Here is a 64,573-nt window from a genome sequence, read left to right on the forward strand (position 1 = left end):
TTTTATTTATTATTGTTTATAATTATCTTACTCCATTAATTTAGTTAATTAATTTAATTTAATTTATTTTTATAAATCAATCAATACTGATTATTTTATTTAATACTTGGACATTCTAGAATTATATGTGACTAATTTATTAAATTAATTGAATCAATTTACCCGGGAAAAAGTCATCAGGCCTGATTGTGTGTTAATCTCATGCATGATCATGCCTAAATATTCGCCAGCGATAAACATCCCTATTTAAGAAAAATTGATGACAATTTTAAATGATTTTAAAGAATTTGAAACGACTAATATATAGATATATACTTAGCATGGAGTAAATCATTTTTCGTAATCAGGGATGTGTGATCATCTTAATATTTTTTGAAAATTTACACTTGTAGGAAATAAAATATTATTTGAATTCAATAGTTATAAATTACAAGCAAAATTAATAAGAAACCTAGAATCTAAGCCAGATCATCTCAAGTAAATAAGTCCTCTTCACCGGAGTCCGAACACAGCTCTAAAATGTCACTATCGGGCAGGTTCCAGTCATCAAAATACGGTACTCCTCTGCTGCACCCTGAGTCATCCGATTCGTAGCCCAAGTTCGGTGGGCCCTCTCCAAAAATTTCCATATTCGCCCAATTTGGACCTCGTTCCCGGTTCTTCTTCTTCTTCTTACTCTTACTCTTTTTACTTCCAGGTGCCTGAACTCCGGAACCTCCAGCCTGGACGATGGGTCCAGGATGGTGTTGTCGTCCGGCTAGTTCCTCGGCAACTGCTGGACTAGGTGATCTTCCTGGTGAAGATCTGGCTTCCTCCTTCCAAGGAATGTATTTTGGCCTGGATAACGGGTTTGGAATAGGGTTAACCTTCATCGCAGAGGCTAAAGTCCACTGGTGTTGGGGCTCTGCCACTTCGACTCGTTCCTCGGCTACTGCTGGACTAGGTGGTCTTCCTGGTGAAGATCTGGCTTCCTCCTTCCAAGGGATGTATTTTGGCCTGGATAACGGGTTTGGAATAGAATTAACCTTCATCGCAGAGGCTAAACTCCACTGGTGTTGGGGCTCTGCCACTTCGACTCCTTCCTCGGCAACTGCTGGACTAGGTGGTCTTCCTGGTGAAGATCTGGCTTCCTCCTTCCAAGGGATGTATTTTGGCCTGGATAACGGGTTTGGAATAGAATTAACCTTCATCGCAGAGGCTAAACTCCACTGGTGTTGGGGCTCTGCCACTTCGACTCCTTCCTCGGCAACTGCTGGACTAGGTGATCTTCCTGGTGAAGATCTGGCTTCCTCCTTCCAAGGGATGTATTTTGGCCTGGATAACGGGTTTGGAATAGGGTTAACCTTCATCGCAGAGGCTAAAGTCCACTGGTGTTGGGGCTCTGCCACTTCGACTCGTTTCTCGGCAACTGCTGGACTAGGTGATCTTCCTGATAAAGATCTGGCTTCCTCCTTCCAAGGAATGTATTTTGGCCTGGATAACGGGTTTGGAATAGGATTAACCTTCATCGCAGAGGCTAAAGTCCACTGGTGTTGGGGCTCTGCCACTTCGACTCCTTCCTCGGCAACTGCTGGACTAGGTGATCTTCCTGGTGAAGATCTGGCTTCCTCCTTCCAAGGGATGTATTTTGGCCTGGATAACGGGTTTGGAATAGGGTTAACCTTCATCGCAGAGGCTAAAGTCCACTGGTGTTGGGGCTCTGCCACTTCGACTCGTTTCTCGGCAACTGCTGGACTAGGTGATCTTCCTGATAAAGATCTGGCTTCCTCCTTCCAAGGAATGTATTTTGGCCTGGATAATGGGTTTGGAATAGGGTTAACCTTCATCGCAGAGGCTAAAGTCCACTGGTGTTGGGGCTCTGCCACTTCGACTCCTTCCTCGGCAACTGCTGGACTAGGTGATCTTCCTGGTGAAGATCTGGCTTCCTCCTTCCAAGGGATGTATTTTGGCCTGGATAACGGGTTTGGAATAGGATTAACCTTCATCGCAGAGGCTAAACTCCACTGGTGTTGGGGCTCTGCCACTTCGACTCGTTCCTCGGCTACTGCTGGACTAGGTGATCTTCCTGGTGAAGATCTGTCTTCCTCCTTCCAAGGGATGTATTTTGGCCTGGATAACGGGTTTGGCATAGGGTTAACCTTCATCGCAGAGGCTAAAGTCCACTGGTGTTGGGGCTCTGCCACTTCGACTCGTTCCTCGGCAACTGCTGGACTAGGTGATCTTCCTGGTGAAGATCTGGCTTCCTCCTTCCAAGGAATGTATTTTGGCCTGGATAACGGGTTTGGAATAGGGTTAACCTTCATCGCAGAGGCTAAAGTCCACTGGTTTTGGGGCTCTGCCACTTCGACTCGTTTCTTGGCTACTGCTGGACTAGGTGATCTTCCTGGTAAAGATCTGGCTTCCTCCTTCCAAGGGATGTATTTTGGCCTGGATAACGGGTTTGGAATAGGGTTAACCTTCATCGCAGAGGCTAAAGTCCACTGGTGTTGGGGCTCTGCCACTTCGACTCGTTCCTCGGCTACTGCTGGACTAGGTGGTCTTCCTGGTAAAGTTCTGGTTTCCTCTTTCCAAGGGATGTATTTTGGCCTGGAGAACGGGTTTGGAATAGGATTAACCTTTATCGCAGAGGCTAAACTCCACTGGTGTTGGGGCTCTGCCACTTCGACTCGTTCCTCGGCTACTGCTGGACTAGGTGGTCTTCCTGATAAAGTTCTAGTTTCCTCTTTCCAAGGGATGTATTTTGGCATAGATGACGAGTCTGGAATGGGATTAATCTTTATCGCAGAGCCTGAACTCCACTGGTGTTGGGGCTTTACCGCTTCAGCTATCGGTGTAAAGGTATCTTGAATACGTTCTTCAGCCCTAGATTGTGGAGTGAGCCATAGATTAGGGATTTTCACGTTGTTATTTTTCCAGTTAGCAACTTTCAAAGTGGGTGTAAGATGTAAGGATAATTTTTGGAGGCCCTCCCTGACTATCTTGTCCTCAGGTAGGTCTAGAACCTTCGCTAACTTGGCCTCACGCAATTCTCGACGTCTTGCATTTTTTTTCCGCCGTTGCTCAGTCTCACTCATAGCTGCTGGTGAAGTCTGGGTTGCAGCATCCTTGTGAGTGGGCCTGGTCAGTTTCAGTGGTGAGATAGAGCTAGTGGTGTTGGTTGTGTTCATTGACAGGCCTGCCCAAACCTCCGAGGGGTGGCTGGAAACGGTTTGAATGTTCCCTGGTAAAACCTGGCCTAGTCGGGAGTATACCGACTGAGGTGGTGTCGCCTGATATCTAGCCTCCGTCTCTTTCATACTGCCTGATCGTGTTGTCACTAACCGGTGATGGGGGTGTCTACCTGGAGGGCCAGAAGGTCGGCTTGGCTCGCTTACACGGTGGTGACTTCTTTGAGTAGCTTCGGTCCACTCTCTTTCTTCGTAACGTATCCTCTGCCTGCGTTGGCCTATCTGTAATTAAATTGAATTAGCCATTAGCGACCCGTTCGTTTCAGAGCGGTAATTCGAATGTTAAAAATAATTTGAATTTTCGTAAATAAAATGCTATGAAATTTCGAAGATTTCTTGTAAAATCGATTTAAAGACATAATATTCTGGATTTTCAAATTCAAATTTGAATTTTCAAATTTAAACTTATATTTTGAAACATTTGATTAAAATTTACCAAGAAAATTTGAAAATTGAAAATATCAAATTAATTTTAAAATTCAATAATAAAACTTAATATAAGTTTATTAATTTTCAAATACATATTTTAATTTTGAAGATTATTGGAAAATTCAGTTAAGAACTTTGTAGTTTTACAATAAAAATTTTTTAAATTTAAATCATTGTAATTGAACGTGATGCGTATTTGTTTTTGCGCGTGTCCTAAAATAAAAAGTTGGCGTCCTGAATATGTTTGCCATTGTGACATTAAACGCGTGAAGACTAAATCCAAGATCAATTAAGATTCTCAATAGCGTCAAAAAAGCTATGAAAAAAGATCGAAGTAAGATTTTTTAAAATCATCAATGAATAGATTGTAAATATTTTTTATTAATATTTATCAATTATTGGGTAGTTATTTTATCTAGTGTCAAGATTTCACTGATGGGATCGTCGAAGCACATATTGATAAGATTGATAAGGCTTATTAAATTTTGGAAAAGTTTAATTCAGTCGTTTCAAAACATTCCTGAAAAACCACTTTTTAACATTTCTTTCTACAACGATATTTCTCAAACGAATAAGCCAATTGAGATGGTTGATGCGGCAATCGACGTGTCTTATTAAGTTTTAAAGCTGATTACATCTGAAATTTTCAGAAAAATTGACGGCCAATAAACTCTTTCGATTGCCCCAGAATTTGAATTGGTTAAGTAGTTTGAAATTATAGAAAGTTGACACACACATACGCGCGTGATTTTTTTCGGGTGTCTTTAACGGTATTTATTTCTATCAGGCAAGTGCCCCTTAATTTTATTCACCGCACTATATAAAAAAAATCTGAGCGTCGGTTGACCCAGCGGGCCAGCCCCAAAACTTCCCGCTGTTTTCGACCTCAAAGAGCGATTTTTTTGTTGATAACATGATTTAAACTAAAAACCAAATTCGATGACATTATATCATCAAAAGAAACCATAAAAAAGATGAGTTGGTATGATATCAGGCACATTTTAGTACGTTATATTATGATTTATCCGGAAAAAATAACATAAAATGTTATTTTTTTAACTTTTCAACGCCAATAACTTTTGAACTAATCAATTGATTTTGATAGTTGATGTGGCAATCGGCGCGTTGTATTGAATTCTAGAGCTGATTAAAATTTGAAATCGATCGCGTCAGTCGTTTCGAAAATATTTAAAAAAAAACGTTTTTTACCATTTCTTTCTCCCGCGATAACTCTCGAACGAATTATCCGATTTTGATGTTTGAGGTGGCAATCGACGCGTTTTATTGAGTACTAGAGCTGATTAGATTTTGAAGTCGATCGTATGAGTCGTTTTTGAGAAATCAATAAAAAACTAAAAAAAATTTTTTTTTTTTTTCGTAATTCGCAAATATTTTCGAGTCTATTCGATCAAATAATCTGAAATTTTCAGGAAAGTTGATGGCCTACAAGCTCTTTCGATTGCCACCTCAACCATTCAAATCGATTAATTAGTTCAAAAGTTACAAAGAGTTTACATCCACACACACACACACACACACACACACACACACACACACACACACACACACACACACACACACACACACACTCGGACATCATTCTGAAAATAGTCAGAATAGCTTCCTAGGACCTCAAAACATCGACATCTGATGAAAACTCGATTTTCGAAAATCGGGGTGAAAACAATAACTTCCCGAAATTTTTGAAAATCGTCGATTTTCTTAGCGGGAAGTTAAAAATTTGAAAATATAAAAAAATAACTTACTCCAGATATGTAAAAATTGATCATTTTTTGAAATACTGAGTGTATTAATTTACAACTTTAAATTAATTTACGGAACACGTGGTCACAAGATATGCACTTTCCACAGACGGACGAGAGCAACTGTTGAGATTTTAGATGACGAAATTTATCCCTAATGAACTTCTACCTGCGTAATGACAATCACTACCCATGTATACATTTTCTTTACCCCCTACCCCAGTATTTTGTAGCCTAAGTTCCCCTTCTATTGTTATGACGTCTACTCGACCTTAACGATAAGTATCACTTTTGCCTTTATTACCGATCATTCTAGACTGAGAAAAAATTTCTCTTCGGACAATTAAATTGGTTTTGTTGAATTCTGTTAAACTAATATTTAATTGGAACAACTAAATTTTATTGCGTCAACATAATCTATTTTATCATTTGTAACAAATGATTTAATAGACTCTATTTGGTTGACCTTAATATTTCTCTTGCTACGATATTAAAATCATTTCATAAAGTTAAGAAAATATTTATTTGATAGACAACTAAATTATTTTGTAGTGCCAACAAACCCAAATATTAAAGTAAAATATCATTATACTAACTCAAAGAAATATTACTTAGACACAAAAAAATATATTAATTTAGAATAAATATATATATTTGTTCGAAGTTAATAAATATATATTTAAACCTAATGATTATTGATTTAAAAAGTTATAGTGCTAGGCAGCAGTAGCGGGAGTAGTTCAGTGCTCACCACTAGATCGCGCCCATTTTTTGTAGCGTCCCTGGTAAGAAACTTATTTCAGAATTATTATATTCGCAGCTTGAAGCATTTATGGAACGGGGTACCCGCTGCTTTTTTGATATTAATATAGAGGTGTCCTGTATTACGCTATGATATTAATATTTAATATTAATGTTTCCCCGTACAATTTTTATTATAGTACAAAAAAGAAATACGTGACAAGAAAATAAATTATTTTTCTCAATATGTATTTATTAAATTGTCAAATAAATATTTTGTCATATTAAAATAATATTTAATTATCGTTAATAACTTATTCTCTAAGGTTCACTAATATATTTTATTATGACTACTTTATAAGCTTTACAGGTAATCAATTTGATTTTATGCTTGCTAATTAACGCGTAATTATCTTTTCTTAATATTTTGTAGTTTCTAATAATTTGTTTTGTCGGTGGATTATAAAATATTTAGTTAAAACAATCAAATATATGATTGGCAACGGGTAATCAAATCATTTTGTTGTCATAATTAAAATTTAGTTGTCAGAAGAAAATTTTTTTCTCAGTGTGAGTTTCAAGTTCTTTAAAGAGGGCGTAATTAGTCCAAAAATATATATAACGGCGCTAATAATATTTCTCTTTCTTTGGCGGCACGTAAACCATAACACACGTTCATATATTTTCTGAGTTTCTTCATAGCTAGTCTCTGATTCCATGAATTTCACATAAGCAAACCACGTATCGTACTTGAAAGGAACATCCTTAACTTACTGCTCATATTTGCTTCTATATTTGCTAAAGAAAACCCATTTAGTTTCGCAAGGGTCACCATATTTTTTCTTTCATCATCTCATGATACCTGAAATATATTGACCTTAGTGAATACCATTATTTTATGAATTATATCGGATTAAGTATAACCATATCTGATCATATATAATTATACAAGACAATGTAATTATTCTCATTTTCAAATTTTCATTGACTAAAGAAGTAAATTGTTAAGAAAAATTTCAATTATTGATCATTACCACATATAGTTGCGGTAATATAAACTAATTTTTTAATTTTATTATTATAATTTATGATATTGAAATTAGCCGACGGCTAATAATTTTTGTATTTTTTTAAAACGATATATTATAAAAAAAAATATTTCAAAAAATCCCACTTGTAGTTTTTTTCAATTTTCTACATGTGCGTATTTTTGTTTTTTAATTTTTTATTATTGATTTGTTGAAAAAGCTATTCTGAACAGTGTTTATTGTTTGTTAACTTCAGGATCATTATAATTTATACGACAAAAAATAATTGGATCCGATCATATATAACTATGCAAAATTATATATATTATATATCTTGACTCTAAGCGTGTAGTGTTACTACGAGAGTAAATTGTCAACTGGTGGTCTCACAGTGTCACGGTCAAAGGTTCAAGTAAGAATTTAACAATAGAATTTATCTCAGAAAATCTCTGCGCTTAAAAAAGGATTATCCCATGCAATTACAGATAAAGCATTTGTAATAATATGTATATTTAATTATTTACATTGTCATTGATATTCAGCTAAAAATTTTACATTTGACGTCTTTAAAAGTAGATATAGAATGTACTAAGAACTTTCCAGACAGCATTCAAGTCAGAATGACTGATTTACGATATCTTTTTGAAGACATCCTCAAGACGTCTTATAATGACTTTTTAAAGGTGTCATCTTTAAGAACTCTTAATTAAGAGTTCTTGAAGACTCCATAAATAAGACGTCAGTTTTGTGACCTCTAAATGTATTCATTTTTAAACTTCTTTATGAAGTCAAAATTAGGAGCTCCCTAAAAAGACGTCATGGTAAATTCATATTGAAGTCTTATTTGCGATGTCAGAAAAAAGAATTCTTTGAAAACTCTTTTTAAAGACGTCTTACTGAGCTCGCTAGATGGCTCATTCGACATCTTGAGAATTTCTTAAAAACTTCTTTAAGATGTTGATGAGACGTCCAAATCATAAATAGGAATTCATTCAGAACTCATCGAGACGTCATTTTGCTATCTGGGTTTGTATAAAATCCACAATGTTTGGTAGTAGCCAATGAATTAGTAGTTTATAGTGTCGCGAAGAAGTTTCTTTATCATTTGCCGTCGAATTGAAAAACTTAAGCCTAACATTATAATTATTAAATCATATTATTCTCTATAAATTAATCTTAAGGCGTCTTTATTGTATATTAGTTTTACTCTGTAAATTACAACCATGAGGTTAAAATAGATGTCTTATTAGATATGAAGTTGAGATCATTGGATCCTAAGATGTCCACCAACCCTGCTTAAAAAATCTCTTAAGATCCGATAGCTTCTTATAAATTCTCATAGGAATTTTATGAGAATCAATGAGTTCTATGGAAAGCGGGAGTCCTCTTCTCATAGAACTTACTGAATTTTATGAGATTGTATAGGCGGTATTTAAAAAAATTATTTTCTCATAGATTCTGATAAGGGATTCTTTATAAGAATCTATCGGAAAATACAAATGTTTATAAAAAATGAGTATTTATAAGGTTGGATGGGATAAAACATTCACGGGATTTATAGGGATCTATAAGAAAATAATAAAATTTACAAAATTTCTATTCAGTTGAGAATGTATGAGGAAATGATTTAGTCACTAACAAATGGAATCTATGAGAAAATAATAAAACTAGCAAAATTTTTGTTTCAATGAGAACGTATGAGGAAATCATTCCGTCAGTATTGATGGGATTCTATGATAAAATAATAAAATTGACAAAATTTCTATTTGGATGAGAATGTATAAGGAAATGATCTTGTCACTTACAACTGGAATCTATGAGAAATTAATGTTATGTCCGACTTCGCAAACTTTCCTACAGTCACCTATGTTGAACACTCCATAGGAATAGAAATTCCATTTTCTCTTGAGAGAAACAAGGATGGGTTCAATGAAGTGTGACAAAACCTATTCTACCAGATTTCTTTCTTTGTCTTTCATTTTCTTATTCTTCGGTCCCCACTTACTGTCAGCTAAGATCGCTTTAATGCGCACAATTAGCATTGACTTAAATTAAGTTCCGTCAACCGGACATCTCACAAGATGCAACTCACCTAAAAATTTCCCTTTCCCTTAAACTCGGACCCCCCATGGTTGCGGCGTTCAAGAAAATTTTGAAACATAAAATCACTCTACCGAGCACCGGTTTGCATTGCGGTTTGTAGCTGAGTTACCCCTCAGCAAAGAGTCAATTACTAGGTACAGCGGTATCCTCAAATCTCTCATATAAAAAAAAAAAAGATATAAAACCGATCACGTCGCTTTTATAATACAATTGAATCCAAAAAATAAATCATTAAAAATCGCATCGCGGAAAAAAAAATCATCAGTGAAAATACATCAAGGTATACATTTATACAGTCATATATATATATATATATATATATATATATATATATATAAAAATCACGGATCGCGGAAACAAGTATAACAAAAATAAGTATTAAATAAATGTTCAAAATTAAAAACCAATTCCCTTTAAAGAGCACTGTTTCTATTTCCTGCGAAGGAAAATAAAGGAATTTTTTTTTAGTTCAATATAAAATAAAAATTTCTGTATCGAAAGAGGTAAAAATAAAAAAAAAAAAAAAATAATAAAAGTGTTATTGGTTGTGAGTGATAAGTGTTAATTCAAATTTGTGAACATTATTATTTCAAAGGAATTCAAACTTAAAATTTTGAGTGTAATTAATTAATGTATAAGGTAATAAAGATATCCCTTTAAAGAGAATCAGCTCTATTTTCTTTAAAGAAAAATTAAAGGAGTTTTTATTGCCAAATTAAAATTGGAGTTTGAAATAAAAAAAAACATAAGTGACAATAAGTTTTTGTATTATTCATAAAATAAGTTAAGCAATAAGTCTTCACCCCAACCTCATCAGAAGATCGCTAGCACCGAGATCTAGCAGCCAATTCAAGGGTCCACAACACGCGAACTAGCGCAAGGAAAAATATAAATTTATACCTCAACACTAATGATAAGGTAATAATAATTGACTTCATTTCTTTTCTACTCTAATAACTTTTCAGCCTCAAAAAGTTTAAGAGGAAATAAGGAAGCTATTAAGTTAAAAATCGTATGTATTGATCAGCGCATTTTTAATGTTCATATCCCTCGCGGTTTCGGAAATACCGAAATAATACCGGAATTATACGGCATAAATACTGCATAAATATGGTATTACTCGAGTTATTTTAACCAGTTTTTTTGCCGCATTATTACCAAAAATTTACGAAATAAATTCCTAATATTTACGGTAATAAAACAGAAAAAATACGGTATTTTCACAGAATTAAAACAGTAATTATACAGCATATTTATAGTATATTTTCGGCATTTTTGCAGCATCAAACAGTTCTACCCGTAAAAAAATTTATATATAATTATATAAAATTTTATTCAGTTATATATAATTTTATATAATTATATAGAACCTTATAAAGTTATATATTAAATAACTGTCATGAAAAAAAAAAAAAAAAAAAAAAAATAAAATCACCCGTTAACTCGTGGACTCGATCCCGAACCTATTTGTTCAAAGTCTGATCTGGTAGCCATTATGCTTTTTTTTTTTGTGTTTAAAGTTTCTTTATTAAAATTTAACAAGTCATACATAATAGGTATAAACAAACTAAATAACGTAAACCCTTAATTTCTATTTGTTATAAACTTATTATCTGAGATCAACTGGCTGCTGTTGGCAGCGTCTCGGATCTCTACCATCTCTGTAATTTTAATTTACTAATTATTTTTATTCTTTGGGGTATTAGACTGCATTAAAAATTACTGTCTAAGCTGATTCTGTTTTCATTTCTGTTACATTGTGGAAAAATTTACTTAATAAAAAAAACCACTGTTCTAGTCTTCTCTTTCTTATGACTACCGTATTACTAATATTTATTTACATATGTACATATATACATGATTTAGGAATTTTTAATCTCTGTGTCGGTTGCGATCAACTTGCTGCTGTCTTTGCTCTCGTTCTTTTCTTTTCCTTCTGGCTTCTAAATCTTTTATGTGGGCTGCTGTGTTGTCTAGCCACCAGTATTTGGGGTCTAGCCGATAGAAGTCAATCCGGTCTTTATTTGGGATAGCAGTCGAGTATTTTAAATTGTTGTTATTATTTGTGTATAGTTCTATTGCAATGCTTTTATTGGCTTTGTGTCTGCTGCGATGATGGTAGCCATTATGCCAAATCACTTACTTGAAATATGTCACTAATTGTATTCACATGGATACAAACAAACTTAAGAAAATTGAAAACATCAATTTTCACAGATAGTTATTTTCACTTACATGTTTTTGTTTGAGTAAGAATTGTGTGAACCACTAAAATAAAATAAAAAATATTACATTTGGCACATTTTCGATGATTTTAAATGCAGAAGCGAACAAAAAATAAAACCATGTTTTTTTACAATTTTCTATTTTATCAGTGTAAATCTGGCGAAATTGCAGGATACTGACGGTATTATTATTACAAAAACAACGATTTTATTATTATAACATTATCGTATTATAGTTTTTATACAGCATTTTATTGGTAAAAGTTCGGCATTTTTACACGGAAAAAAATGATTGACAATAATTGTAGTTCAACTTGTAATTATTTAAGTTATGTTCAACAACTTATGTCGTTTCAATGAGTAAAATTATGATTTTAATGTTTAAACTGCTATAATTAACAGTTAATCGTTGAAATATACTGCTGGAATATTTAAAATTACTACTTAAACCTTAAAAAAATACAAGACACTTGTCAAAAAAAATGCATCTGTAATAATTAGCAGCTGAAACTAGAATAAATGATGTTCAGCTTACGAAAAATGACTTTTTTAAATAACAAAATTAACAAAGTATTAGTTTAATATTTATAATGAAAACTTTAATGTTTAATATTGTTTAAACGGTAATTTTTAAAAATTGAGTTACACATATTTTATTAATTCTCAGCAGATTAAATTAATGAAATAAATTCGAATAAATAACCCTTAGAACGTATTTATTATTAATGTAAATGATAAATATTTTCACTCAAGTTTACTAAAATTTACGAAGCAAAAATATAAACTTTATGTAGTATATGAAAATACACTTTATATTTATTGAATATCTCCGATCAGTAAAAAGTGTAGTTCAATCTCAGCACTTTTTACTATTTGACTTAGTATATTGTCACGTTATTATATGAATCATTGCCGTTTGCCCTTAACAATTGGTCCGAACGTGTTTTTTTTCGTTTCTTTAGTTTACTGCGCAGCTACTTAAATTTCTTTTGTTTGAGTCTTGGCTTGCAACAACGCGGATGAGTTTTACCAGCGAATTTGTGCGATCAGTTATGAGCAGTAGTTAGTAGTGAAACAAAAACATTTTTGTGGTGAAATAAAAAAATAATATATATACCGGAGAATAATTTAAACAGGTGAGCAATTAATTTAAATAGTATAAAAATAAATCATAAAAAATACATATAAAATTAAGTGTAAGTATATATATACTGATTATAATTTAACATTTCCATCCTATATATGCCTACTCTGATTAAAAAAAAGTATTGAGACAAAGGAAAAAGTATTAAAAAGTATTGAATTGACGATAAAACCAATATATTTGAGTACTTTTTTTAACCAGGGTAATTATAACTCAACTGTCTTTGTTTCTGATGTTTATTTAATTCATAATGGTTTCGCATTCTCGAAGACTACGATTATACTCACATACACATACATGATGTTTACATAAATTTTTCTCTATTGTTTTTAACACTTTTTCATTATTTTTTTTCATAATACTTCTTTGTTAAATAGACAATCATAGTTGTATTGTATTTTTTTTTTAATTATTTAGCAAGAATTGCAAATAAAATTAGGTAACAAATTTTGAATTTTTATTTGTGTTAAATGATTTAAACTATGCATTATATTTTTCATTTTCTAATTTCGTTCTTATATTATTTACCACTCCTACAGTAAAAAAAAAAAAAATGATGGACCAGTTTGAGATAAATTATAATAACCCTAATGCAAATGTTACGCAGGTATTTGAAGATTCAGCGATTTCAACTGAAGAAAGTAACGTAGGTTCTTTCTTTATCTTTATGTTTGTTGTTTTTCTTTGACTGATATTGATGGAATTTCATATATGATTAAGCAACCAAATGGAAAAAATTATGTAATAAATTATTGGTGATGTTGAAAAAATTTCATAATTATTTTCCATCAATAATAAGTCAACTTATGTAAAAAAAAAATTTTTGTTTAGGTGATAAGACATTGTATGTATACAAAAAAATTTATTCATTTATTTAATTAATAAATATTTAATTAATATAAAATAAATACTCAGAGCATTATTTTCCATCCTAATTAACTTTTACTCTTTATTATTAGCTTCATCAAAATTTAAAGCGGTAAATTTTATTCATTAATAGAACAATTATCAAAAATTACTTTGACTTTATTAAAAAGTATTGAATTTAATATCAATTAATATGATTTTATATCGAAAAATTTGATTTATATGATTATCTTATTTTATTGTTTGAAACAGTAAAATTTAATGTTTGGTATTTGATTTTTTATCGTTCATTTGAATATAAATTAAACTCTACCTCGTAGAACTATACATGTTATACTTGATAATTTTTACTGAGTGACGCGTTAAAATGTATAGTTTGAATAAGAATTTTTAGTATTGTAACTCTCACAAACAACTGATCCTTATAAGAAACTTTATTATTAAGAATGACAATTTTTACTGAGTTAAACTTGAAAAACTTCCTTTTATGCTTATACTTTTTCTTGTTCCACAGTTACATATTTTTATTTATGACTTATTAATTTCTTTCGTTCTACTCCATAATATTTACTAATATTCGGTCTAGGCGCGCTGTTACTATTTCAATCAGTAAAAAATAGTGAGAATCTGAGTATTATTTACTAATATTTTTTTTCCGTGCGTTAATAGAATCAATAGCATAATCGAAAAAAATTATTTTAACCGATTAAATATAAATATTAAGAAATAAAAAAAATTTGGTTCTTTCTAAACACATGGATTAATAATAATCCACCGGAAAAAAATTTTACCTCGATTTTTCAATTAACTATGCTTTTGTTATTTAGTTCATTTTTACTCGTTCAAAGTTTATATAAAAACCCTGATTATTTCTAAACTAAGAATCCGGGATTTTTTTCACTTCGTAGAGCTGTTCTTGAAAGGGTTTAGAAAAAATCGCCGTTGGAAAAATTAAAAAATTTCGATTTTTCACTTTTTTATTTACGATCTAAGGAATTGAAAAATTTAAAATGTAAATAAAGCAATCAAGGAATTTTATTTTTTTTATTATTTTGTTTATTTATTGCTAAAAGCTACTTAAAAATAATTTTAAAAAAATTTTTACTGACATCGTTCAAAGAATTATTATAAACAAATGCATTGTTAATAAGATTTAAAAAATTTTTTTTTTCGGGAATAAGATGCTTGATGAAAATAATGATTTTTAATAAAAAAAATCGTCCCTTAAAAAAATTTTTTTATTGCTAAAAAGCGCATTTGCTAATTAACAATTTTTTTGTTGCTTAGTATTAATATTAATGAACTATTTTTTTTTTTAATCATAATTTATCATGTTCTCTTGTTTTATAAAAAAATAATTTTTCATTTGTTTATTAAACAAACAATTTGTTGTAAACAAATGAATTTTTACGCTATATTTTTTTTAAATACTAAAAACAACCACGTGGTTTTTTTTTAGCGGAAAACATTTTAGGAATATTCGAGTCGAATTTTATCTGTTTTTTCTTGTAATTTAATCAATTTAATAAAGTTTAAAACTGACATTTTTCAAGATTATGAAAGAAGAAAAGAAACAATTGAGTAACTTTCTTAAAAAAAATGCATCAAATGAATTTCAAACTATTAAAAAAAATAAAGAGAACATCATATTATCAAAATTTCAATAATAAATAAAAATAATTTTTTTTAAGCTTAGTCTTGGCCATATATAGTACTGGATAGCTTTAAGTAAAAAAATAAATTTTGATTTCGAAATGCATGTGGTGGCCGAGCGGGCTAAAGCACTTGACTTCAGAGCTTCAATCGAAAGGTCGTCAGTTCGAGTCCCATTACATGTTGGAAAATAATATTAAAGATTTCTTCTTTACCGAAGTTGAAAAATAATATACAGTAGACTCTGGTTTTAAAGTTATATTTTTGTCTATACGCTTACTTACAGGAAAAAATGAAATTGACGTGAGAGTGAGTAGAGCGTCCGATGTAACTTATAACCAGAGTCTACACTGTATAACTCTCAGTGGGTTAAAATGAGTTGTCAAACTAGCAATTAAATTTTTTTTTTAAACAAAGAAATAAATGATTTTGTTTTCTTATTCAATTCAACTGAAAATAATTTAAAAATTTAAATTACTCCAAATAATTTTTAATTATTTTAGGAAACAGAAATATTCGATATTTCTCTCATTTTTTTATTATTATCTCATAGAACCCCATAAGTATGTCACCTACAAATTAACGTAAAAATAATAAAACTATTTTCTCATTCATTCTTATACAGCGGTAAGAGTGGTATAAACTTGTACCCATAGAATCTTATAAGAAATTGACGCATTGCAAATTATTATCTTATAGATTCCCATAAGAATGTCGCTTACGAATTCACGTGAAAAAATGAAACTATTTTCCCATTCATTCTTTTACAATAAGAAGAAACAAGACGTCTATATTTCCAATTGATTCTTTTACGAAATGTATAAGTACGACGCATTCCTAATCATTCCGATAAAAATGTGAACATGTACAACAAATTTTATATAAGAATGAATGAGACATAAGTTGAAGGATTTGGTAAGTTTCTATCGGATTATGCTCGGGTTTGAATATTCTCATAGGTTCTCATATGAACTATCATTTTTCGATGGGACACTTTACCGATCCATTCTCATAAAAATTTTTTTATGAGAATCTATCGGATTTTTTAAGCAGGGAAATAGACCATTAACGTAAATCAGTAGGAATACCAGATTTCCTTCATGATGATTTAAATGACATCATTAATTTCCAGAGAGTCAAAGTATTTCTCAAAATGATAGTATACAAATGTGTTAAGCAAAATTTAATAATGAATAAGATGTAAATATGTGTAAGGACTTCCGTATCAGAGCGACCAAAAAAAAAAAAGAAAAACACTTTATAACTAAAAAAACAAGTAAATAAGAAATAAATATTTGGGAGAATTTTTTTATGTCGTTTATTTAACATCAACTGACAACAATGTATATACAACTTTGAAGTATACATTGTAAGTATACATGTATATTTTATATATAATTAATTTATGATATTTTTATAATAGAATATTACTTACTTCACTTACTTAAGTATCGTATATTTTCATTGAAAATCATCAATAAATATTTTACTGTAACAATTACTGAAAATCTAAGATATATTTGTATTATATGTACAATTATATCTTAGTTTTTATTTTATAATAACATTATGATTATTAATTTAGAATAATTATATGGAAACAAGAAAAATAACACAAATTACAATTTTGTATAAAAATACCACTCTTCGAATCGAAAACGAGACATTTGAAAAAATTTTGTAACAATCGCAGTTTCTATCATAATTTTATTAAATTGAATTCTCAGTAGCAAATTTCACAGTTTTAGATGTACTTATAACTAAACTTTTATAACATCCTGCCCTGATGAAGAAAAATGATTTGAAACGATTTAAAACAATTTGAAATAATTTAAAACAATTTGAATCGACCAATATATAGATATACACTTAGCATGGGTTAAATCATTTTTCTTAATTAGTGTTGCTATTATTATTTGAAATTGTAATTTTTACAGAATTTTTTGTTTAAATTCCAGTTTTCTATTTGAAGTGCCGCATTTATTACTACGTGAAATTGTAATTTTTGTTGTTATGTTTTTTCCGTTGACTAATGTTTATAATAAAAATAAATAACATACTACGACAATGGAAGCAAAACATATAATGTCCATTTTTGTATTATACATAATATAACAGTAATAAAATAATTAAATAAAATATATATATATTATTTTAATAAACGAAGTAAAGCACAATTTATTGTCAAATGATTATTCACAGACGGAAAAAAACGGATCTCAAAATTTAGCTATAATTATTATGTGGAAAGTAACCTGAAACTATTAGTAAATCCGATAGCTTTTACTTTTGGCATAACTAAAAAACTACTATTCCATAAATAAAAGATACAAACGCACAGTAATTTTCAATTTACGATAGTAAATGTCACTCATTGAATAGTAATTTTTTACTTTTGACAAAAGTCAAAGCTATCGAATCCTTCTAGTAGCTTTGGGTTACTTTCCGCATAGTAATTTTTACTCACTTTTTTCCGTGTACACGACTAAAATTATAATATCAAAATACCATATTATTTATTGTCAAATGATCAAATGATCTTATTGTCGACTGGTATTTTTTCTCAGTTTTTATTAATCGTTACACTAACAAGCATTTATGTATCTACTATTTAAATCTGTTTTACTCATTCTTTTTTTTTTATTAAATTTAAAATTTAATTCCATTAATCATTGTTCTGTGCGCATGAATTTTATCACTATTTACAACTTTATATATATATATATTTTTATATTTTCTACTAAACTTACCATAAAACTAAATTAAATGACTATATAGCGATTAATATATATTTTTTTTTCTTACACTTTTTTTATATTTTTATCAATTTTATTTTATTTATTTTTCCGATTTATTGGTGATCAGTCATAAACTTTTGTTTTAAATTTAAGCAATAACGTTTGAACAAAAAATTTTTTTTTCTTCATTTCTTCATTAACTTATGACTATTATAATTTTAATATTTTATTATTAATATTAACGTATTTCAATTAATAATTATTTATTTTTCCATTCAAAGTATTATCGCCCAGTGGAATTTATGGCAACGTTATTTTTGTATATCTTCCTTGCATAACACAATTCTACACAAATCTAAATCTTTCGATATGGTATAGGTGATACTTAATCGTTAGGATATGTGTACATATATATGTAGATAGAACAATTAAAGTGAATGTACATACATTAAAGTAGAAGGCATGAGGTCGCGAAAAAATTATTTTACTAAAAAAGACTAACGTCGATATGTTTTAATGGATACAGTTAATGGAAGCATAAAAAATAGTATATTGTGTGACAAGAGATAAAATAAACCAATTTTAGACTAGGGTGAAGTTGGTTGCTCGAGCCGTAAGTGAGAGCTGATATTACCCGTAGTCTGAAATCGTGCATTTCATTCTGAGTTACACACAATATTTTTCATGATTACCTTTATCGGAATTTAAAGTTCCATTGTCAGCAGCTAGTGAGAAACAAGTTAATTTAAGACCAATGGTGTAATCAACTAGTAGCGTAAGCCTAAATTGTACTTCGTAATTTATAATTAAGCAGAAATTAATAATACTATTTATTATTCACGCCAATTTTCATAAAACTTAATCACAGTCAGAACTAACATTTACGTAAATAAAAGTAATGATCTGAAATTACTATTAAACAAATGACAAGTATCAGAGTTTAAATTGCGAATGCTTTTAGTCAGTGGGCAGAAACATTAAGAGAGAAGGGGGCAAAGTGGACTCCTTAAAGAAAATATAATATATTTTAATTGAAAAATCGAAAATTAGGTATAAAGTGGGTCTTCCAGAAAATTTCGGATTTGATATTTTTTATTCTTTACACGTGTAATATTTGCAAATAACTATAAAACAATTGTATTTTAATAATATAAAACATATCTTTAACTTTCTTAATAAATTATATTTAATGAATAGTTTTGGTGGCCTATTTTAGCCCTGATGTAAGAAATTTCGATAAGCGTATTGTCCGTCCAAATTTATTGATGTATAGAAAATTTTAAGGAGCCCACTTTGTTCCCTCCCCTATTTGTTTCTTCCCAAGGGACGAAATAAAGTTTTCTGTCCGGTAACTGAAGTCATTTACAATTTATGCATTAGCTTATATTTAATCGTGGCATTGGACTGAAATTAGCTTGTTTCGACTGGCTGTAAAGACACTGAAACTTTGAATTTCGATGCTGGTCAAAAGTGCATTATTAATAAATAAATAAATATAGTTAATATTTCCAGGTTTTAATTATTATCACTTTGATTATTTTTAATTATTGAACAATCGTTAATTTTTTTTTTCTTTTTTTTTCATTATTATAACTATGGCGGTAACATTGTATTTTAATAAAATTATTGTCAATTATATAAATACTTGTCCATTTTTCCATCAATGATATGGTAAATGTGGACGTTTTATTGTCGTTCGTTAGTAGTTTATGTGAATATAAGCAACACTTGTTTGAAAAGTTATTACCGTTTGTTTAAAACCATAAACTTTTTTTTTGTATTATTAAAACATTTGAATAAATTGAGACTATATATCATGCCCAATGGACGGTTCCTATACTAATTTCAGTACAGTTACTTAATATTTTTTTTTTATTTTTGTTATTTTTATCATATTTTTTTTTCTCCATTAGGTACTTTTGTTATATCGGATATAAATCTTTTCTCATGGAAAAAACTTACTGATTAAAATTTAAAAAATAGAATTCAAATATCACAATCAAGATAAATATATTTTATAATAATCAAAATTACACTGTTAAAAATTTTCTTCGAAATTTAATGCAAGTTACTTAAGTTACTAACATGTTTAAATCAGTCAAAAATATAAAATATAAATATAATTATAAATTAACTTCTTTAGATACTTTATTTTCAAATCATAAATGCCTGTGTAAATAAAATTAGTTCCGAAAACGTTCCTGACAGTGAACTTCCAAAATTGAGACTAACTTGAACTTAGAGTTGAACATTTTTGGAACTTTAAAGTAATGCGAATTTTTAACTAATGTGGACTTGTCAAGCAGGGTTTTTTTATGAAAATTTTCAATCAGAAATGATTTGAATTGATAATTTTATGAGTTCATAATAAGTTTATAATTAGTTCTTATCAGTCATTTTTTGAACTATTTTTAAACAAGTCAAAAAGTAAATAAAAAAACTGGTCTTCCCAAAAAGTTATAATAAAAGTCATAAAATGTTCATAAATATTTTCGAATCATTCGTAAGTGTTTATTATGGCCGACACCAATTGAAAATTATAACTTTCTAATTTTTTCAAAGTTCCAAAAATGTTCAAATCAAAGTTCAATATTGTCTCAATTTTGGAAGCTTACTGTCATTGACTTTTTTGAAACATTTTTTAAAAGAGTTTTTTTATACGCGTGTGATAAAAATTTAAATCACGATTTATTTTATTTTATATCACTTCAAGATTCGTTTTTTTATTGTCCATAAGTCTATTAAATTAAAATCTGATAGTTATTCGAAAAACCTGAATTTTAATTAAAAATTATTTTTTTTTTAAGTATAATTAAATAAATATTAATTAATTGAATTAGTTTTCAAATACGAAAAATTTTATATAGCAAGACTTTAATAAATTCACAATTATCAAAACGTGTAAAGTGTCTAAAGATACAAAAAAAAACCTGTGTTCGGAATAGCCTATCGTATGGCACGTTATCATGCTTATCCCTTATTCTATCCCACCTATTTCTGTAAACTTATCCACGTCGTTATCAAAAACTATAATTAAGGTTTTAAAAACAAAATATTAGTATTGTTATTTTTTAATTCAAATCCAGTTCGATATCTTGTTAAATTACAGAAAATATATTTATGAAGAGTTGCATTGTATTTTCATTAGAGATTATGCTTTTATTTTTTTTCAACTACGTAAAAAATTGATATTCTTGTAAAATTAATTTTACCAAATTTCCATGACAATTATTCTCGAAATTCGAACAAAATTTTTAACAGTATACTTAACTTCAAAAATCAATGAAAAAATGTTGTACGATATAAAAAAATTTTAGTAATTTTTAAATGAAAACTTAAAAATATATATTGATAATTTCAAAAATAAATAAATATAAAACAACTCCTATAATAAGTTACAATATTTTTTTTGTGATAATTAATGTTTGTAATACATGTATATTATTAAATAATGTTTTTCCATGAGAAAGATGGATAAGATTTATATTACTCGAGATCTTCGATATGAAAATTTTAAAATTTGATATATTATTCGATATCATCTGCGTCAATATAATAAATATTATTTTTAATAATAGCTATTAGCATTAAATATTATAAACTTAACTCTAGCTAACAAGAGAATATGCAACTGTACTATATCTATAGATATATTAGCATAATTGACACGGTTAACTTTACGATCGTTTATCAAACCGATAAATAAAATAATAGATAAACAAATAAATAAGATAAAATGTATATTAATAATAAAATATAAACATGATATATGAAATTTTTGATTCGAATAACGAGAGTAGCGAGTTTTATTATAATTATGTTACCTTGATTTAAAAGTATTTGTATTGTCATTTAATGGGATGCTGATGTGATTTTTATATCGTTAAATAACTTTCTAGGTAAGATTACCATTATTTATATCATCGTCATCATCATTAAGACCTCCTGTAGGGCAGCATAGGCCTTCAGAGCCATCAGCTCTGATACAAAATAGTAATGTCTCTGCTGCAGTAACTTCATGGGGTACAATACCATGAAATTCTTTAAGATCTTCAGCAGGGAACCATGCTTTTTCATTGTCATCAATAATATGAATTCCGAAATATCGGAATATTGCAACGGCCGGTATCCAAAGTACAGATGCTAATATTAAAATAAATATAAGTACTAATGCCCAAGTAGGCCATTCTTGTCTTTCAGTGGCTCCTTTATTAGGAACCCACGTTTGATAACCACTACCTTCACATATTATTTCAACAAATGAAGCTACTAAAATAGTTAACATTGCCAATGGACTTAAATATTTCCAGCAAATTAACCAATACAATCCTGGTCTATTTCCCGTCATCAATTCAATATCATCAGCAAATCGTCTTAATCCATAGACATAAGATACTCCGATACATTCAAATAAGGCTATTATCAATAATGGAAAATTACCACTAAAATTGTCAAATAAGACAAATACATAACTTCCAGCTCCGTGAGCAAAGGCCATTGAAATTATACAACATACTAAACATATTACACCTTTAAAAATAAAAATATATGTATTAATAATAATAATAATAATAACAATAATAATAATAATAACAATAATAATAATAATAATAATAATAATAATAATAATAATAATAATAATAATAATAATAATAATAATAATAATAATAATAATAATAATAACAACAACAATAATAATAATAATAATAATAATAATAATAATAATAATAATAATAATAATAATAATAATAATAATAATAATAATAATAATAATAATAATAATAATTAAACTTTTCAATGATTAAACTTTTTTTACTCACCAGTTAAAATTTCTTTACGTAAGTTCGGAAAAAGTTTCATATCAACTATACTCGTTACAACACCCTCCAATGTCCCGAATTGCGAATCAATACCGAGTGTAAAAAGCATCAGAAAGAATAATACTGACCAGAATTGAGCACCGGGAAATTGATTGATTGCCTCCGTAAAAATAATAAATGCTAAACCTGTTCCTGATGCAGACTATTCAAATAAATATAATTTTAATTGATTGTATTCAACAATAATCATGTAAAATTAATTGTTATTATAAAATATTAAAAGTAAACTTGACAAAAAAAAGGTGGATTGTTTATTTCAATTAAAATTTATTTATTAATGATTAATTTAAAATATTTTGTCTTTTAAAACAGAGATAAAAATGATTTATTTTAATACTTACGTTATCTAATTCTTTTTGTAAGTCACACTCGGCAATTTCAGGCATGATAATGTTATCAACACTATTATTACCATTTGTAAAATTTAATAATGTACCAGCTGGTGGAATTTCAATGGGAATTTTTTCCGGATGTCCGAATATATTTATTAAAGTTAAATTTCTTTCGGCTAGACATTTTTCATAAACCATCGTTGCTTTGAAACCTATATTTTAAATATATAAAATAATGAACATTTAATATTAAGATTATTATATAAAAATAATTAAAATTACCGATAATTGAAAACACGACGATCCCAGCGAACATTGAAGTAAAACAATTTGTCAAGCTGACCATTATTGCATCACGATAGCAATTATTGTTAACAGGATTGTATGAAGAGAATGCTATCAGTCCACCAAAAGCTAAACCAAGAGAAAAAAATATTTGTGTTCCTGCTTCGAGCCACACAACCGGATCTGTTAATGTATACCACTTTGGTGTAAACAAGTGACGGAGACCATCCGACATTCCTGGTAATGTGACACCGCGGAAGAAGAATATTATTAATACAAGATATGGAAAAGTCGCTGTTACGTAAACAACCTACGGAAATTTCATTCCAATTAGTAATGAAAAGATAATATATTTTTTTTAATAATTATTAAATACATAAAAATAAAAATAATACTTTTCCAGATGATGCTATTCCTTTTATCATACACATATAAACTAAAATCCAAGCAATAACGAGTGCCAGAGCTATTTTCCAATTGAATACTTCTGGAGTATTTATGTCCTTTGAAATCATCAGTGTTGTACGATACCAAAAATATTGCGTAGGACTGCTTTCCTGTACAATTATTAGAAAAAAAAAACATTTATTTATTGTATTAATTACAATAACAGTGTTAAAAATTTTAGATGATTTTCAATAATAATTGTCATGTAAATTTAATGAAATTTAATATGAATATCAATTTTTCACATAATTTTAAAAATTAAAGCATCTTAATAATATAAATTTTGTGCATCTTTCTCATGTAAAAAAAATACTATTTAATAACGTATTACAGAAATTAATTATCTCAAAGAAAATATTGTTATTTATTATAGGAATTGTTTTATACACTAAAAAAATTTGTGGAGTGCACGGAGATTAAATCCGGAGGGATTCGGAGTCAATGCGAAATGGATGACTGTTTATTTATTTAATCCTCTCGAAATGACATTTACTCCGAAGGGTAGTTTATTTTAATATTAAAATTACGAATAGGAGTGAATGTGGATTGAAATAAAATCCAGATCACTCCGAAATCACTCCGCTGAAAAGACAACCTCCCTATTCACTCCGAATGCGGAATGATTTTTTAAAAAAAACTCCGAAACTCCGAGTGAATCCGGATTTAAATCAAATCCGTAATTCCGCATTTACTCTCGATTTTTTACAGTGTAATTATTTATTTTTTAAATTTCCTGTTGATATATTTTCAAGCTTTCATTTGAAGATACTAAAATTTTATTTTACAGTACAAAATTTTTCATTCATTTTTGGTTTATTATATATAAGGTAAGAGACCCAATACCCGATTAGGGATATATAATATTTAATGAAAATACAATAAAACTATTCATAAATATTTTTTCTATGTGATAAATCAAGATATTAAGTTGGAATAAAATTAAAAAATTTTTTAAAATACGGTACTAAGTTTTTTTTTCAATCTTAATTAGTTTTTGATAATTTTCAGTTTATTGAAATTTTTCGTATTTAAAAACTAATTTTACATGAAAAAAAAATTTCAATTATATTTCGGCTTTTTCGAATAAACGGATTTAACGTTAATAAACTTATAGACGATAAAAAAAATATTGATGTGAAATAAAATAACATAAATTGTGATTTTATTTTTTATGACTTTTATGACTCGGAAATGTAAAAATAAAGTATGTATAAATGAGTTAATTTATGTTTTATATTTTTGACTGATTTGAAGTTATTAATAACTTCAAGTCATTCTTCAAAATTTAAAGTAAAATTTTAAGTAGCCCAAGTAGCACAGAGACAACTTTAAAATGTCATAAAAATGTCTTTTAAAAAGACAAGACTAATTTTTTTTTATCTTTAAACCAAGTTTTTTTTTTATATAAATAAGACATACAGATGTTGGCCCTATCTCTTATTAAAAGAAGCGATTTAAAACGATTAAGAAAAATAATTTTTGAATACTTTCTAATGCTTTTGAATCGCCTTTCTTATGGGAATTTAACATTGCAGATCGTTTTAAATCCCTTTTTTTATTCAGGGATGAGTCATAGAAAGTTTGTTTTTTTCTCCGTCCTAAAAAAGTTATTTCAACTTAAAAATCGTTCAGATGACGTATTTGACAGTTATTTGTAAGTTATTTTTTGTCGTCATTTATGTCAATTTTTTTGAGCAGATGTTTTTTCGGGGGTATAAATTTCTGATCACTTTGTCAAGATTTTAATGCCTTATTGATAGATCAAAAAACTGCCTCCAAGCTTCTATCTGATAGATGTCACAAAGCCAAGTGTGCTACTTAAGGATGAATAAGGTAGAGGTACAGTTTTTGGTCACCTTAGATCCAGTTTTAGACACTTCAAAAACTTAAATAATGTAATTTGTAAAAAACGCATGATATCATTAGTTTTCCAAATTTGAAAAAGATATTTTCATCACACCTTCATAATGAAAATTGTATTTAATACTTTTCATTAATTAAAATAAAGTACTGAATATCCAAAAATGGAACAGTGGCCACAAATTGTACTTCTACTTCAACTAAATACCTGACACTCAGGTTCTGGAGCGTATGATCCATTTTGAAAATATTTATTCGGGCATTCTGACCACGGTAATTCCGACTGAAAACTCTGTAAAATATAATTTAACATTAAAAAATTTTTTTTTTAAATATTTAATTAATAATAATTTTGAATTGAATTTAAAAAATATTTACTTGAACAAAATAGAAAAGGCACCAGGCAATTATTGTGTTGTAATAGAGTGCGACATTAAAAGATACAACAGCACTACTTATTCCTATTCCTCCAAGATACGGCGATACCTATCAAAAAATAAAAATTTTCAATTTTCAACAAAAAAAAAATTAAAAGATCATAAATTTAAGTAATAAATTATTAGTCTAACCTGATTCCAAACCCCGATAGCTCCTTTTCTTAATCGCTGTCCAATAGCAAGTTCCAAATAAAAAATCGGTATACCCTCGATTGCCAGCATCACAAAATAAGGTATTAAAAATGCCCCACCACCGTTTTTTTGTGCAAGATATGGAAATCTCCAAACATTTCCCAATCCAACAGCATATCCAACAGTTGCCAATAAGAATGTTAATTTACTATCCCAATTTTCTCGCTCATCCTCGCCCGCTTCAGGACGAAATATTCCTTTACCTTCACTACTACCAGTCGGCATTTTAGCTGCTCCACTTTCAACTATACTACTACTTACATTCAAATTATTATTCCCACTTACATTGGTTTTTTTAGCCTGTAATTATAATAATTACAATTTATTATAATAATAATAATAATAATGATAATTATTATTATTATAATCGTTCCATTTACTATAAGCAATCTTCAACTAATTCATCCATAAAATAATCTAAAATTGTTTTAATTATCATACGACCTTGGTATTAGGACTTGAGTCATCGAATCCTGGGTTTGCGGTTCCATAATTAGTTGTTGGATTTTTGCGATTATCGACCACCAGTCTCCCACGCATTTCTTTCATTTCAAGTCGATCAACACTTTTTTGTGGTTTTAAATCACGTGAACTTTGTCTGCGTACTAAATGAGCGGTATTTGCCATTATTATTATTCTTTATATTTTTTTTTTTTTAATTTCTTCGTTTATTATCTTGAATTAATTTTATTAGTTCCAATTATTAAAATACTATTAAGCATATCGTTGTTGACAAATACTTAATAAATAATTTTTTATATTCATCCTGAAAGTTAATTAATATTTTTATATATTATTGTTATTTGATTCTTATATAATATCTATTTTTAATTTAATTTAAAAGTTAAAAATTGATTTTTTTTTATTGAGCGCCTGACTAATTCCAATGCCTACTACTTGACACTCGTGTAAATATAAGACAAGTTTCAATATATATATATATATATATATATATAGATAGATATGTATATATACCAACAGATCTATACATAAACGATCATTACGTAATTTTTATATTTTTAGATTTATTATATATATTTCCATTATTATTTGTATTGTAAAAAAAAAAATATATTTAAATATATACATATTTTTTTTAATAGTATGAAATTTCCTTTTTTAAATATAAGTCAATACCGCCAATGTTTGTAAAAATATTTATCGAAAAAATTTCTAAAGCGTAAAAATTGTTATTTTTTGTTACTTTTCAAAGTCTTAGAATAAAGATTCATTTGAAATGTCAATTACTATATACAAAGTATTTACGAAGCGCGAAATTAAAATACAAGAACCTTTACAATGTGTACGTTTAGTATGTAGTGTTTCCAGTGACGTCATCATATTAAGAACCAGTTCTTGCTATAAAAAGTATGTAAAAATATACTAAGGACTAATTTATTGTTTACATATTTGATATTTATTTTTATTATTCAAAGTATATTGTACAGATAAAGTAGGTCTACTATTGTAGTGAATATAAGGAAAAATAAAATGAAAAGAATTTGGTAGGACTATTTATTTCAAGACTAAATGTAGGACAATTGAAACTGTAATGTAAATGAGTTTTAAAAAAATTTTCAATTAATAAAGTAAAATTTATAAAATAATTAATGAGAAAAAAAAAATTATTGAATAAAATAAGTGATGAATCAAAATTCGTCTTGCAAATTTTTGAGCAACAGGATATGATAAATTATCTTTGATAATAATTATTAAGTAAATTTAATTACAAATAAACAAAATATTAGTACTTATAACTTAAATGCATTTGATTTTTATTAAAAACTATTAAAATAAACAGAATAAAACTGACCTGATAGGGGCAAGGTGAAGATACGAGCGAGCGACTCCTTTTGGGATGTTTTCGGGCACTTTAAGGGTGAGAATCCAAACTTATTCGTTGGTGTCGCACCCTTTAGGAAAACTATAACAACTTTAACGTTGGGGAATCCTTGATTTTGTGTATGGTGACGATTGAATCAATAGTAAGCGCCGGCGCTTCTACATTTGTTCATTTAGATTCCAATATGATAAAGATCTACATAAATTTAAAATTAATTTTACCAACTGGTTAAAAAAAAATATTTCAAATTTTTTGTCATATTACTTTTATTATAAAAATTATTTTACAAAACGTACATAAAATATTTCAACGCATTTAAATTTTAAAAAATTTTAACGCACTTTATAATTTAAAAACTGCGTAAATGCTGAAATTTTTTTAATTCTAACATTGCTCGTTTTGTTAAAGGAATTTATTAATTCTTCAATACTTTTCTCATCAGTTATATCCAGGAATTTATAATTATTTTTTATTTCATTGTATAAATTTTTGTAGTATTCAAAACTTTCAAATGACCATTCCATTAATTCATCAAGTCGAGGTCTTTCAGGGCTACCATTAACAAGATTGATCATCGCTTCATCATTTATATTTATTTTTTTGCGAACTTGTTCCAAGCGAATAAATCTATCTTTCAATTCCTAAAAATAATAATAATAAATTTAATTTAAAATCATATCCAGAATAAAATTATAAATTCATGGAAAGGTGGGCAGTAATTTAAAATTTATAATTTCATTTTGACCATAAATTGGACTTTGTCCATTTATTGGGACTTTCAGCAACTAAAACAAGTTATTATAAAATTTATGGTCAGTTAAATTATAAATTTTAATTTACTGCCCACCTTATGAATAATAATTATAAAAGATATGACAATAAAATATAGATACCTGGTAGTAATTATTTAAAATATTTATAACATCAGCGATAAGTTTAATTTCATCTTCAATTCCTACACTTATTTTGAAAATTAAGTTTTCCCGGGCTCTTTCAAACTGACAGATCTCCGCATTATCGACACTAGAGCTGAAAATAAAAGTATATAGATGACACTAGTTGATAGTGACAATAAATAAAATGTATTATTAACGTCACTAACATAGAAATTATTAATAAAAAGTACTATATATATTTATATATTTCAAAAATTTATTTAAATTAAAAAATTAAAAAGAAATGAATTATTTACCTGGACACGTGGTGAAGTTGTTCCATTTGATTTTTAAGCGAAGTCAATGGCCCAGTTATAACCTTAGAAATTTCATTGTTAAAATAACAATTTAACTTTTCAAATGTTAAATAATAATTTACAATAGCCTTGTGCAAGTCTTTATCCATTTTTATTAACACTAATTATTCAATTATATCAGATAAAATAAGTCACGTGTCAGTTGTAATTTAAATTTGCTTCTGTTTTACTTTGACATCACCAATAATTTGTTTTTCTCTCTCTGTCTGAAAATACTTGCATGCAAAACCACGTGGCTCATAAGATAAAACAGATAAAATATTAAATATATGTGTTATTTAAATATATAAATTATATAACAATAATTAATCAATAATATATTAATGCCAATAAATAAAAAAGTTTAAATATAAATTCAAATTTAAAAATAAATATGAAGTATCCAAATGAGTGGATGTAGCAGACAAAACAAATTTAAAATTATAAATAAAGAGTAAATAATTAAAATAAAATTTTAAAAAATGCGCATTTTTTAAATTTAAAAATTATCAAGTGCATTTTTTATAAATATTTTTAAAATTATTTATAATTTTAAATTTGTCTGATGTCTGCTACATTCAAACTCGTGGTATATAAATATAAAATATACTTGAACTAGTTACTTGTTATCATCATTGAACACACATTTTATTGTGTACTAAATGATTGTAAATTATAAATAATAAATAATGTCTTTTGTTAAAATAATAAATATCAAATAAAATATTATATAGTTATAAATAAATGATATTACGGAAGTAATGAAGATTCATATTAGCGTGAAGAAGAGGTGGAAGTATATAAATTCTTCATGATGTTGGTGGCGCATCGAAACAACGGGATAGGAGTTACGAGTTACGAACAAAATAATGAAATGAAAGGTAACAAGTCGTTGGTTTGAGTTTATATCAGTAAGTTCTATTTCCTTTTCTTCAGTTATTTTCTGTCAGTATATGCCAGATATAATAATACCAGTACATACATTATACATACATACTGTTGATACCATCTACTTAGTACTTATTACTGGTGCTGCAATTTAAGTACATACTGAAAGCTAAAAGTATTTTGCGTCAGACAGCGTTGCGCAGAGTTGCGCATCGGATCATTTTAAAAACTCGCGTGCTTACTTATAATTTCTACTAATTAATATTCATAAATTATTAAATAAATAAACTTAACAAACAACAATACAAAATTACTTTACATTGTAGTCGAGCAGTATTCATTTTCAAAAAGTGTTTCATTTTTTTAATCAGTTTTTTTATTTCTTCACTGCAAATACATTTAAAAAATTGGTTTTCTTTTTTTTTAGAAATTAGGACAGTGCTTTAAATATGAAGTGAATTAAATTTATAAATTATTTTTTTTTACATATTTATTATTTATATAAACGAGTATATTTAATATTAGTGGTGTAATACACCCTCGTGATGCGCCGCCGCTAAACACTTACCTCGTCCTCGGATTTTCCACGGATTTTCCCGAGGCCAAGTGACAAACGTCGTCGGCACCAGTTTACTCTTGGCTATTGATTTGGACAAAGTTTGTGTATACGTGAAAAAAAAATAAAAAAAATAAATCATATTTATTTTGGTGACGATTTAAATTATATGACAGTTGTATTTTACATAAAATATAACACATTATTTTTATAATACAGATTATTATTAAATGAGGCATATGGAAAAAATAAACAGCATCATGAGAGATAATACAAGTGAATTAAAATCACCTTCTATTGACACCGATATCCTTAATCCATTTGTTCATCGTCTTGAACTCGATACAACTTATGAAAAATTGAAGGTAAGTTCTTTTATATAATCTATTTTTTTTTAATTTTAAACATAAATTAGATTTAGTAATTTATTGGATTAAATATAAAAACAAATAACAGGATTTAAAACAGAAAATAAACTTGTGATTACGCAATGCGCGATGCAAGAGTTGGAGTCAATGACACACGCGTGTTGCGCATGTTTAATATTTATGTTTTTAAATGTTTATTGTAAATATTTGCTTAGAAATACTTATTTAGCTGGTGTAGAATAGAAAAAGAAAGTGGATTGATGATAAATTTTAAACATTTTTTATTAAAGACATTGGCCTGGTAAATTCTCACGGACGGACGTACACGATAATCGGATAACGGGTTTTAAAACTCCTCACCGAGTTATACCGAGTTAACCCGAGAAATGCCGGTTTCTTTTTTTTATTTTAGTCTGACACAACACCAAAATTTCTACTGCTCATTTTAAAATTTCAAATTTTTTTCAAATAATCCAAAAATTTATACAAGAAAATTGAATACTTTTATTTATATAATTTAGTTTATTGTTGTAATAAAATTTATTATTTTGTACCAACAAATTGTAATTAGAAACGTAAATTTTTTGCATACTATTATGAATAACAGAAAGAATATAACCGGCGTAAAATGTGGGACAAAAATGTAGGCTATGAGGAGAAATGATATATACTTTAGTACTTGTGTATATAAATAATTTATACAGAGAATCTATACATTGTAAATTAAAATTTTTTATGATACTTAAGTTAGCCGACGTCTAATAATTTTTTGAATTTTTTTTAGAGACGATAAATTATAAAAAAAAAAATATTTCAAAAAATTCCACTTGTAGCTTTTTTAATTTTCTACATATGCATATTTTTAGTTTTTTTTTTTGCAATTGATTTGAAAAAAATAGTTTTAACTCCCATGTAGAATGGTAACCATTACCATGTTACATAGTAACGAGGATTTTTTAGTGTCGAGAGTCACGGGACAGAGTAATTCCCTCTATTCTACATGATAACGTTGGCTATGTTCGCATAGGAATGATTACCATTCTACATTGACGAAAGAACTGTGTAAATGAACATGACTATAATGTTATCTAGGCACATTTACGGTCTCTTATTTATTCTATACTTAGTAAATAAGGCTATGACAAAATAAGCAACTCAAGTTACACGGAGAAAAAAATTAAGTAATTTTTACTAACTTTGAAAAAAAATTACAATCTAAGAAATAATCTCGAAACGTGAAAAAATAATCGAAACTTGTACAAAACTCAAAGTAAAAATTCCAACTTATTATTTAGAATGATAATTACTGTTGATTATAAAAATTACTGCATTCAAAATAAAATTTACTAGCGACTAATAAAAATTATAATTGTACCAATAATTTTTACTATTGTAATTAGTAAATATTAGTTAATACGCTTTGTGAAAGATGTATTCTGGCGAGTAATTTTTACAATCCAGATAGTAATTTTTACAATCTCAAATAGTAATTTTATCTCCCGGAGTAGCAATTTGTCTTACTGACATTCTAAAATGCACCGTACCTACGTAGAATCACATTGGAGATGTAATATTTATCAACTACGAAACAAAAATTGCGACTAATATACTAACTTTTAATAATTCTAATAACAAACTCTACTTTTTGTAAGATTGAACTATTTTTAAATGAATAAGTAAATATTGATTTTTTCCAAGCGAGAATTTCACGAAGCTGTATTGTAATTATTATGATAAGTGAAAATCACTATCTAGATAGTAATTATTGAAATAAAAAACTAATTTTCTAGAAATCATCGTAATTTTTTTATGGATTGTAATTTTTTATTAAGATAGCAAATTTTTCATTGTGATTGTAATTGTTATTTAATTTTAACCTGCATTTTTCTCCGTGATACTTTAAATATATGTAGAAATTGAATTAATCTATAGAAGTAATTAAAATATTGCTCATAATATAATATTATTTTTTGATAAAAGACAAAGAATAATTTAAAAAACTAGAATATTTAGTCATAAACAATTTATTTACTTCATTGTCATATATATTTATTAAACTGTAATGACAGCTATTCAAACATGGAACTGAGTAGCATTCTACATAGCCCTAATTCCTATGCTAGATAGCGATTTTTACCATTTTACTTGTTTCAATGTAATATAGTAATCATTATAATAAAAATGCTAATGAATTATATTCTATATGGCATTATTTACCATTTTACAAAAAATTAGTCTGGCTACTATGTAGAATGGTAATCATTAGTATTCTTTTCTCTCCGTGTAATTTTTTTTTCAAATAGTACATTCACCAAAATAATATTTTGAATGAACCAATTTAACTTTTTTTTTGCAAGTTCCCTCAAGCAGAAGTAACGATCAGTTGATAAAATTACATTCTTAATCTTTCTTACTTACAGTTAAAACGGTTAAAATTTTTTTAAGAAAGTTTGCTGAAAAAATTTTACTCTTCAATAAATTATAAATTATTTATGGTGCACTGTTACACTTAAAATTTTTATTACTAGTTAAAAAATAAAATCATAATTATTATTTATTTATGCGCAATAAAAATCGTGAGAAGTTGAAATTTATTCTGGTTATTTAATCTATTGTATTTAAAAACTTTTTACTTCTTATGTAATTAAAAAAAAATGTATAATTAAAAGTATGACTATTTCTACAAACAATGTTATTAAATAATAAAAAAACAAAAAAATAAAATTGTATGTTAACCCGTTGATCATAATTGAGATGAAAGTAGCGGTCGTGTTCACCTGTAGAAGATGTAGGTCAACATTCGAATAGAATGTATTCGATAAATCAAGAGTGGGACAGTCGGAACCGTGAAGTAAATAAAATGTTTTGTAAAATTAGCTTCCAACTTTTAAAATAATATATAAATAACTGCATTGTTGCAAAAAAAATAAACTACACAACAGTAAATTACAAGTTGTAGCGAAGGTTAAATAAAAAATGACACCATTTATTAAATTATAAGTTATTATTATATACATAAACGAAAAAAGAAAGTCTGTACAAGAATTCATGACAAACCACGTGTTTTATTGACGTGTCAGACACGTGAGGAATTCAAGTTATTCCAGAAAGCGCTTGCGCTTATCACAAAATCGATGTTGACGGTATATATTTTAGTATTTTATAATATTTGTAAATATATATAGCAATAAAACCCACGTTGGTTTCGTTATGCAAGTAAATTTTTTAGTGCTACATATTTTTTTAACTATTTATTTAACAAGGACCAACAACGTAAGCCAATGATAGGACCATAAGATATGCAAAAAAAATTTATAACATATAATACCTATGATATACTTTAACTAAGTTGCCTCAGTGCAATTAAATATATAATAGGTGTTATAATATTGGCTGTTATCGGAGACCTAGTACATAAAAAGTCAATTTAATGCGTAGCATGCTTATTAATATTATTGCAAATTGTTAACGACCTATAAAGTGGAGATTGCGCAAAGTTTGATCGAGGAAAAGACAGATAAAAAACATTTTTTGATCTATTGTTTTGTGATGGCACTAATATAGGGGTCGGTGGTAGAATTTCTGGGTAGTAGGCATGCCTTTGATTATACCAGAAATTAATAAACCAGTACATATTCTCCTATCCTCAAGAGACAATAGATTTGCCTAATCGCAGAGTTCAGTGTAATTTAAGTTTTTATCTGGATATTTGCTCGTCTTTTCCAAATGAAAAATCTTGCAATCTTTTTTGTACCCTTTAAATTTTATTAATTACTTAATCTGTTTTAATTTTATCAATCAAACGAGTCCTTAAAAAATTATTTAATAAATTATTTTATATTTTTTTTTCATACAATCAGCTTTCAATTTCGTAGAAAAATCATTGTAAAAATGAACTGGTGAACTATAATGTTTTTCTTAGGCCCTTAGTTTGCCAGAAAAAACTTAAAATCGAAAATTTGTATCTAAAAATTAGTTTTCTGAAAAATTTGAGCTCCGACTCATCAACTAAATTTGTAAAAAAAAACTCGTTGTAAAAGCGGCTCCTCACATTGTAAAAAATTTGAATTGAAATTTAAAACAACTTAAAAGTTACTAGCAAGTTATAATTGGTCAAAAATTTAATTATATGAATTAGCTTTTTTATATATAATATTTATAGATTACTTTTAATTTCCAAATCGTAAATGTCATAAAAATTTAAATCACAAGTTATTTTATTTTATTTTACATCAATAATTGTTTTTTCATTGTTCATAAGTCAATTAATTTTAAATAGTATTCATTTTAAAGCTGATAGTTATTAAAAAAGCCTAAAATGTAATCGACATTTTTTTTGCATGTATAACTAGTTTTTAAATACGAAAAATTTCATAGCAAATTTCAAAAAGCTTGCAATTATCAAAACCTAATTATGATTTAAAAAAAAAAGTTATTACTGTATCTCAAAAAAATTTTCTAATTAAAATGTAACTCAATATCTTGATTAATTACATAAAAATATATTTTTAAATAATCACATTGTATTTTCATTAAAAATCATGTTTTAATTTTTTAAATTATCTGAACAAATCGATATTCATGTAAATTAATTTTTATTCAATTTTTATGGCAATTATCCTGGAAAATCGAAAAAAAATTTTCAACAGTGCATTTAAAGGGGAACCACTAGTGTGACCGCCGGAACAAACTATGATTTTGGGAATTTTTTTAGAGAAAACTATTACATGGAATGTTTTAATGTTTAAAGGATATATTTATGGATATATAATGAATACCAGATAAAATTTTTGGACCAAAAAATTCAAAATTCAGCGAGTTATTCACAATCTCCCAACGCTAAAAAAACAATTCCCCCACTGTTGCACTGATAGCGGCCTTCACAGTTTATGAAATCTAAAAAACCAAAAATTTTATTAAACTAGAAGGTATTTACCGTACTATGACCCCCGGGCTAAGAAAAAAATTAAAATTTAACAAAATGCCGGAGTTTTAAAAAAAAATTCAAATTTCACGCGAAAATTTGATGATTTTTGGCCCGCCAAAATTACATTTTTGATTCGATCGAAAAATTGGAAGTTCATGGTACGTAGAAACATATATAAAAGAAACTGCAATTCAAATCAAATCGATCGGATGATTGGTCTTCGAGTTATAGACCCAGCAATTTTGAAAAATGTCTTTTCGAGAACCGATAAGTGGCTCTTCAGATGGCTGTAACTCGAAAAATCTATTCGAAATATGTATTAGAAATTGTAGTATATTATTTTTGAAAGTATAGATTATCGAAAAATGCAAAAAAAAAAAAAATGAATTGATTTTTCAAAATTTTACACTAGAGTTCCCCTTTAAGGCAAATTAATAGAACATGTATAACATGGTTTCTTTTAATGCAAAAGAGGTTTGCGGTTGACGTCATGTATTGTTAGTCGATAAACATATTAAGGTTTGATATAAATAAATCACGATGACATTTATGTTATAGGCGCTAAAACAAAGTTTGAATTTAAATAATTTTGTACACTAAAAAAAATGATATTGAAAATAAAATATTTACTAAACTCATTTCAAAAACATAAAGAATTTTATGGTATGAGTTTAATGTGAATATAATAAGTAATTTTCGTGGTTAGTGTGATCATAAAAAACGTCTGCTATTTCATTTTATATAAATTAATAACATAAAAATATATTTAAATATCAATTTATGTTTTCAGACAGCTTTTCTAACGGTAGCTCTACTACCTTTACGACTGGCAGCAATCACTGCATTAGTGATTATCGGATGGCTGCTAGCTTGTTTAGGACTCCATGGATTGTCAGAAGATGATCTACGTCGTGCCCCTCTCACCGGTTGGAGACGGTAAGAAAACCTCTAATAATTCACACATTTTTTTAATATTTGTGTTATCATTTATTATTTATTATCCCATTAAATTAATTTTATAATTTTAATGTAGAGAATAATTTAATTTAAAATTATGAATTTGTAACTAATGCGCATTAAATTTTATTTTCCATCGCTAGTGTAGTTAAACAAAAAAGTTATTGCATTTAAAACTGTTATCATTCGCACACGTAATTTTAATTATCTATACGCTAAATATTGTTACCTGTCATTTCTTTATCTTTTTTAATTTCTATGTCGCTTATTTTTTACATACACGTATTTATAATTAAGTTTAGTATGTTATTACCTAGAATTAGTTTTAAGTTCTTGACCACATACAGTACACAACCTTAATTACATAATTTTAAATTTATGTTGATCTATTAACTCATAAATTTTCCTTCTTCCTTCTTTTTTCTTTGGGTATTCAAAATTTATGTTTAATTATTATCACTTTATCGTATACATGTAGTATTAAAAATATGTAAATATGACAGTTGAATAATAATAAAAGCATTACATAAAATGACAAAATAGTGACATGAGGGTGTTGGTGTGCTGGGTGATGAGAGCGATGTTCGTCTGTGGGGGATTCCATCATTTGAAGGTGAAGGGCCAAAAAGCAACGACAAAAGATGCACCTGTACTGGCACTGGCTCCGCATTCAAGTTTCTTTGATGCGTTGCCGGTAGTTTACCTCGGTGGACCAAGTATCGTCGCTAAAGCTGAAACTGGAAAAATTCCTTTTTTCGGAAGTAGGTCTTCTTTCTTATATCTACTTACGTAGATCAAAATTGTTTTTTTTTTTTTTTTTTATTACAAATCATCAATCAGCATCATTATCTTTTTATTTTACTATTTTAAAATCATCCTTACTCTATCAAAAAAATCCATGTAGAGTTATATAGAAATCCATCGAAAAACGTATCGGAAACTATGGATTTAGATAAGAATTCATGGGGATCAACATGGGAAGGTATGGATTTATATAGGAATTTGTAGAGGAAAGTATAGGTAGATTTTCATATAGGAAATCCATATAGGACACTGTGGGTAACTGGATTCCTATAAAAAAATACATATGGAAACTTGGATATCTGGATTTCTATATAAAAATTTTGTATCTGCTAAGCTTACATAGGAAACTGGACCAAATTCCTATTTCTACACTGAATTCCTATAAGAGAAACCATAGAAATCCATATCAAAAACTACACGGAAAAAGAGCAGTTGAAAAATTTAACTCATATCTGGATTTATTAGTTTCGTATAGTAGTAAAGCGGTGCGACTCTGAAACTGTAAAAATTACATTTTCATCCCAGGCATAACGAATATTACAGTGTCAAACTCGATATTGTCCAGCTGTCTACAGTAAACAGATTTTGTAATTTTTAATTTTATTCTAAAATTAGTTAAAATTACATTTTTGATCGTTAATATTACTATTCTGTATAGTAGTGTTCTTCTTAAGATATAGAATTTAAAAATTACAGGGTGAGCTGTGATTTTTCTCAGATCATTCATCATTCTTGACAATTAATAACACACAGTGTAATTTTTATGTTATGAATAAATAAGAGGTATTATTTCAGAAAGCAAAAAATTCACAACCAATAAATTTTAATTTTTACAGTTTCACCTATCAACTATTAATTTTTAAATAAAGCAGAGATTCAAAATAAAAAGTAAATAATACTTTGAAGATTTATTTAACTAAAAGTACATTTCAAACTGTAAAATTTGCTGCTTAAAATTGTATTAATTTTATTACCATAACAAATTTCTAAAATTACAGTTTAAGCCTTAATGTTTGAAGATTTTTGCCCCGAAAGCCTGTTTTCACTGTAGAAACTGTAATTTTTCAACTGCTCTTTTTTCCATCTATGGATTTACATAAGAATCCATGGGGATCAACATCAAAAAGTACAGATTCATATAAAAAACCATGTGGGAAACTATGGATACCTGAATTCCCATATGGGAAATCCATATAGGAACCTGAGTACCCGGATTTCTATGTAAAAGTTTTATATACATGCTAAACTTACATAAGTATTTGAACTAGGTTCTCATATGTATTTTTGCATGGTTTGGATTTCCATGGAAAACTACATCCCGTACGAAAAAAATGAATATGCGAACAAATTGTATATATATTTTTTTCGTACGGGATAAGAATCTACATAGGATGGATTTTTATAAAAAACCATATGAAAATCCATCCGAAAACGCCATGTAGTAATCTAAGCGGGATTTCCGCATGGATTTTTTTGATGGGGTGCTAATTAATTATATGGAATATATAACACTTCTTTTTTTTATTTAAGACTGTTATTAGTATTTTTAATATTATCATTATTTAAATTACAAATGTGTTATTGATTAATGGTTTAGTTTAATAATGTAGTTTTCCCGATCATATATAGTCGTTTTATGACTAAAAAATTTTTATAATGTCAAGGTATGAACTTATGTTGTTATTTCTGATACTTAAGTTATCGACAAAAATATACTCTGATATCAAAGAATATATTTTAATAATAAAAGTATATAAGTTGCATCAGATAGGAATTTATTTATTTTTTATAAATGTTACTGGTACTAATTAATTATTAATAAAAATTTTATTAATAATTCAATATGACTTTTAGTAAAAGATATTAATTTGTTATTTGCCGTATATTTATAAGAAAAATATTATTTACAAGATTCTTAGAATAAAAACTAATTTAACTTATAATTTCTTTCTTGACGCTTTCTAAGATATTTAGCTAATTTATCTTGTAGTACAAGCTGGTTTTATTTTCTAATGTACATAATTTTTCAACGTTCTAACAACTTGAGATTATATAAATAACACATTTATTAAATTAATATTTTAATATTTAATTATAATAATTATTAATACAAATAAAATTATTTTATTATTCGACGGTAATAATTAATCTCTTAGATTTAATTATTAACTTTTGAAAATAGTATCTATTGGATTTAATATCCTTATTATTGATAAAAATTTAGTTTTGCATCGGAACTAATGATGCGAAATGACAGTCATTTTTATGATCAGTCAGATCACGAGAAATTGGCTGACAATTGACATAGAAAATTCTTCAGTCAATTTCTTATAAAATAATTTCCTTGACGATATTAATGTATAAGCGTTTGTAATTGCAAGAAAACTTCAAGTCGTATCACTCAACATATGGTCGGATTTGTTTATTCAAAAATATTCGTGAAAATTTTTCTTTACTTCTTCTTAGATACGAAATGGCGGCAAAAAATTTTTCGGTTAATTTTTTTTTGAATAATTTTTTGGGCCAAATGGAGGGCTCGAAGGCCATTAAATGCAAAAAATGACCGTTGGTCAACTTTTCGCTGGTCCATTGATGTTAATTGTTAGACAATTTTCTCTGCATCGGAGAAAAATGCAGGTCAAAATTAAATAATAATTACAATTACAATGAAAAATTTGCTATCTTAATAAAAAATTACAATCCATAAAAAAAATTACGATGATTTCTAGAAAATTAGTTTTTTATTTCAATTATTACTATCTAGATAGTAATTTTCACTTATCATAATAATTACAATACAGCTTCGCTAAATTGTCGCCTGAAAAAAATCAATATTTACTTATTCATTTAAAAATAGTTCAATGTTACAAAAAGTAGAGATTGTTATTAGAATTATTTAAAGTTAGTATATTAGTCGCAATTTTTATTTCGTAGTTGATAAATAATTCATCTCCAATGTGATTCTACGTAGGTACTGTACATTTTAGAATGACAGTAAGACAAATTGCTACTCCGGGAGATAAAATTACTATTTGAGATTGTAAAAATTACTATCTGGATTGTAAAAATTACTCGCCAGAATACATCTTTCACAAAGCGTATTAACTAATATTTACTAATTACAATAGTAAAAATTATTGGTACAATTATAATTTTTATTCGTCGCTCGTAAATTTTATTTTGAATGCAGTAATTTTTATAATGAACAGTTATTATCATTCTAAATAATAAGTTGGAATTTTTACTTTGAGTTTTGTACAAGTTTCGATTATTTTTTAACGTTTCGAGATTATTTCTTGGATTGTAATTTTTTTTTCAAAGTTAGTAAAAATTACTTAATTTTTTTCTCCGTGCATCATTAATCAGAACAATAAAAAATTTATATTTATTATCTTTTTAAAAACTATTTCATATCTTTTTTTATTTCTTGTTTAAACTTTTTTTCAATTCTTTAGATTTTTATAAATCATTAAATTAATTTCGTTCGACTTATCGCATTTTATTGTATTCTGATAAAAAATCTAAAACTGTTATATTTATTACGGTTATTTTTTGCAGTTTCGTAACGTTAATGTTCGTCACTCTTTTTATCGATCATCGTCGCTCATTATTTTGAATGACGGTTAAATTTATTATTATTATCTTTTAATACTATAGTATACTTTTGTTGAATGTTTCGGAATGAGTTAATAATATGAAAAAAATTTTTTTACGATACAATAATAACAGCAGTACCGTTCTTTAAACTTTGCAAATTCTTATAATTATAAAAGTTAATTATTTAAATGCGTACATAATATTTTCTTAATTGTTTCAACGTTTGACTTTCTATTTTTTCACGTTCAATGAATATTAGAGTTATGTTTTAATGTATATTTTTTAAATTCTCTTTTTACTTTCTTTTTAATACAAATCGAAATATTAAAAAAAAAAAAAGTGTATATTTACACAGAAAAAAAAATATTTCCTGATGCAAGAAATTTTTTTATCACTCTTGGAAAATTTTTACTTGTCCCAATAAATTTTTTGCATCATAAATTGAAAACAAAACTTTTTTTGCGCCCGGAAATATTTTCTAATCCTGAGAAAAATTTTGTCTTCAATTCATAATTCAAAAAAATTTTAGTGCCAAAAAATTCTTCTTTTCTTTGTATATATAAATATAAAGTAACTAAAATAATGTATTTACTCAATACAATGTATTGATAAAAAATCATATAGATTTATTTTTTGTTAATAATGTAAATATATGGTGGATGGTATATGGTAAAAATATTATTTATATAATTGATATCTAATAAATCTTACTCTTGCGTAAATGAGCGATGGAAAATTAAAATTAATAAATAGGTGATATAAAAAAAAATATTAAAATATTATGAGATGTATATGTATAAAATGTTTATTGATATATAAAATTATAAAAAATGTAATAATGATACTACTACAGAAAAATAGTGCCATGGCTATGTTTTCTTGGCCGTTTAACATATACAGCAGCAGGAATGAAAATAGTAGTACGTGGAAGACAAGCATCAAGATCAGAAGCTCCAATATTAGTGGTTGCACCTCATTCAACTTTCATTGACGGTGGTATTGTCTACATCTTGGGATTTCCATCTACTATCGTCAGGAGAGAATCGGGTCTTAACCCATTTACCGGAAGTATGTTTTCTTTCTACGATAATATTTTACTGAAAGCTACATAATCAAATAATATATACTTTCAAAGATATATTTAATTATATATTAATCTTCTTGGCTTACCGATTCCATCCACCGTATAATACTTAACAAATTTAACTCCCATTATTCGTAATAATTGTAATGTTTCATTTTTTTTCCTACTAACAATTATTATTAATTCCATTTATCATCTGTAATTTTTATTGTTTGTTATTTTATTTGTTATTATTTATTTTTTTTTTTGTTTTATAATTTTTTTTTTTCTATATTAATTTATAGAATTGATAAACTATACACAGCCAGTTTATGTGTGGAGAGATGACCCGAACTCGAGGCAGAATACGATAAAAGAAATAATTGAACGTGCGACTTCAAAGGAAGATTGGCCTCAGGTAAGACAAGAAAATCTTTTATTTTATTTAAAATTACTATAGGTCACGAGATATACACTGTTAAAATATTTTTTCGAATTTTAAAGATAATTTTCATGGGAGTTTGATTTAATTTACTAATTTTGTATGAATATCGATTTTTTCCCATAATTTTAAAAATTAAAGCATCATCTTAAGTAATTTAAATTTTATGCATCTTTCTCGTGTTAATAAAACATGGTACTGACATTAGCCAACGTTAAATAATTTTTGGATTTTTGAAAAATGATAAATTATAAAAAAAAAAAAAATATTTTAGATAATTGCACCTGTAGTTTTTAAAATTTTCTTTATGTGCATATTTTTAATTTTTAATTTAAACTGTTGAAAAAAAAAATCAAAAATTGTGAACTGTCGATTAACTTTAGAATCATAAGTAAACTATTTAATAAATTATACAAAAATTGATTATCACGAAGAAAATATTGTTATTTGATATAGGAATTGTTTTATAATTATTTATTTTTAAAATTTTCAAGTGATATATTTTTAAGCTTTCAATTAAAGATTACTAAAAATTACTAAAATTTTATTTTACAGTTCAAAATTTTTTCATTAATTTTTGAAATTTATTATGTCTACTGTTAAACATTTTGTTCTATTTTTAAGGATAATTGTCAAGGAAATTTAATAACATTTATTAATTCAAAGAAAATGAGACTATTCAAAAATATATGTTCTGTGATTAATCAAGCTATTGAGTTGGATTTAAATGTAAAAGATACATTCTTCTGTTTTTAAAAATCTTAATTCGTTTTTGACAATTGAGAGTTTATTAAAGTCTTAATATAAAATTTTTCTTATTTAAAAACTAAGTATATTAATAAATTAATTTATGCGCATGTTCAGAAATTCATTATATTGTGGAAAGGAAAGATGCAACTGCATTCATAAATATTATCTGGTCGAATCAGAGGGGCAATTTGACACTACCATGATGCGTTTATACACTCTGCGGAGAAAGTAAATGCAGTATCGGGGGCATCCGTGTAAAAACAATTTGTTCCGAAAACGTTCATAACAGCGAACTTCCAAATTGAGACAATTCTGAAGTTTAAGTTGAACGTTTTCGGAACTTTGAAAAAATTAGAGTGAACAATTTTCAACTGGTAAAGGCTTTTCCTGCGCGTTTTTATTTTTTTTTTTTTAGCAAAAATAATTTGATTTGATAATTTTTTTGGGTTTGAAGAACATTAAAAGAAAAGGAATTAATTAGGAACTATGAACATTTATGACTTTTACTAGAATTATTCAGGTATGAGGCAAAAAAAAATAAACTTTTATTAGAACTTTTTGACTTGTTCAAAAATTGAGCGATTGGAACTAATTACGAACCTTTTATAAAATTACAAAATTGTCAATTCAAATCATTTTTGCTTCAAAAATATAAAAAAAAGACCCGCAAGAAAAACGCACACTAGTTAAAAATTTTTCAGACTTCTAATTATTTAAAAACTCCAAAAATGTTCGACTGAAAGTTCAGAATTGTCTCAATTTTAAAAGCTCGCTATCAGGAACATTTTTGGAACAAATTTTTTTTACACGGACATGTTCAGAAAAACATTCTGGAGATTGATAAATATTTTTCCGGGTGGTTTGTAAGTGTAAAATCACCTGGTTTAATTAAAACCTTGGAAACGAATGAGTACCTGACACCACATTTACCTTCTACGCAAAGTTTATGAACGCATTACGGTAGTGTCGAATTATTTCTCTGGTTTAATCAGATAATATTTGTGACCGCAAAACTTGCATCTTTCTCTTCCAGAGTTAATTTGGGAACATGCCTCAGGTATTCTTTCGTTCTCTGGTTTTAATTAAACCAGGTGACTTTCCACTTACTAACCACCTGGATAAATGTTCATTCATCTCTAGATTGTTGTTTTAAACACGCTCTATATTTTATATTTTTGACTGACTAATTTTCTGGTGACTTCAAGTAATCTGCTCTAAATTTAAAAAAAAAAATTTTAAACAATGTGTACAAATATTTATTTTATTTTAGATAATGATTTTTCCGGAAGGTACTTGTACCAATCGTTCGTGTCTAATAACTTTCAAATGCGGAGCATTTTATCCTGGTGTACCAGTACAGCCTGTTTGTATTCGTTATCCAAATAAATTAGATACTGTTACATGGACATGGGAAGGTCCAGGAGCGTAAGTTCCATTTAATTATTTACATAAAATTGTTTTATTTTTAATATTTTACACTTAAATATTTTATATACAAACTATAAATATTAGAAAATATTTAAGCTATAGCGTTGAAACTTTCTATTAAACAAAAGTAACATGTAATCAATAGTTTCAAAGTTACGACCGTTAAACTATACTTTTATTTATAAATTTTTAATATAAATATAATAGCTGGCTTTGAAATAATCGTTAAATATTTTACGGAATTTTTTAATTCTCTAAATCTATTAAAATTTAATTACTTAAAAAATACGCTCTTATCAATAAAGACTATACTTTTTTAATGTTTTATAGATAAGCTATAAAAAAATTTAAAAACATTTATCAAATCAACTTGTAAGATTATTGTTATCAACCACTTGCTATAATTAAAAAACCAATATATATTTGTATATTTTTTAGACTCAAATTACTGTGGCTTACATTGACGCAATTAAATAGTAGCTGTGAAATTGAATTTTTACCAGTATACAGGCCAAGCGAAGCTGAAAAAACTGATCCCAAATTATATGCAAATAATGTACGCCGTTTAATGGCAGAGTAAGTGTAATAATTAAAAAAAAAACTTGTATTTTAATTATGCAGGTCCAAAAAAAAAAAAGTGGTGTGTGCTGGTCAGACTATGATTTTCTGACGTATTTTTTCCCGCTGAACACAAATCTGAAGTCAGAATTGTGGGTCAAGCTGGAAATATTCGAGAAAAATCCCAAAAACCGATAAAAATCATGATTTAGTAATTTTTCCGCATGATATTATTATGACGCGATTTTTGCTTATTTCTCTTTGTTGTATCCAACCGTAATTTGTAATTGCTTAGATTCATTATCTATTGTGTCTCATTTAGGTCTCAGACAGATGCAATAGATTTTTTATTCTTTGTCTTTAACAAAAAATATAAAATCGGTACATTTACCGGTAGAATCCTGCTACAATGGAAGATTCGGACTACGATGACAACTTCCTTTTAATGGGATGTGTAGAATTATTCGCGAGTCATTGTAGCAACTATGATAAAATACTTTCAGAGTTCAGGTTGTCTAATGAATTTGAAGATGCATTTCTTGATTCTTATCTCAGTCAATTTCCGTAGAATAACGGAGACTTTAGTGAAGAGCAAGGAGAAAGATTTTACCAAGATCTGTAAGAATTTTAACGGCGATTTTAAACAGTGGGGAGTAAATATGTTCGCAGATTACTGTTGTATGCTACAACGGGAAATGTAAAAGAGAGGAAAACAGTGCAGCAGAAATCCACTGCATAGGTCATTTGAAGACAAAAGGGCCAGAAAACGACGAAATCATGGTAGCCACATTTCTTGACAACCTGGGAATGTCAGAGAATTTCGTCAGAAAGCTGAAAAAATTTTCACTTTCTTTCTTTTGACTGAAAAAATCCGACAAATTTTGTTTTCTGTCAAAAGTGTTCAAAAAGTGGCGCGGTGCGAATGCGATTGTAATACCATCTTGAAAAAAAATTAGTAGAAATTGATTCCAATAGCGAAAAAACGAAGCAGTTAGAATTAAAAAGGTTGTTAAAAAAAAGCCTTAGTAAAAACCAATCATCAGGATCTTCAAGCTATTAACATCCATATTGAAAAGTTAAAAAACCAAAACATTAAATGTATAAATATGCATAAGTATAGAACTAATAAGTTTCACTATCACTATATTTATTATTGGCGTACTCGATTAATACTTTATTAATATTCTATAAAACGTTCTTATTTATGAAATTTATTATAATAAAAATGAAAAATTTAATTATATTTTATTATAGAGTAAGTTATATAGAAACATGAATTCAAAATAAAAAATAAAAAATTATTCATTTAATAAATAAAACAAACCTATGATCATTGACAAATAATAAAATAAAGTTTAATTTAACGACAATGATTGATTAAACTGACTTATACCATTTTATTTTAAATTAAATAAATATTTTCATTGATTTTATATTACTATATATAGTCAGGGAATTTTTGAATTATTTAACTGGAACACCTGGAAAAGTCAGGGAATTTCAATTTAAAAAATCTGTGGCCATCATGGAAATCTGTAAGAAAATTATTGTCATACAGAATAAACTACTGTATCGTGAATTTTTATTGATTTTTTGGGTTTTTCTCGAATATTGCAGTTTGACCCCCCAATTCTGACTTCAGATTCGTGTTCAGCGGGAAAAAATACGCCAGTAAAATCGTAGTCTGATATTCAGCACACATCACTTTTTTTGTAGACCTGTTTATTATTTAATATTAAATATTTATATTAATATTTTAGAGCTCTTGAAATTCCGGTCTCCGATTATACATACGATGACTGTCGTATAATAAACAAAGCACATACGCTACATTTACCCCATGCAGCTGTTATTGTAGAAGCCCATAAGCTACGCTGTAAACTCGGCCTACAAAAAGTTAAAGTAGAAGAAGAATTAGTACAAAAAAGACTGGTTAATATTGAAGAAACAGTAAATTTTAATGAATTTGCCAGAATACTTAGATTAGATGCCAAAGATCCTTCAGTTCAACAACTGTTCAGGATTCATGATCGTGCTAATAAAGGGACAATAGACATTGAAGAGTATATATTTACAGTACTCGCTATCGCAAACGCAAATTCCGTCCTTGATCTTGTAGATATCGCATTTAATGTCTGTGACGCCAATGGTACCAAGTGCCTCGACGCTAAAAAATTACGAAAGGCCTTAAAACTTTCTCTACAATTGGAACCCGAAGAAAGTGACAGAATATTTTCACAAGCAACTCGAGAAGGCAGCGGATCTGATGCCGTATCTTTTGGTCAGAAATTCATTTTTTTAATAATTCAATATTTTTTAACCATACCTGCACCGCAAGTTTCAATTTTTGCCCTGTTTAGCGGAAAGAAAGTCGTTGAGTCATGATTTTCTATAGATTTTCTTGTAAAGTGGCAAGTCCTGATTGTCTAAAGACTTTCCCTAAATTTTTCTTGGCAGGTTAGATTTCAAATATTAACCACGGATTTTAGAAAATAAATTTTTTTTACTAAAATAATAATAATAATCAAACTAAGTAAATTTTTATTTGAAAGTGAATATTTGAGGTGTGGATTTTTGGATTTTCCTTATTTTGTTTTTGTTTTTTAAACTTAAAGATCTTATAAATTGATTCAAAATATTATCATATCATTATTCAATTAAATATCGTGTCTACATTACATGTAAAATCAAAAATAATTTTTTTTAAAGTTTAAATTAAATTTAATAAATAAAATAATTGATAAATACACAGAAAAAAAATTGACTTGATTCAAGTGAAATATTCTTGAACCAAGAATACTAGTTTGGGAAATTCTATTTTTTTTTGCTTTAAGAATGTATTCCTTGGCTCAAGGAGTTTTAGGATTCTTAAATCAAGATTTGTATATGCTTGGGTCAAAAGTACATTTTTTTCACACAATAAATCTAACTCTCAAACCAAGTAACAGATTTACTTGTTTGAACACAAAAAACGCTTCTTTCAAGAATAAAATTCTTGAAAGAAAAATTTTTATTTTCCATTGAAGGGTTATAATTTATTTATTCAAGATTGAACTTTTTTTTGAATTGAGAAGTTTAGTTGCTTGAAACAAGAATGATATTTTGAGGAAAATAATTTACTTGAACCAAATTAATTATTTTTTCTGTGTACTGAACTATCTATTCAATATAATTAAATAATTATAATATTTATTTTTTTCAGAGGATGTAATAACAGTATTGGGTACGAGGACAGAATTTACACATATCTTTGCAGATGACAATGAAGTTAGAAGGAAAAAAACCATTTGAGAATGTCTCTTCGGCTCGTCGCCAAGTCCTCAAAGAATTAGAAAAAGTCGGGACTCAGACAAGCCGCTTCTCATGGGCGTATGCTCTAATTCCGTATAAATAATTTCAAAAAATTAAATTAAACAAAAAAAAAAATAAAAAAAAAAAGTAAACAATTTATTTAAATAAATTTTAGGGTTCTAAATAAATAAGTTCTTCCTAATTAATAAATCTACGTCGCTCGTAATTATTAAGTCATGTAAATAGCGAATACCAACTGAATATCCGTAGAACGAATCAGATAATTTTCAGCATTATTAACTTATTAAATATTAGAATAGATTATTTTATCATGCAAGTATTAGATTTATTTAAGTAGATTACTCAGGGTTAGTGATCACATATTATACGCTTGATAACATCGACAAACCTAATAGCAATACGTTAAATTATTTATTGTTCCTTTTTTTTATTGAAATTAGTAAGATATATAGATAAATTTTTATATAGATGCATTTGAAGTAAAATGTTATTCAAAATTCATCTATTGCTCAATAATTCATTTAATGTTGTTGTTATTTATTTATTATAAAACTTTTTATTCAGAGATCGTTACTATTAGATCGTTAATCTAATTAATTAATTGAATGGATAATTTAATTATTATATCGCGACATATCGTATCATCTGTAATGTTCCCTGCGCGTATATAAGTATAAAAATTTATTTGTATATTTGAATATATTAATAATATATACACCTAGTTATGTAAATGTATATATAGAATTTAAATAAAAATATTATTCTTACATTTTTTAAAGTTTTTATTTATTAATCATATATTTTTTTAAATTCATTTATAAATTATTATAACAATTTATAATTTTTACTAACAATTCTCAGATCAAAATTAGGAGAGTTTTTTTAAAGTTATTTTGACAAAATTTAAATATATAAGCTGGTAATTCATTTTATTAAACTTTTTTTTTTTTTTTACATCGTATTGATAAATTTGATGTTTGATAAATTTCTAAAATTAATTTTTGAATAAAGATGTGAATTTTTTTGAGAAAATTGAATTTTTTAATTTATTAATTGAGTTGTAGTTAATAAAATCATAGCTTATGGATATTTATAATTTTGTATACAGCAAAAAAGATTTCTTGGTGTAAAAAATTTTTATTCACTCCAAGAAAATTTTTTACTTTAAGAATTTTTTTTGCATTATGATAAAACTTGAAAATTTGGGACGAGAAAAAATTTTTTGGGATGAGAAATAATTTTCTTGATACAAGAAAAAAAATTTTTTGAAAGGAGAAAAAATTTCTTGCGTCAAAAATTTTTTTTAGTCCTAAGAAAATTTTTGTTTTAATTTCATAATGCACAATTTTTCTTGTATTAAAAAATACTTTTTTTTCTGTAAATACACGGAAAGAACATGATACTGGCTATTATCTCAGATTATACTCAGTTACATCTGAGGTAAAAAAAAATTCCGATAGTACCCAGTATAATCTAGAGTATACGGAGTTGCATCTAGATTACACTCAGTTTCATCCCAGATTATACTCAGTTACATCTCAGATTAGACTGCGCTAGATTATACTGGTTTTAATCCTAGATGATAACCACACACATCTGGATTATATTCGGTTCCATCTCAGATTATACCCAGTACTATCTGAGATTTAACCCAGTTACAACTCAGCCATATTTTTTCTAGCGCACGCGCGTTTTGTAAACTAGATGATCCAGATGTATGTGGTTATCATCTAGGATAAAAACCAGTCTGATCTAGCGCTGTGGAATCTGAAATGTAACTGAGTATAATCTGGGATGAAACTGAGTGTAATCTAGATGCAACTCCGTATAATCTAGATTATACTGGGTACTATCGGAATTTTTTTTTACCTCAGATGTAACTGAGTATAATCTTAGATGATAGCCAGTATCATCTTGTTCTTTCCGTGTATTGAAACAAATAAAATTTTTTTATTCACAATGACGTCATGTAATGAAAAATTTATTACATATATAATTTATTATCAATAGTTCTATTCGTTATAAACAAAAATAAAAGTAAAGTAAAAAATATAAAAAGAAGAATTTAAAAAATCAGTAAAATTTAATTGAAGACGTCAAAAATGTGATTTATTTTGGCACCTATAAAATTATCTATATTTTTTAAAATACCAAATACTAAAAAAAATTATTCGGATATTTTGATTATCGATTACAAGCTAAATAAAACTTTATTATCAATAATAAAAAATAAAATATGTATAAAAAAAATTACATCACATTGTTTTGAGAATATAAAATATATAACTCAATGTAATGTCGTGTCATAAGATTCAAATAATTGTAATATCGATAAATAAAATAGTTTTTATTTTTTTCTACTAGTAATTTTTTCAAGTCTAGATATATCGAATTATTTACTATCGATTAAAATTTCGAATTACTTGAATAAAAATAATTTAATTAATCAATTAAATCTATTTAATTTTTTTTTTAAGAGAGATCGTTAAACAAATAGTATTTTATTTAAAATATATTTTTAAAAAATCAATAATAGCCGTCTTCTAATCTGTTGTAATAAGTATAAAAATTTATATGTACATAAATAAATAATCTGATATATACATATATTTATGAAATCGTATATATAAATATAAATGAAATAAAATTATTAATTTTAGAAGCCGAATTATAAAAAATCGTCGAAAAATAATTGTGCGATTTTTAGTCAATTTAAAATAAATTTAATTACTGCTTTCTAAAATTTTAAATCCTTTTGTTCATTTTTAATAACATTTCGAAAAGGCACCGTCATATAATTTATATACATGATTATCAATTTTATTTCTTACGAAATATGTTCGTGATACCCGGTGATGCAGGTTTCGGGCTAAACATTTTTGTCATCCTCTGTCGCATATCTTCAACGCCTTGTCCTACATTTGTGGATGTAAGTGGTAATGATAATGGTGAACTTGTAAATGTCGTTCTGAAAACATAAATAATAATAATAACAATAACAAATAAACATTAATTAATTATACTAACAAACTAAACTGAGCGAAAAAATACTTCTAACAAAAAAAAGATTTAATTAAAGAGGGAAAGGGGTCTGAGATACAAAAAAAAGAATAACTTCTTTATTGAAATTTTTTAAAATTTGTGACATTATTAAGCATCATTCAAAGAATATTCTGCTAAATTTTCATAAAAAAATATCGAAAAATAAGCCAGTGGTTGTGGAGAGAGTCAAGTCACCTCAAAAAAAAGTCTCCATGCCGTAGGCAGGATAACTCATGACTGTCTCATCTGAAATCAAAAAACCAAAAAAATCTTTAGTGCATAAGTTTATCTTAGATCTGAACGAAGAGGTTTTTTTTTCAATATCTACTTATTTTTTAATTAAACAAAAGGAGCAATTTTTGGCAAAAATCAGAGTTTTTTTCAAAAATGAATATTTTGTTTATTTCTTCGTTCAAATCTAAGATAAACTTATTAACTAAAGAAATCTTTTTAGTTTTTTGATTTCAGATGAGGCAGTCATGAGTTATCCTGCCTACAGCATGGAGACTTTTTTTTAGAGGTGACTCGGCTCTCTCCGCTACCACTGGCCTATTGCACGACTCATGATGCGAAGCATCAGAGTGTGCTTTATGATCGAAAAATGTTTTTTTTTTTTCAATATTTTTTTATGAAAATTTAGCAGAATATTCTTTGAATGATGCTTAATAACCTCACAAATTTTAAGAATTTTTAATAGAGACGGTACTCTAAAAAAAAAAAAATAACAAAAATATGCTTTTTTTTTTTATCTCAGACTTCTTTCCCCCTTTAACTGATAATCATCAATGCAATATATTGATGTCTGAAAAATGTACAATCATTATTCAATAAATTTTATTTAAACTGAAATCCGTTTTATTAATTAGAAGAATAATCGAATTGAATGATTTGAATTTAAAAACCTGAAGTTTGGAACTTTTTATGAACATTTTTTTTTATTTTTGTAAGATTTTTGGTTTCAAATGAAAATTTTTTCGGAGCGAGGGTGAAATGGAGTAAAAATGCATTTTGAGAAATATGTTTTAAAAACGTTTTTGTTTTTACTCAAAATTTGCTAATATAATGTTCTGATAACTTTTTTTTTACCGTCAAAATTACAAAAGTTTAAAAAAAGACTCAAAGTTTTAATTTGTCCCAAGGTTACAAGTTCTATATCTCGAATTTTTTAAAAATTTTTTTGAAAAAAATTTTCTTCTTTATCTTACATTCATAATTTTTGTTTGAAAGAAAACCTCAGACAAAAAAATGATACTAAAGTTAACCGAGGTCTAATAATTTTTGGATTTTTTTGAAATCGACAAATTTAAAAATTAAAATATTTTAGAAACTTGCACCTATAGTTTTTGAAATTTTCTACATGAGTATTTTTTTTTTTTTTTTTTTTTTTTTACTTAATTAAATAATTAAAAAAAAAATTCAAACATTTCTAAATGTCTGCTAAGTTTAGGATCATCAAAAAAAAAAAAAAAAAAAAAAACTAAAGCCCGTCTTAATTAATTAAAAACAATTATCAACTATAGTAATTATATAGGGCAGAGGTACCATTTTTGCTCACTTAAGGCCAGTTCTGAACACTTAAAGAGTTTCAATAAATTAATTTGTAAAAGACTCAATGAAATAATTAATTTTAAAAATATGTACAAGATACTTTTATCACACTATTGCAATGGAAATTTTATTATATACTTTTTTATTAATTAAAATAAAATATCAAATATCTAAAATGGAGTAGTGGCTACAAATGCTACTTCTGTCCTATTTTATAATTTTTATTGCTGATGTAGTATTCAAATAAATAAACGATACATACTTTTCATTATTTTTCGATGTATTATGTCGTGATTCAGCTTCTCTAATAAGTGATTTAACGCTATCTCTTTGATGTGGTAACAATTGATTAGTTAAAGTTTCTAAGTACTTTAAACCTGGTAATAAAACACCAGTGATACAACGATCACTAAGAGCACTATAAACTAGAACAGAGTATGCATCAAGTAATGCCGTTGTCAATTCAACTTTTTGAGTTTGCTGAGACGCTGATACTGTTATTCCAGCCAAATGAGGTGCAATAACATCTTCAATATAATGCTGAGAACAATTTGGTGCAATATAAGTGAATGTTGTTATTAAAGGTATTGTTAAAGCTTGAGAAACTCCTTGCGGATCTTTAACAATAGACTCTAAAGTCAATCTGCCTTTATCTCTTACTTGACTTGCCGTACAATCAGTAATAAGTTTACCAAGTGCCGTAACAGCTGCTGCTTTAACAGTTACATCTCCATCACTTGCCAGAGTTACTATTGCCGGTGCAACTCTTGACATAACCAATTTATCATCAATAGTACTGATAATATTACCAATCAATTTACCTGTCGTGCATCTTACAACAGCACGCTGATGAACCACACCTTCCCAAAGTGCACTGACAACTTCTTCAACGATATCCGGTTGCTTACACAATATTTTAATAGTTATTATCAAACTATTAATATCCAATCCGTTTATTGAGAACATGATTATAAAATGTTTAAGTATTTTAGACAATTCCTGTGGATCCAACGTCGATAAAATCAATAAATATGCTGGTATAAAAGCCATACTTATCGATGAATTATCAGATAAAGCCATTAATTTTTGTTCGCACTCCATAACTTCATCTTCAAATAATTTTTTAATTTTATGCTGTACGATATTAACACCAAAGCCATTACACATTGACTGTATGTACATTAATAAATTATTTAAAACATTTTCTTGAGTTAAATCAATTAATTTAAACATTTCAACAATATCAGGTATCAATTTTTTAGTCAACCATTCAAATTCTGGCCACATTTCTTCCCAATTATTTGTTAAAAAAATATTTAATATCTTACCAATACTATCGGGATTTTCTGAAAATGCAGCCGGCTCCATAATACTCGACGGACATAAATTTAAAATTTTTTTCGGTACTTCTGATGGTGTGTTCTCAGTTATCATATTTTTTACCGCGTCATTATCAGCCATAAAAACAATAATATGAGGTAATAATATTTTTAACGTATCAATTAATCGTATTATTTTATCATCATTCTTACTGTCTTTGCTCTGAGAATATTTGCTATTTAATTTATCAGCTTTGACAAAATTATTTTTCAATCTTGATAAAATACGTGACATTAAATGTGACAATAAACGTTTTAAAGACAACGCCCATTGAGCCAAAGTCGGTAGTAATAAATTAGAAGCAATTTGAAATACTTGAGTTGACTCATCATCTAATGCCGTGAGTGTTAGTTCTTCAAATTGAAAATATTTATCAGGATCATCTGTCAGCGCAACGAGTAAAGCTAAGCTGCGAATAACAGCAACACGTACAACTGTCTCTTTATCATCAAGTAAAATTTGCTGCAGCATTGATATTATCAGCGAATTACGGACAGCATTTGAAGTGTATGGCGCAAGTACTGAGCAGCATTCGACAGCCAACAGACGTCTTTCTGGATACTTATGCTGACTTTGTTCCCAACAAAGTGTTATTAATTCCTCTGGTTCTGGTGGTACTCCATCCATTTTAATAGCAGTAATTAAAGCTTTCAATAAAACCCGTCGTTCCTCTTGATGTGGTTTTTTTTTTAAATTAAACAGCAACTGTAATAATTTATCACGATCATTATTTTTTGGTAGTACGCGAATTGTTTTTATTAACAATGGAATAACTTCTTCCCGTTTTGTTGAAATAATATTTGGTGAAACTATTAATAGACTTTTAGCAAGTAAATTAATTAACGATTCTGATGAATTATTTTTAATTAAATCATCAACCATTTGCACTCCGGTGCTGGACGTATTTACTGATGAGTATGATAATATATGTTCTTTAAATCTTTCTGGCAAAAATCTCGATGGTAAATTTATAAATACTGATGATGATGAAGATTCAACAGGAATATCCAGACGTGACAGTTGAACTTTCGTCCAATCTTTGTCACCTGGATCAGTATCCTCGAGACTCATTACAGCTGATATACTGATACTGTCATCTTCATCAGGTTCTTGACTTCCGCTAAGAGTTTCTTGATGTACTGAATCAAGAGGGTCTAGTTTTTCGGGTGTTGTTGATGTAGAAGCGACACTATTTACTACTTTATTATTATCATTTTGTTCATTGCACTCCTCACCTTGATCATTACATTCTTCAATATTATTTTTTGTAAATTCAACGGTATCATTTTTTTTATCATCCGAAGATTGTTGCTTAATAAATTCAAATTCATCAGATGAAGCATTTAATTGTTCTTTTTGTTCATTTGTTTCATCAGCTGGGTTATCATCATTAAGTGTAATTTGTTCATCAATGAAATCTGTTTGTGTTGAAGCATCAGTAGATGGTGATTTATCGTAACCAGTTTTGCTAAGAAATTCGCGATAAATTTGCAATAAATTTGGTGGCTTTGGAATATTCAGACCAACGTCATCCCAATCTTCAAAATCTTGATTCTCATTTTCATCACTGAATGTAATTGATGTTAATTTATAAGATTGTGATAATAAATACTCATAAACTAAATAATTAAGTGCACGTTGCTCATGTGGTTTTATTGATAAACATTTATCATTAAACTGTTTATTATTTTTTTTATCTGGTGATGTACTTGCTGATTCAGTGACAACAGTAAGATTAGCACGAAGTGCTGATATATTTTCACGGGCTTTTCTCAATTCAAATTCAAGGACAGCAACTCTTTCATCAACACCACCATCGTCTTCAGAATAACGTGTCATATCAAGTGAATCTAGTGTTGCTTGACTTGATGATCTGGCAATTGATACAAAGGATTCATTTTTTGTTGAACTATCAAAATTATTTGAATTTGAAAAATAATCACGCAGTATTGGTAACTCTTTACCAGATTCACATAATTCAGCATGTAATTCTAATGCTGTTAATAATAATTTTTCACTTAATAATTTAGTAGCAATGTCATTGTATGACACTGATGACGTATCACTTAATTTAAAATTAATTGATGTAGAATTTGACGGTAAATTATTTATTAAATTATCCATTTTTATTTACTTTTTTTATTATTTATATATATTATTTTTATGGTAAAATAATAGAATAATATTTTTGTTATTATTATTTGCCATTGGTTTTATTTACGATCTTTATGATATACTATAGACTATACACTGACATGAGCCATTTTATGTATATACTTTATTTCATTCTGCTTTTCTTTAATAATGGAATTTTTGTTATCGACAGCAGTGAACATTGAAATTATATGATGCTGCTGAGGGTAACGAATGATTACCCCAGAATACCCAGAGTTTCAGCGCAATATTTGAACTAAAACTTTTGCCGTCTCAGTGACGTACGGTACACATAAAAAATTTCAATGTCGACTTTTGAGCTCTCTTTGAAGTCAAATTTCACATAAATTTGACGTAAGTTTAAAATTGCTATTTGACGTCTGTGGGACATCAAAATTCGAGACGCTAAAAACGATGTCAACAAATGACGTCAACAAGACCTCAACTAGAGAGATATTTTTTACTTTTTGATTCTTGAATTTACTTTGTTGAATAGTTGCTAGATGTCGCGAGCTGACTTTTCTTCAACATCCCTAATAGCCACTTTAGTTTGAAATTTCGGGTAATTTGATGTTGAAATTACTTGAAATCTGCTGCCCGAATTAGCCGACAATTTCACAGCAAAAGTTGACAATAACACTTTGCGGTTAATTTTTTTTCAATTTAAAGGTAAACTTTTACGAAAAAAAAACAGTCGACGATTTTTTTCTTACGATTTCAGAAAGTAAGCAAATTTATACACAAAATTGTCCACAATTTAAGGGTAAAAATATACTTAACAATTTTTTAAGTTAAATTAACGATAAATTGACGTAAAATTGGCCTGAAAATTTAAGACAACTTTTTTTCTAGTCAACTTTTGAAGTAAATTCGCATTCTAATGAAGGCAGTAGATTTACTTCAAATTCAATGGCAAGTTGCACACAAATTGTCGTAAAAAATGGAAAAGTCTGAAGTGGACGGAAATTTTATGGAAAATTCAATGAAACTTTTGTACAGTAAACTTTTGGTCAAGCAAACTGTGCTAGTAGGGATGTATCAAACGGTAAAATCGGCTCTAAACAATTTAGGTCAATTTAAGCTACTATTGCAGTCAAATTTTGCTGCTCAATTTTTGATGTCCCTCGCGGACCTGGAATCACTGTAAAATCACAGCGAAATCACAGTGAGATTATAGTAAAAACATTGTGAGACCATGATGAAATTACAGTGAAATCACCGTGATTTTGTGCCATTCGGTCACTGTAGTTTTATGGTTATCTCACAGTGATTCGATAGTGGTTTCACAGTGATCTTATTATGTTATCACAGTCGATTCATAGCTACCTCACAGTGGTATTGCAGTGATTTTAGTGTGGTACCACAACCAATTTATAGTGAATCTACAGTGAATTTCCAATGAACTTACAGTAAATTCACGGTGGAAAAAAATTCCGAAAAAATTATTAAAACCTAACATCATTGTTTTTTTTTTTTTTTTTTTTTTTTTTTTTTTTTTTTTTTTTTTTCAAATAAAAAAAAAACGAAAATTTTCAATGACTACCATTTTTTATTTTTTTTTGTCATTCTATAATATCAAACTTTGAAGCTTTTTGCAATTTTTTCCATTAAACTTATTTCTTAAAACACATCTTGAAAATTTTTAAGTGTTCAGAAAATTTTGAAATAAAAAAAAAAAAAGAATACAAACAAAAATTAAAAATAGCCATCATAACACAGATATTCAGTTTATTTAAAAAAAGTACATAAAAAAGTTGAAGAATGTTTGAACAACTTTTATTTTGCTATTCTAAAATCACCATAAAACTATAGGCTAATCATTATAAATTTTCTGTGGAATCATGGTGAAAACACTATTGATTTACTATGAAATCACCATTACTTTACTGTAAAATCATTGTGAAATCAGCATTAATTTACTGTGAAATCATGATAAAATCACCATAAATACACCGTCAAATTACGGTGAAAGTGAATTCACTGTGATTTCACAGTGATTCCAAGTCCGCGAAGGTTAGTTGACGGCAATTTGCAGTCAAAATGACTATTAGCCTAGATAGCCAGACTTTCGGATCAGAAAAATAATGTACATTAGTTGCAACCAACTAGACTACAAGTTGTTACTAACTTTATTAGAATGTTGACGATAATCTATTGTTGCAACTTTTCGCTAACTTTCTGAGAAAATTAGAGGCAGCTTTCGGTCAACTTATGGAAATGCCAATTTTTGCGGCTAATTTGATGATAAAATGCTGCAGAAAATTGTCGTCGGCTTGCTGCTAATTTAGCTAACAGGGAAAGTAAATGCATTTTTAATATTGCATAAGATAACATTAATAGCCACACTTTTTCTTTGAAAACTTGTATCATAAAATTAGTTTATCGTCAAGTGCTGCTATCTAAATTATGACTAATATATAAGCACAATATGAATCACAAGTTAACGTAAATTAACAGATATACAGATGTAGTAATACACTTAATGTAGAATCCTACGATGAACATCAGCAACGTTTTGAACAAGCCAACAGCTCAACACGCATATATTTTGTACAACTTCATCAATAGATCTGGACTAAACATTTAAGAAACTCCCGCCAAACAAGCAAAATCTACTAACGTCTAAATGAACTACACAGTTCAAGCCAATAAACAAATTACTACTACTACACTTAATATAGTACTGCTATACTTTAGTGTACCAGGCATTAATGACCACATCTGTAATTAACCTGACGTTAAATTAGGTCCGCAGAGTTCCATAAAAAATAGTGTTCATTTTTATCGATCACAAAATTATAAATTTTAAAAGGTAGCTCTGTTAAGAAAACTATTCACTGAATGGTCAATGTATATCTATATCTATATAGTAGTAAAATTGAATCGTTTTGAATTGTTTTGAATCGTTTCTAATCATTTTGAATCTATTATGTTGATAATTATAAGACTACATAGAATGTAATTATATAATAAAAAATATAATTTTACAAAGTATATTTGTAACATTAGACACTTTTTGCATATCGCAGGTCTGGTTATAATAGGATATACTTTATATATTAAAATTTGAAAAATCAACTTTATTATAATTATAAATTTTTTTTTGTAAATTAGTAAAAAAAAATTAAGTATAACATTTTGTAGGTTATATTAAGTTTGAACTTATTGAAATTAAAAAAAAAAATATTTTGCTATATAGGCCTAGCTTTGAATTATTTATTTATTTATTATTATTTATTAAAATAACATCAATAGGCCGTTTGGCCTGTTACAGGTCGCCGTATAGGCACGATACAATAACATACAGTTAACAAACTTAAAATTTGACTTCCATTCAACGCTAAATAAATCTTACATTCTTAGGTAAGGTTCAATACAACATACATGACTATGTCAATAAATATTAATAAATATTAACGCTCCAAATACCCAGCCCGACCAATCACCTGGTTCTTCGATACTCTTGATCATTCCCACATAATGAAAGCTCTCAGCTTCATACAGTTTGCCATGAAGTAGTACAGCTCAAAAGCCTCTTTTTTATCCCTTGGCTGAATTATAAACACCGTAGGCTTGGTGAGGTAACTGCTTGGCCGTACATGTATGTAAGCGGGGCACGATTTCACGAGATGATTGATTGTCTCCAACTCGCCTTGGTTGCAAATTGTGCAGACCAGCGAGGTGTCGATGCTGTAGTTGATATTACTGCAGTTTATTTTAACTGGACCACTGCCCGACAGACGAAGTTGCGCCAAAAGTCTTTGGCATTGAATAGGCAGGTCCCAATGCAGGTAGTCAGCCTTGCCCCTTGCTGAAGATTGGAAAAGACTAGAAAAATAAGTGGCACTAGTAAATACTATACTGCAGCTGTCTCTTTGGTATTGTTGCTCCCGGAGCGATGAAATAATTTGAGGAGAGGACACTTTGATCACGTTGCCATTGGGATTCGCCAAGATGTCACCAAACCCAGCGTTCAGAACAACACTCTTAATCCCAGTATACCAGTTGTACTTTGTCAGATTATTCTTCCGGCCATCTAAGGCAATCAGCTGAGTCAAACATTTTTTCGGATATCTAGTACTAGGAAGCTCAGTGACTTTCGCCTAAAAGAACAGGGCTCTTTTTACGATTTGCAGCTCCAATGACTCGGTGCCTGTCTCACGACGTACAAGGTAACCCGCAGTAGACTTTGACAAGAATAGTAGACTCTTTAGGAATTGACGTTGGATTTTATCCATCTCCTCAACATGTCGCAAACCCCAGATCCCTGATGCATGCAGAGCCGCAGCTGATACTAAAGAATTGAACAAGATAATCCGTTGTGACCAGGCTGAACATTTACTTGCACACAGAATGCTCCACATCGCGCTAGCCGCTGTCCTCACCCGCGTTGTGAAGTGTTGCACTGTCCCATTGAATAAACCTGACACAGTGAACGGAACGCCAAGATACATGTATTTCTTTACTATCTTAATGGGTTGTCCATTGTATCTAAGAGTGCGGAGTTTGGGTAGCTGGCCCGCTTTTTTAAATACCATTGCCTTAGTTTTTGCCACATTGACAGTCAGTTGATTGATACTGCAGTATTTCTCGAATGTCTAAAGGAGATGCTGTATTTTGACAATGTCTTCTGCTAACAGTGTTGTGTCGTCAGCGAAAAGAAGAATCAGCATTTGTTCCGCCACCTCATGGTGACCGTCAGCTTCAAAGAAGGTTGTAATGTCTGCAAGAAGCAGGATGAAGAGCAGCGGACTCAGAGGTTCACCCTGGAGCACACCCTCCGTTGTGTCAATAAACTCAGTAAACGTCGTTGGACTGATTTTCACTCGAAACATCGCTTTATCATACAAGTTTTTGAGCACTCTTATTAACTGGCTGCTGACTCCAAGCTCGAAGAGCTTGCCCCATAACACACTGTATGCGACTGAGTCGAAGGCCCTGCGGAAGTCGATGAAGACCGCGTATAGGCGACCTTTGGGCTTCGATAAAGCGACCGCTATTTTGGTCCACAATATGAATATGTTGTCTTCACAGGAGCGAGCTTTCCTGAAGCCGTTCTGTCCCTCTGGTAAGACCCCTGCATTTTCAGCCCATTGATATAGTCTGCGAGCAATCATAGTTGTGAAGATTTTCGCTCCTGCATTAGCCAGTGCGATGCCGCGATAGTTGAGAGGATCATACTCATCGCCTTTCTTGTGAAGCATAACAATGTCCGCCTTGCACCATTCTGGAGGCACCTCAGCAGTAGATAGAATTTTATTAAAGAGCTCGGTCAAGTATTGTATCCATGAAATTGGCAGAGATTTATAAAATTCAGTGGGTAAACCGTCTGGCCCAGGGCTCTTGTTGTTCTTGGCTTTCTGGATAATGCTGGCCACCTCCCCTTCGGTAACTTCCTTGTCCAGGAGCGGATGTCTACAGTCACCAAACACCAGGTCTTCCACAATCCTCGGGGGCATGTTGCGATTATAGAAGTTCTGCCATTGCTCTACCGTAATAGGATTTGAGCACTTATTTCTCAATTTATATTTCTCTATAGTCATCCAAAATGTCTTCATAAGCACTCCAACATTCCGTCGACATCCAAGTCATAGCACGGTTGGATTTTGTCCAACTCATTTTGGTACACCGCTTCATTATTCATTTTCCATTTGAGTATCCTATGACCCGTATTAGGGGCACGCGCAATTAAATTTCTATTACTCCACTCACACTCCAGGGTTGCCGCCACCGGCCAATGATCCAACATGCCGATGTTTGCAATGTAGAAATCAGTCACCAACTCTACTCCTTTCCCATTGACCCAGATATGATTTATAACTGAGGCTCCCAGACTACTAACAAACGTCTCTCCTCCAATGAAGTCTGAGTGTGAACGACCATTCAACACCGTCAGACCCAGCTCCTCAAGCGAGTCTACCAAAGCTGCTCCGTTTTTATTGACAATAGGGTCCAGTGACATTCTGTACCCATTCAAATATGGCGTACCGATCATCTCATTGTCTAGCTGGTTGCTAGCTCCAATTCTAGCATTAACGTCTCCTCCCACTACAATCGCACAATCCTCTTGATTGACCCATAATTGTAGAGACTCTACAAGCATGTCTAGCCTCTGCTGGTAGAATAAATTTTTTAGATACACATTGACGATAATAATATTAGTCTCGTCTACTTTTCCTTTTATCGCGATCCACATGGAATTCGACTACAGAATGCACACATTTCTGACCATATAGTGTCGCTAGTTATCTCGTGGTTACCTGCGGAGTATGAATATAAGTGCTGGGTAGCGGAAGCATTAAGTAGTACGAAGTGGGCCTGGGGCTGTGCTGATGACTCTGGGTTAATGCTGGCGGAATAACTGGCTGATTTGGCTGCTGCCACTGGACGCTGAGTCGCGAAATGGCATTAGGCCTTTCCCTTCCTCCCATACAAATTTTTCATCATTTATTTCCAAGGTCCTGTATTTAACTCGTACTTTGTTGCCTTTGCTGGATATGTCATTAGCTATATCCCGAATCTTTCTTTGTATTACTCTCTCGTTGTAGGTTAAGTCGCGATTGATGGATATTTTTGTACCTTTCAACTTGATAGCTTTGTTCTTTAGGATTTTATCTCTGCCTGCCACCGACGCCATCGTGATTAGAGTGTGCCTGAGCTTACCTTTTATAGTCACTGGGGTTACGCTCTCTATTTCCTCGGTCACCCCCAACTTCTCCGCGCACAAATCAATAAACTGCTCTTTATTTACTTCGTGGTCGATGCCTCGCAAAATTAGGTTTTTCTCAATAGTTTTACGCTCTCTTCATTCTTCATTATTCTCCAATTTTGCTATTCGTTCCTTGAGAATGTCGTTCTCAGATTTGCAGAATGCGACGTGAGAGTGGAAATCATTCTTCAAAGTTAATAGATCGTTTAACGTAGATTTAATATCCTTGATGTCCTCGCTAAGGTTTTCAAGTTTCTCCAAAATCATGGACGAGGGGTCGCACGCTATCTGAAGTGTACTCTGCAGTGTACTTTGCGAGATCTTGGCACCTCTGGTCAGGCCGCCCGCTTTGCCTCCCCCCCCCCCCTTGGGCCAGTCATTCCAACAATTTTAAATTTAGCGCTGGAAACAAGGTAGCTGTACTGCGCAGTAACTCCCCTAACCACACTTTCAATCACCGTCAGGTTTTCCTCCAATTAAATCATAAATCGCAAAAAAAAAAAGGCAAAATTCAAACGTCCGTGCAATATTTGCCAACTGAGACACTATAATCACACACTTTTTAAAGCCGACTTTAGTCAACAACTCTCTTTGTCGTAGAAATAGCGGACACTCTTGCACACACGTCAGTATACCACCATTCGTAAACCGGAAGTCCTCCTAAC

General features: G+C 28.6%; 4 protein-coding genes across 9 annotated transcripts; 1 reads left to right on the forward strand and 3 right to left on the reverse strand.

Annotated features, from left to right (window-relative positions):
* Positions 1 to 21,727: 21,727 nt before the first annotated feature.
* LOC103573991 (sodium-dependent neutral amino acid transporter B(0)AT3) lies at positions 21,728 to 26,978 on the reverse strand. 2 transcript variants are annotated; one of them, XM_053739084.1, is made up of 9 exons: positions 26,802 to 26,978; positions 26,292 to 26,609; positions 26,101 to 26,208; positions 25,931 to 26,014; positions 23,811 to 23,972; positions 23,413 to 23,725; positions 23,140 to 23,342; positions 22,739 to 22,940; positions 21,728 to 22,448 (listed from the first exon to the last, which is right to left on the reverse strand). In XM_053739084.1, exons 1-9 carry the CDS (start codon positions 26,976 to 26,978, stop codon positions 21,814 to 21,816), a joined length of 2,202 nt encoding a protein of 733 aa, XP_053595059.1. In that variant the 3' UTR covers positions 21,728 to 21,813. The 2 variants fall into 2 exon arrangements, with proteins under 2 accessions (XP_053595059.1, XP_053595058.1); XM_053739083.1 differs by having other exon boundaries at positions 26,292 to 26,651; positions 26,796 to 26,978.
* Positions 26,979 to 28,453: 1,475 nt separating this feature from the next.
* Positions 28,454 to 30,281, reverse strand: LOC103573994 (uncharacterized). The gene is made up of 4 exons (XM_008553311.3): positions 30,180 to 30,281; positions 29,387 to 29,661; positions 29,088 to 29,223; positions 28,454 to 28,835 (listed from the first exon to the last, which is right to left on the reverse strand). Exons 2-4 carry the CDS (start codon positions 29,533 to 29,535, stop codon positions 28,527 to 28,529), a joined length of 594 nt encoding a protein of 197 aa, XP_008551533.1. The 5' UTR covers positions 29,536 to 29,661; positions 30,180 to 30,281; the 3' UTR covers positions 28,454 to 28,526.
* Positions 30,219 to 49,201, forward strand: LOC103573992 (lysophosphatidylcholine acyltransferase). Of its 5 annotated transcripts, none has more exons than XR_001345332.2 (9): positions 30,219 to 30,306; positions 31,089 to 31,234; positions 36,955 to 37,100; positions 37,665 to 37,882; positions 42,891 to 43,003; positions 45,048 to 45,202; positions 45,644 to 45,781; positions 47,524 to 48,220; positions 48,966 to 49,047. XR_001345332.2 is itself a non-coding variant. In XM_014443929.2 (8 exons), exons 1-8 carry the CDS (start codon positions 31,100 to 31,102, stop codon positions 49,052 to 49,054), a joined length of 1,515 nt encoding a protein of 504 aa, XP_014299415.1. In that variant the 5' UTR covers positions 30,343 to 31,099; the 3' UTR covers positions 49,055 to 49,201. The 5 variants fall into 5 exon arrangements, 1 of the variants encoding a protein (XP_014299415.1); XR_001345334.2 differs by having other exon boundaries at positions 30,277 to 30,336; XR_001345333.2 differs by lacking the exon at positions 30,219 to 30,306 and adding an exon at positions 30,343 to 31,021.
* Positions 49,202 to 51,353: 2,152 nt separating this feature from the next.
* Positions 51,354 to 57,281, reverse strand: LOC103573995 (RAB11-binding protein RELCH homolog). The gene is made up of 2 exons (XM_014443931.2): positions 53,928 to 57,281; positions 51,354 to 52,043 (listed from the first exon to the last, which is right to left on the reverse strand). Exons 1-2 carry the CDS (start codon positions 57,167 to 57,169, stop codon positions 51,896 to 51,898), a joined length of 3,390 nt encoding a protein of 1,129 aa, XP_014299417.1. The 5' UTR covers positions 57,170 to 57,281; the 3' UTR covers positions 51,354 to 51,895.
* Between the last annotated feature and the right edge of the window lie 7,292 nt (positions 57,282 to 64,573).

The sequence above is a fragment of the Microplitis demolitor genome, chromosome 5, assembly GCF_026212275.2.
Source record: "Microplitis demolitor isolate Queensland-Clemson2020A chromosome 5, iyMicDemo2.1a, whole genome shotgun sequence".
NCBI classification, from domain to species: domain Eukaryota; kingdom Metazoa; phylum Arthropoda; class Insecta; order Hymenoptera; family Braconidae; genus Microplitis; species Microplitis demolitor.

Coding starts and splice junctions, on each gene's coding strand:
- LOC103573991 (XM_053739083.1), bottom strand. CDS start 26,978: ATGGCAAATACCGCTCATTTAGTACGCAGACAAAGTTCACGTGATTTA. Junction 23,973..25,930: donor CTCCAGAACCTGAGTGTCAG/GTATTTAGTTGA, acceptor ATAATTGTACAG/GAAAGCAGTCCTACGCAATA. Junction 23,726..23,810: donor GAATAGCATCATCTGGAAAA/GTATTATTTTTA, acceptor AAATTTCCGTAG/GTTGTTTACGTAACAGCGAC.
- LOC103573994 (XM_008553311.3), bottom strand. CDS start 29,535: ATGGATAAAGACTTGCACAAGGCTATTGTAAATTATTATTTAACATTT. Junction 29,224..29,386: donor CAACTTCACCACGTGTCCAG/GTAAATAATTCA, acceptor TTTTATTTTCAG/CTCTAGTGTCGATAATGCGG. Junction 28,836..29,087: donor TTTTAAATAATTACTACCAG/GTATCTATATTT, acceptor TATTATTTTTAG/GAATTGAAAGATAGATTTAT.
- LOC103573992 (XM_014443929.2), top strand. CDS start 31,100: ATGAGGCATATGGAAAAAATAAACAGCATCATGAGAGATAATACAAGT. Junction 31,235..36,954: donor CAACTTATGAAAAATTGAAG/GTAAGTTCTTTT, acceptor TTATGTTTTCAG/ACAGCTTTTCTAACGGTAGC. Junction 45,203..45,643: donor ACATGGGAAGGTCCAGGAGC/GTAAGTTCCATT, acceptor TATATTTTTTAG/ACTCAAATTACTGTGGCTTA.
- LOC103573995 (XM_014443931.2), bottom strand. CDS start 57,169: ATGGATAATTTAATAAATAATTTACCGTCAAATTCTACATCAATTAAT. Junction 52,044..53,927: donor ACATCGAAAAATAATGAAAA/GTATGTATCGTT, acceptor TTATGTTTTCAG/AACGACATTTACAAGTTCAC.